The sequence below is a fragment of the Pezoporus occidentalis genome, unplaced genomic scaffold (genome assembly GCF_034315485.1).
Source record: "Pezoporus occidentalis ecotype Australia unplaced genomic scaffold, CSIRO_AGI_Poc_V1 ctg172, whole genome shotgun sequence".
NCBI classification, from domain to species: Eukaryota; Metazoa; Chordata; class Aves; order Psittaciformes; family Psittacidae; genus Pezoporus; species Pezoporus occidentalis.
Genome location: NW_026913554.1, coordinates 2,751,995 through 2,824,083, shown reverse-complemented (window position 1 = coordinate 2,824,083; position 72,089 = coordinate 2,751,995). Strand labels below are relative to the sequence as shown.

Sequence of the window (72,089 nt, the reverse complement as noted above, 5' to 3'; positions counted from 1 at the left end):
TTTAGTTTTGTAGTTTGTAGCATACATTCTATAAGGACACTGAAACTGATTCTCTTTCAAGTGAACGTCTAGCTTTAAAAATTGGGTCTGCTCATTCACTCCTGCTATAAGATCTGCTCTCATCTCCTCAAGCATCTCAGGCTCAAATTGCCATACACACAGCAGTATTGGTATTAAAAGTTTTAACACTCATGTCAGTGATAGCATTAACTATTAATGCTAACATAAATGCCTCCTGTTTTGTTCTTACCCAGACCACCACAATGCAATTTATCAGCCTGATTTTTAACTCTCAGTTATATACAGCTCCACTGACAATTAGCCTAAAGGCCAGTAGCTTTCCAAATGTCCACTTATTTAATTATCATTGACTGATAACAGCAGATAGAGAACTATTCCTACAATTACTTCATCACAAAATGCAGCCCAGCACAGGTGCTTTACCAACAAGCTCTTTGGTCAGTGCTGACAATTTCTGTAAGACAGATGAAATCTACTGTGTTCTGTACCTCTGTGTTTACAAACTTTTGAAATACACCTTAACTTCCCCTTTTCCACTCTCTACAGTAAGGTAATAATATAAATACCAAAGTTTCTTAGGAAATTAAGTAATTCAAAAGTATGACACCATGACCATGTGTATGCAACATACTGAAAACAAAATAAATGGGGTTATATTGCTGTTAAAAAATAAATAGATGAACATGAACCAAAACCCCTCAACTGTTTTGAAATAAAACTGATTATAGCAGTCTACAGAACTTAATTTCCTAACAAACATAGCATTTTTGAGACTTTTAATCAGAAAACTGAAAAGCTGGGGAGAAAGCAGCTGGGTACTTCAGAGAGGGAAAGAGAAGGCTCATAAATTAGCCAGTTGGCACAATCCTAACTATAGTATCACGAACACTGATGTTATAATATTATTGCTGTAGGTTAATGTGATCCTTTATACAGCCTTTTCTTCTTCCACAGTAGCCCATTTTCAAGAAGTAAAATGGTTTCATTTGAATTGCAAATCCCAACACATATATAGTTTTATTCTTTTGGAGCAGGATGAGTGACAGTGGTATATAAGAGTTAAAAAAACCTTACCCACTTTTAAATACATTTCTGGTATTGAAAGCTAACAGAGCTGAAAAATGAATGGATAAAGGCTCTGCTCTGGTATTCATCCCTTTATTGGGTCCTTGAAAGGACCGTATGGAGGGAACTTGATAGAAATTTCATGTCGCTGCTAAACAGAACTCAGTCCAAGGTAGAAAAATAAAAGGTTAGGTCTGCTGTCTTTTCTAAGTTTTCATTCGTGGGGGCCAGTTCTTTCAAAACTGAAGCTAGAGGCTGTGCAGCCTCTTTGATTCAACTGGTCCCGCAGTTTAATGGACTACAGGCCTCACAAAATTGCTGAATCAAATCTTTTGAAAGATTCTATGCCTCCTATACACAAATCCATTAGTGTGGGTGGCAGTGACTGCAGATTAAAAAGAAAGCTAAGGAAAACGTGCAATGTGAAGCAGATAATAGTCTCTTTCCAACAGTCCTGCATTTGAGAAGCCATTTATTTAGGTCTAGTATGGAAGCTTAACCTACACTCTGACATAAGCAACAACTGATTTTCTTAGCATCTTCATCTTCTCCTATTTCTCCACTACATATATTGAAAAATATTTTATAGACAGAGGTCAAGGCACACTGGGAATACAGAAAATGGCAGGGTTCCATGAGAGTAAGAAGAATCTCACTATCTTTTCTGTATAAAAGGTTTGGGTAGGGTGAGGTGGCCCAGTATTTTGGCTACTTGATCAAGTATTACATGGAAAATAAAGCTGAGACATACAGCAGCCGTGCAAAAATAGAACAAACAACACAAAAGTGACAATGTCAGACAGCATTGATTTGCTAATCTTCACCTTAATTATTTTTTTTAAAGAAAGTATGAGAACCCAAAGGGATATGCAAGCACATTTTTGTAGGAGGGAGAAATCAAATGTATGGCATGTTCAAGAGGTTAAATGAGACCGAGACCAAAGCTGTCCTCCGGTGCTCTGTAAGAGGAAAATCTTTGTGACACCTGTCCTATACCAAGCAGGAATTAAAGGCAGAACTGTTCAGTGTCACCCTCAAAGTGCTTACAAAATTTAAGGAAAAAATTATTAGCAGGATGATTTATAAATTGCACAAATATTCCAAGTTAACATTCTTCTATAATCAAGCTACTCATCTGCCAGGTCTCGAGAAGTAGCACACTCCATACAATGGGCACACACACTCTAGCGCAATGTGTCCCAACAAAGATGTTTCATGTTTTTATAGTTAATCTTCCATTCAGCCATTGTACTTTGAAATGCTCTGAAAAACGAAAGTTACTCATATGCCCTTTAGACTGCAGCAGCTGCAACACTGAGTAGTGAGACAAAGGAACTGCTCTAGAGCCATGAGATTGGAGAGACCTGCATCTATTTGAGCCTGATAACTCATTCTGCCATTTGAACGACAGTGTTTAACAGATGACAGATTTACGATCAAAAATGGAAGCCATACAAGTGACAGACCTATAAAAAGAATGGGTCGCATACAGGAGTAGACGTTAATTTAAACATACCTTGACATCAGCTCAATTGAAGAGTGTCTGATCCCCTGAAGGTGTGATACCCATGTCAATAGGTTTCAGGTCTTGATCATAAACAAATCTTTTATATTAATTCCTGTTTGTGGAAGAGCAACACCTGCAAAATTTGTTAAATTTAACCTTCACAGTCCATGTGAACTTGACTGCTGCACACAAACTTAGAAACCAGCCTTTTTAATGCTTTCATCCAATCCTACCTAGCACATGCACACCAGAGGTACATACAAGCCAAATATCTACCTTGCCAAAGAAGACCAGAAGACATCCTTACCACGTTTACAAAGTAAATGTATTCTGTTAATATCTGGGCTACCCTGCCCAGATATTCCTGTAATAATCACTGTCTTGGGAGCACATCTCCCAAGTCAAGTGAATACTAAGAACACACCCACTTTAGGTGCTTCAAGAATTAATTTCTAAGGCAAGATGAAGGCATATATTCAGTCATGGGTGGACATTCACACTTTCTTTGCGAGCAGCTCTCTAACAAGAAGTAGAGCAGTGGCTTTGGTTAATTCATCAACCTTAGAACCAGATGGAAAGCCAAGAAAAAAGTTGCTAACTTGCTACCGCAAACGCTGCATGGACAATAGGTTTTTCATACATCACTTCTTTTAGGCATTGTCTCTATTTTGTAGTTCGTGGGTTTCCAAGAGATGAATGACAGATGTAGCAACCAGATTTAGCTGCCAAAACAAATGTCAATCACTACACTCATTGTCCAAAGCCTTTGACTAAACAGATTCAGGATGTCAGTGCAAGGTGAAATACCACTGTACATAATGTACTGTAGGTTTTGCAATATCTGAAAAAAAAAAAAACAAAAATAACAGTCTGAACATGAAAGTCACTTTAAAAAATTGATTTTCAATCTGTCTCTTTGGCAGTACATACTATAGAAGTTAAAAGACCAAAAGGGCCTTTCAAGAAATTCACATTTTTGCTAATGAAGGTCATTCCTTCCAACACACTTTCCCTTCATACACTGTTGTTTCCCATCTATGTTTATGGAACAGTTTGGGTCATCTTCACAGAAAGGTCAGTAACCAATATATCAGATCACACTTTTCCTCATAGTCTCCCTAACCTTTTTCATTATTCAACTCTTTAATATTCTAAACACTAATGTTTTCATTTTACTAGTTACTAGTTAAGATTGAATACCTGCACAAAGCTAGTCCTTTTTAAGGTTCAGAAACTAAAAGTAAAGGCAAGAAGATGTGGAAACATAGAGCACAAAATTCATTAATGCTCCTCATCAACATTGATATGCGGGTGGAAGGAGAGAGCAAGAAACCTCCAAGCCACATGTGACCCCAAAAGCTAATGAGAAGAATCCTGGAGTTTTCCTAGAGTTAAGCAGAAAGATGCTATTACTTCTCTTCATGAAACTGGCAACTGAAAAAAAAAAGACATTCATTTTGTATCAGAGGTGATTGTGCAATGGTTGAACTTAAGGACCATTAAAAAATGGTCCCCAGGAAAAAGAGGGGAAGTGGCTAACAAAGGAAAACCAAATTATTTTCATATTTTCATTTATTTACCTACTGGGGACATGTAAATGGAGAAAATACTTCCTTCCAGTTGATCTGATTACTTTCCTCTTGTAGCGCAATTTGCCTCCCTTTTGCCTCCTAAGCAAGCAAAGGCTCTTTGTCATGTAACCCTGAAAAAAAGGAGCTATTTTTCACTGTTTATCAAATATGTTTTAAACAGTCTGATGATAATTCAGGCTGTTCCATTAGGACTGAAGAATAGAGATAGTGGTAACAATAGTAACAAAACCAGCTGATACAATGGAAGGATTGTCAGTGGGATTTCCACACAGGAAAGTCTCTAACCACAAGCAAAATACCGAGCTCACTACTCAGATTCATCTTATTACCTGGCAACAAACAAAACTGAAATGAAATCTGGAAATATCAGGTTTGGATGGCATACTGTAAACACTGCTTCCCTCATTCAAGCCAGAACCCTGGGAATTCTTTTTCTGTGATGTTTCATAAAAACAAATATTGAGGGAAATCAGAGATTTTTAACAGGTCTGCTTCAAAGTCCTGAACAGTAAGCCTCTCATTTTGGCTCCTCTCTTTAATTCCTCGGCTGACAAGTGTATCTGGTGAATTAATGTTGGATATGTGAACAATAAACACTCTAGGCTTTTTCTATTGCTTCAGTGATGCAAAGCTTAATTAGACAGTTAACTAGGCATATGGCTACTTTGCATCATTGTAGGAGCAGAAAACATCTGATGTGTACACTGCTTTGAGAAATTTAAAAACAATATAATTGTTGGGAGTTAATCTTCCTAGATGCCAACACCAAATGGTTGGAGTTCTAGAAATGTGGAGAATATGACAGGTTTTTCATTGTTTCATGTATATATCAACAGTTATAAGCAGAAGACTGAATATATACAGCGACTATTTTTCTTTTTTTTCTTTTTTTTTTTTTTTTGACCCATCAGGAAATCATACTCAAGCAATCACTACTCAAATATGCTGAGTGAAAACCAACTATTTTAGATCAATACTCGGGTCAGTTAACAACTCCAGTAGCTACTGCTTTTTGAAAGAATATTCCAACTTTGAAAACCATTGTAAATAATGCTGCAACACCATCAAATGTAAAAACAAATGAACAAAGCCTGAAGCTTTGAGAACAAAATTTTTAAAGGCCGAAAATTATTCATTTGCATTGAAATTTTCAGACACTAATCTAATCACCAAGAGACTAACAAACCAGTTATCAGTTCTTTAAGAAAAGCTCTTTTGAACAACAGAGCGGTTCTTTAAGACAATACAGCTGATCCTCTTTATCACTTGAAGTTGTAAGCTAAATGATCATGATCTTCTCTAATGTATTCATTAGTTAAATTTATTCACCAAATAGGTTTTATAAAAAGACACTTGGTCTACTGGCAATTTACAATCAAGTCTCAGTGAACATTAAATATTCAGAACTCAAGCTCCTTTGAACACCAAATTTGCATGCTTTGCTTCTGCTTTTTCTCCAAAGAAAGATAATATTTAAATTAGATTGCCTGTTCTGATTCACTTACCTAGAAACTTGTAACTCACGTTTATTGCTATTTGGAGCAGTATTTTTCCATTTTACTGACCAGTGAATGTTCTAGCTCTCGTGTTTGTTTGCTAAGAAAGTCACAGGAACTGAAAATAATGAAGAACGTAAAAAAAGAAGTTTAAAATTTGAATACCTATGCATCAAAAGTTGTCTAGCCAGAAGCAGTATTATTTTTAACATTTCAGAAACCACAGGCATATCCCAGAGAGCAGAAAAAACACATTAATGTGTCTAGATGGTGGTTCATGAGGAAGGGCCTGGATTCCACATTTTACCATGGACCATAAAATCCACTCCAACTTTTATCCCCTTCTTATTTTTATTATTTTAATAACAAAAATAAGACTTGTTGTCATTTAGCTACCTGTGTTAGTGCTTCCAGTAGAACTTTCTATATGCATAAGAATGTCACACAGGATTTTTAGCACACGATGTTTGTTTCTGTCAAATTAGTATGATTACACAACTTGAATTATATATAATCTAACTGTAGCTGTCATTCTTACAGTACTGCAGGCACTACAGAAATATTTGTGATTTCAAAAGGGCTGGGCTAACCATTCTGAGGTTAAAAAAAAAAAGAAAAAGAAAACGCTTCAAGAAAAATAGAGGAAACTTCAAATTATTTCTTTGAAGTCTTTGAAATTAAATCAGCCGATATCAAGAAACAGCTAATGGTGGTACATAAAATAATGGCAATAGGCATTCTCTGTTTTATCTGGGGAATTTAACTCTAATACAAAGCTATTGGCAAGTAATGCAGCCCAACAGAAGATGACTCCTAGAATAAACTGTGCTAAAATCTCATGTACCACAAACAAGCCCATAAGATCTTCTGGGCAAGGTCCACAGACAAGACACCTTACAGATCTCAGTATGATTAGTTCTTCAGCATTTATCTGAATCTATTTGCTTTCTATGACATTAGAACAAGAAATACAAGCAGCTTTCCTCTGCAGACACTACAAAGTTTGAATCCCCTTTCAATGTCACTGCACACTGCAGCCACTAAAATAAACCCATTTTTTTCCTTTCAAAATTACACAGTGAATAACTGGGTTTAGCCAAGCCCTGTCTTCATTATAAAGTGGCTGCTGCTACTTCCTCTCAGTAGGAAGTGATCCATGTGACATGAAGGCTCCAATTCACATATTTAAAATAACATTTCTACCCTTTAATGTGAAGTGATCCTCAATCATTTCATATAGATGAAAGGAAGTTGAAACCTATTCCAGCTTTTTATTCTCTTTCCTACAATTAACATTTACCTATCCCAGCTGACATGTCTTACATGTAAAATCCAGAACAGTCTGACATGAATGAACAAGTCAACTTTATAAGAAAGTTGTATGCAATACGTAAGAGAAATTGCGCTAGCTTCCTCCCTGGAAAAGCAGAATCTGCAATACAGAGTAAGGAAAATTTTATTTCAGCGGAAATGAAAAGAAATAAATCTTCTGTGGGAAAAGAGGATTTGTTCCTAAACTGAAAGAGAGCAGTATGAAAAGCACAAGGCCACCCTGCACTGAAAAATAATAAAAACTTCAAGAATTAAGGTGTCTAGTTAGAAATACCTACATTGAAATATCTCTAAAAGGAAAGTGCCAGTGTGAAGCAGAATCTGGATTCAGAAAAATGCCATTCTAGACTTCACTGCAATAAAGCACGCAGGCAAAGAAGTAGAAATTCACCCCTGCATCAGGAAAGAGCAAGAAAAGGTTAAGATAAAACAAAACTAAGAATCATAGAAGCAACTCCCCAAGAACACAACATGACCGAACATTCATAAGAGCTGTAAGAACTAATTCACAGTATGTCACACAAAGCACAGCCTGTTCTGTTCTTTGTCAGTTCTTACTGCCAGGATAGAGACACCATGGCCACCCAGTCAGGACTCTGTCGTTTCTATTCCAGTCCCTCCATCAGCAGCAGTCCAGCTGTGACAAATGACTCTGACTCTTGCCTGATATTCAGGGTAAGGTACAGGCCAAGGACTCACTCAGGTGATGCAAGTAAGAACGGATCCAGGCACTTGTGTGAAGCTACCCACACCAGCGGGTGATGGGGCAACATGGACAGCACAAGACCTGCCACCCCAGTACGTTGCTGCAGCCAGGAAAAGAGAACATGTCAGAGCATGCAGGTGAAATCCTCTGGTTCTGTGTGCCACCACAACACACTCTGCATGGCTTCTCCCCTGGGGCACTTCCCCTCTTCTGCCCTCCTGGGAGCAGGAGCTCCAGCTTTTAACTTCAATTCCTGAACTAGAAGTAATTTGGGTTCATGCATTATAAGGGTGAGCAGTGTACTTGCCAAAATTACTCTTTGGAGTCAAGGATAACTGTTCACAAATGTGAGCTGAACCAAGATAGCAGTCTTAGGTTTGAAAACTATGAATTAAAAAACCAAAATGCTTTCATTTCCACAGTTCCAAAATTAAATATTATTTCACGTCAAAATGACATTTTCTTCAAAAATGTAGCCAAGAACCCTTTCTATGTAAGAAACACCCCAAACCAAAACTATCATCTTAAAACAACTATTCAATTTGATTTTAAGCCATGTATCTTTTTTCTCTTTCACTGGAAAAAAACCCAAAACTTTATGAAATTATTTTTCCCTGTTTTTTTTCATTTAGTCATAAAACTGAGGGGAAAAAGGGAATAAAAAAAAAAAAAAAAGCCTTACAACGCTAGCAGCCTACAAATGAAAGGCAGACACTGTCTCCTTCCAGACATGCACCAGCCTTTTGACTTTCCAACTGAAACACTTGGTCCTAGAAATACTTATGGCAGTAATGCAACACAACATATTTAAAAACCGAAGCAGTGGAAGTAAAGAACTGAAAGCTCCTTACAGATTGCCTTTTAACTGTTGCAGCTACTCTAGCAATTGAAATCAGAGAGACCTATAAAAACTAAGTTATGACAGATGACTGCAGGAGGCAAAAATCTAAGTTTAGGATATGGGAAAATTACAAAAAGTGTTATCACATTTGAAAACCTGGACTAGTGCAAAGCTTTTGAAACTGTCCCACAGAACATCCTAAAGTGGGGAGACACAGATTTGACACATGTACCTGCCCACAAGAGAGGGGGTGATCTTTAAGGTCCCTTCCAACCCAAAACATTCTATGATTCTATGACCCTATGAAAAACCATTAACCACAGGATATTGCCACATGCCAAAAGCATAAGGCAAAGCTTTAAATAACCAAAGCATAAAAATACGCTTTCTGTTTATCAATGTTATCTCACCTTACCCCTCATTTAACATGCTACAACTCATGAAAAACAAAAGCTGTTTTATAGTACAAATAAACCCACTACATGCACATATATACACACAGATGCTCAATGACCAGCATTCCATATACTTCCTCAGAAAACACGCTTCATATTTTTCCCATTTTTAACAAAATTAAGTTTTCATATATTTATGCATGTAGTATTCAGTCCAGTATCCAGATTCTGGACTGGACTGAAGTGCTCAAAAACCTCATAGAAAAATATTTGCAAGGACTGAGAAATAACCTCAGCAAGCTAGACTGACACTGTTGGAATGCAAAGATCAAGGGTTTCTTCTCACTATTTTTATTGTAAACAAAGAACCCACTACAGCTGTCCTGGCATCACTGGGGGAGGTAGAGGAAGGAGATGAGGAACAGTTGGAAAGCTGGAAAAAATACAGATAATTACTCGAAAGCCCTAAGTATATGACTCCTGTACTCCTCACATCACTATGGCAATGAATATATCCCAGGCCTTTTCACCAAGAGCTTCATTTCTATCTGAATTAAGTAATAACATCACAAATTTTCGAGGCTGTTTGAAATGCCTTTGTGAATTAAAATGCAAATTTCAAAATATTTCCATGTTAATAAAAGAAACAAAGCAAAAACCAAAATACCAAGGGAAAAAAAAAAGAAGGCGGGGGTGGGAAGGATCATGCAAACCATCAGAATTGTTTCATCTTAAACATTAAAAGCCCCAGCCACTGCTAGCATGTAGAGATAAGACATTTACACCTCCACATGAGAGCTCATACAGACTCTATTAGGAGTTCACAGCAGTCACCAAGATTATTTCACTTCATTTGACTCCTTCCCTGTTCTCTATGGCTCATTTACCAAGTCCTATACAAGGCTATTCATGTCCCTTGAGAAGAGCCAAAATTAGGATTTGTACTCACAAAAGCTGCAGCCAGATAACAAAGTGGAGCCCCCGCCAACACAATGCCAGTTCTTTCACAGTACTTCACAAATGCTCTCACCGAGGCTGAAGCAGTCTTCTAAGGCAAAAGGGTAAAGCAATTTTCCATGCTGCTTCCATGTTACTACTTTTCCTACCTCTCAATCTATCAAAGATAAAATAGGGTATGTTAACAATACGACAGGGACAAACAGCTGTGAGGTCTACGTCTTTCTACATCTTTGGTTCGCACAGCATTCGCTGTACCACAGGTTTTCCAATACAGACTTTCTGTCGCAAACAATAATAAAAGTGAGAGTGCCTGAAGAAACAGAGTACATCTGGGTGAAACCAAAATACATTCCCATCAATCTGTTGAAACACATGTTTTTTCTCATAGACAAGAGCATGCAAAAAACATGTATGACTGACAATGATGAGACACTGGTTTTGTTTTTCAGTTATTTCTCAGAAAAAAGGCAAAGAGGATCTCATTGTATTCCACAGGAAATATATAAAAGCGGTTTCCTCGGTTTTTCAGCTCCAGATACTGTTCTGAAAACAAAAATTTCCACATTATTTTCTGTAAGTGACTTCTGGTAAGTATTGTCAGCCTACTGTCAAACCATACACATACTGTGGCTTTGTACAGGGTAAAACTTAATTGATACATGAATGAGCTATCCAACTCTGCTCCAAAACCTGATGTAGTAGAAAAACCCAATAAATAAGCAATAAAGAATGGTTTAGTTACTCTAAAATATTCACACAGTTGTTTTGTATTAGTGCTTGTCACAGTTCCTGTTGATAATGCTTTTATTCATTGCAGAGGATACCATTAAGATTGCTGAATAACCACACCAAAATTACTTTCTGACACATGCCTAAGGCTGCAAAACTAAGCAAGCATCAGGGAGCGTTAGGAAAAGGACAGTTACAAAACTTCTTTGAAATAAAAGAAAAAATAACCCACACAACAAAGGTTTTCTTGTGTCATTTCTTGGTTGAGAGCCACCCTGACTGGATGAACAACCCCCACGAGCAAGAGTCTGAGCCAGAAGGCTGAGGTGCCCATGCTCATTGGGCACTACTGCCACCCTGCTCTGCTTGGCTTTTCAAATGCTGAAGGACTGAGCTGCTTGCTGACAAGGATGTTGTCCCTACCTGAGCCGTGGTCCCTCTCCACAGCTCCCACCTTACCTTCCCCGGCAGAGCTGCTCCACTCGTGCCACTTGTTGCTAGGTTAATGACCAGCTCTTCAGGAGTATTCCGATGGCAACACTGCCTACTCTGAAATAACACAGATTCTTTAGCATACTTATCATTATGGCACTGTAGTTTCTGGTGCAAAATTTGTGGAGACTAATAGTAATTTCTACATTCCTGCTCTCAGGGGAAAAATAGCTACTCTACTGATAAAGGGATGGGTTTTACAAGCAGGTAAGGAGAATGCAACAGCTAGCTGATGGGAAATTATCACGATGGGAAGCTAAAGCAGATACACTGTAACAATCAGAACAAAACATTTCAGCCAATGGGGCTTGAAAATTTAGAAATATTTTATCAGCTACAAAACCTGTCCCTTACTGTGCCCAAAACACAATGGAAACATTGGAGAGTATTTATTCCAATGCAACTTTTTTATTGAAGTTACAGAACAGACAATTTTTTCCAGTTAAATATTACAAGAAGAATATATCAGGCACAGATTTTTTTTTTAAAATGTATTTTTTCTTTTCATTCTACCTTTAATATTAGAACTCATAACTGTTCTGAGATCCTACCCTCCTGAGTGAGTGTTAAAACAGTATTACTGTCTTAACTTCATCTGTAAAATAGGAAACAAACTGGAATTGTAGGACTGAACACTGAGCAACCTTCCAGAAAGCTGCTCAGCCTTTAATTTAAGCTCTGTGCCAATGAGATCTCTGCACTCCTATCACATACTAAAATAGACAGTATATGCCACACTTACTAAAGAAAATTAAGTACCATGCAACTACAACTAATAAAATATTCTTTCACATTTTTTTGGATGCAACCAAAGAACTGAGACTTCTGGCACATCATCTAACAATAAATAATAGAAAGAAATATCTAAACTTGGTATGATTCATTTGCACATAGATCTGGGAATGGAATAAAATACATGTATTCTGGAAGGAAACTGAAAACAGAGTCAGTATGAAGAATTTAAAAATTAGAGCAGGAAACAATAAATGATATTTAATCTACACTAAGTAAAGTAAATACAGTAGTGGAGAATGCAGAAACATTTTGTCAAAGGCAGAGAGTCAGTGGGATTTAAAAAGGACTATAGCTAAGGGCAAGAATATAATTTTTCTTGTGTCTAGTCAGAACCAAACCGACGTGCCTGGTACAGAATTACTGGACACCCGTCAGGCTGCTGTGTTTGGGTCCTGATGTGTTCTGCTGTTAGGTTTCCTCCCTCGGTTTGGGTGCCTTCCAGCACCATCTCCTTCTCTGTCGTCTCTGGCAGAGTTGCCCTATCTTATTTAGAACCAGGACCTCACAGATCAGGTTCGCTGGATGGAGTGCTGGCTCTCCAAAAAGTCCCACTAATTTACAAATGCTTGCAGCCTTAATTTGATGTTAGGTGAAGCTAAGTGGCCAAGCCACTTGAGGAGTTCAACGCTTTTCTTCTCTCCGGTTCCTCTTCCCTGCTATAAGGTTCAACTCCTTCCCTTGCACTGATAACTGTTATCTACCAAGTGAACTAACTGAACTGCCTACCAGGCAGAAACCTAATATAGGGGCTGAGAAGACAAACAAACTACAGAAATGTTGCTAGTCAGTGAGTTGAACCAATTTAAGGTGGGGATCCAAAGAGTGTCAGAGGCAGTACAAAATAAGCAGCAGAAATACGTGGGGAGGACAAGAAAAGTGTCATGCAGAGCCTTCTCCTTTTTACCGCATCAAGGAGTCAAACCAACTTGACCATATCATATAACTTCACCCCAAAAGAGCTTTCCAATTTACTATTTACCTCTCTGAGGACATATGATACACAGGCTTGTAAGGGTTTCCAAGGCAATGTTATGACTTCTTACTTTAAAATACACTAAACAGATTTTGATAAGGTCAGGAGATAATTATGTCTCATCTTGCCTGGTTTTCCTCATCACTCTGAAACACACTCTAAACCAAAGTTCAAGGGAATGTACATTCCTCTTGAATGAAAGCCCTTCCCTATCTTTCCTTGTATACAGTCTTGTTACTTGGCTAATTCTTCAGTCAGGGAAGTCCCATATATTTGCAGAGTAGAGATACACACACCCCATCTCTATCCTTTGTCTTTTCAAATCCCTGCTAGTCTCTCACCCCATGGCCAAGCTGATTTTCCAGGTCTGCTCCTTCCTTATCAGTGTAATAAGGGATGTAGCTTTGTTTGTTCTACACTTTCTTCCAATTTAGATACTCCTGTCAGCTCAGCTGACCCACTATCACTTCTCCAAACTACCTCAGGGTCCCCTATTATTGACATACCTATACTATCATTATATCGAAATTAGCACAAGCAGCAATGGACAAGTCCCAAATAGTCACTGGCCATAGCTCTGTCACCACTGACCTGAAAAATCACTAAACAAGGTGTCGTTTTGTTTTTTTTTTTCCCTAAGCTCTGCATAGCTCCTATTTGTTCCTGGATGATCTTAAGGTTCTTTCCAACCCTAACCATTCTGAGTCTATGACTCTATGAATGCTCTACTAGGGGCAGGAAAGATCAACAGTATTACTGTTGCAACCAAAGCAATTGATTAAATCAAGAGGCTAAATCAAACACCACACTACAAACGTAGTATGATGATTAGGTAGTCTGTACCTGAAGGCTGCAAACACATTGGGAAAGAGAAATTCTGAAACATTTGGTCTACCCCTTTACTCCTGTCAGAAAGCAGTTGGACGGGTGCTCCCACTTACACTCAAGTTCAACATCAAAGGAAAAATGATAGTCTGATTTCCTATTCCGAAACTAACAAGACATCTCTCAATCAAGAATGCAAAAGCAATTTTTGGAAATACGGCATTGGGATGAATGGTGAGAATAGGGCCTCAGGGGAATTCTCCTGGTTGTAGCCTAGAAAGGAAACTAGAAACAAGTCTGAAGTAGACTTTGTGGGATTAAACATCGTTACACATTATTTCTATTGTTTATATTTCATTGTCCTTGTCAGCAGAATTTAACACAGAATGCTGTTCCTCCCTCCCCTTTCCTCAGCCTTGTATATTTTGATCTGTTGCAGACATTTCTTACAACCACATAATAAGATTGTTTCATTTTATACTTGACATTTTCTTCCATCTTTAGATGTCATAGTATATTCTTACAGGAAAAAAAGTAATCTACTGTAAATTATGGCAACGCTGAATTTCGTATGGCGTTTGCCTGCAAACTGAAGCTTTGAAAATTCAAGCTGCAATAGCGTGACTTCTCTTGAAAACGTTTTTTTTTCTGACTGAACAATTGCGAGCAGTGAAGTTTAGGATTTTCTCTCTAATCGCTTTTGTTACTCCTGAAATGAAAATCACCTTTGCATTTTGTTCCTACGCAAGAAGGAAATTCCGCAAGTAAAAACCGCAAGATAAGCATGGGGGATATGCAGGGAAAGAATGAAAGGGTGATGACAATTAATGAAAATTCAGACAGGGGGTTGTCAATTCAATCACATAAGTTGTCCTACTGATTTCATCTCTGCAGAAGTGTGGTCTGGAGTGTTCAGTTAAGCTATTCATATTCTGAGTATTTCACTGGACTGCAACCTGACGCCAAGCTTCACCTGTTCTGCAAGTGACAACTTCTGCCTTGCTGTAGAACCTCTTGTGCTGTTTTCTAGATCGTATATCTTCATGAACCACTTCTGGGTATTCTCCAGTAGAGGTATTACATTACAGTTTGGTTTCTGATTCTTCCTTTCCCACCCAGGGCCACTGTGAGAAAAGAAAGCTTGCTTTCATCTTGTCCATTCCTCTCAGATGAGACTTCTTCTCCAGGAGACTTGGAAAAATCTTAGTTCAGCCAGAACTCTGCAACTCTTCCAAATGTAGGACCTTATACTGAATGATTTTGGCTCTTTGCACAAAGTATGTTATCACAGTTAGCACAAGGCACTAGAAGGTTTGAATTCCATTTTTACTTTTGAAATTAACTTGTAATAGCTTTTCAGGAAAAAGTGAGGGCCAATTCTTTTTAATATATTATCTCTAATATTGGATGCCTATATATAGATGCATGAAGCCAGACTTTCTGAAGCAACCGGAACACATTTAAGCACCTAAATAAAGTTCAGATTTCCAGAAATGATCTGCAGCTGGAAGCTCTCAATACACTCAACACATGAAGTTCTTGCAAACCTAGTGATATATTTAGACACCTAAACAAGAGCTGAGCTCTTCTAAAAATCTGGTCCCAGTTGTGACAACTAATATTTGAATATCTACTCACTAGAGATCGGTTTCTGAAAAGTTTACTACCTACAACTCCCATGGACTGTGAATCCTTATCTTCTCTGAAAACCAAACTTAGCTGCTTGATAGGTCCAAACCAGAAAATTCACTTGTGCACTTTTTAATTGAAAATATTTATCTCTGTTGCCACAACACAGGACTTGTTAATGTTTTTTAAGGACTCAATGCTCCAAAGTAGAAATCACAAAGAAGGTACTAAAACTTACTAACAACACTCTCTAAAAAGAAGCCATACTTTCAGGGCTCCGGAAGTGTACGTTTAAGTTAAACTACTTTTGTCAGTGGAAATACCACTATATTCTTGGGAAAAGAGCAAAGAGGAGAGCCTTCTACTGGGAATTTCTGGCTGGATGTGATTATGAATCGTTTTATATATACCATAAGTACTCCATGACTTTGAAACCATCTATTTTTTTAATTAAGATGTCAATAAAAAAAAAAATAAGCCATGGATCACACAGAGTTGATCTTAAAAAGCACGAACATGAACCTCAGCTTCGTGTTGACACTTTATAGCTTATTTTTCAAAGACTTTAGTTTTCACCCTCAAAGAATTAACATTTTCTTCAATTGTCACTGCACCATAATGATGATAGGACAAAACAAGGATTTTTTTCATCACTCATGAAGTTGTCTTCAATTTAGCTTGTGCTAAAATAACCCCAAAACTGAAAAGGATGTTTCCCATCCATGCTACTGCTTTCATATCCAGCCCTGCAATGACTGCTGTGATAGTTTTGTGTATTAGATTTTGAAAGCATAGCAGTGGTGTAGTTTTAAACATATAATTTTCATTTTTAAATATAATAAAAAAGTAAAAGCTTTGCAGCATTTCAATCTCCTCATAGCATTTGCAACCAAAGTGATATATATTCTTTTTTAACCTGCTGGTGAGGAAAAATATCTAACATACTAATGAATCATAGCATAGATTTTTTTCTTACTAAAGCAACTCAAAGCACTTCATGAGAGCTGATGAAATTACCTTGAAAATAACCTCCTTGCAAGATGTATTATACCAGCTGTAAATTGAACTGTGTCACTTCAAATGCATTAGGATATGCCAATTAGGAGCTAAGCATTAGAACATTTTCTCACTACAATATCTTTGATGAAGAAATAATTAAAAATCACCAAGAAGTTTTTTACGCAAGCCTCCTATAACTTTCCCGATATTCCAAACCACAAATTAAGTTTGCTATGATTTTTTTTTTTTTTTAAAGGATAAATTTAAGTAGATTGTAAAGACTGTCTTTATAATTCTGAATATATCTGGGCTATACATGTCAGAACTGCTGAAATAAACCCATCTTACGTACTTGATTACTTTGTATATAGCTATATCAGCCTGAGAAATCTGCTGGGATATACATTCATCAAGCATATACAGATTTTTCCCTTTGTGATGGCAGGCCATTTTCTTGAGAGCAGTGTTAGGGTTTCAAAGCAGTGATGTGATTGGGTTTGGGGTTTTTTGGTAGTGGTGGTGGTTTGTTGGGTTGTGGGGTGTTTTGGGTTTTTTTTTTTGGGGGGGGGGGGTGAGAGGAACAAATCAGATTACTAATTTCATGAAAATTAAAGGGAAAATGTATCTGCATACGAATGTCAACATTTCAATCTAGTCTCCCGTAGCAAAATGTATATTCCTATGATACCAAAGTGATGATCAGACATATTTCAGCACAGTACAGTGGGGGACTGCATCCAGTATAGCTGTAAATTTAAGCAGCACAATTGACATGAGGACATACACTCATTGGGTTATAAACCCCAAAGGACCGTGTTTTTTAATATTTTGCAGAGAAGGCGTATCCTGAAGAGAAGGGTGCTTCTATGGCAAATGAATACAGGAGAGACCAGGCAAACTACTTACCCTTAGGTTTTTTTTCAGTTTCTTTTTTCAGCAGTTACAACACTGTTTTATGGACAAAGGGATTATGAAACATAAACACAAACTAAGACCCTCAGCTCCCAGAACTGTTTGAGAACATAACTGAAAAATTTCTAACCCCATTATATGGACTTAAGCAGCTATAGCATCGAACATTCTTCTGAACAAGCTTTCCTTCTCTTCATGCTGCGGCACAAAACACCCCAAAACACACACACAAAACCAAAACAAACAAAAAAAAATCTCCAAAGCCACACACACCCCCCTCAAATTTTTCCTAACTCTGGGACTGTAAATTTTAAAGCTTACATTTTATTAAGCTTTTTATTTGTTTTAATTTTAATGACTCCAAGCTTCTCTCTTGGGGTCATCCAAAGCTAGATACAAGCACATTTTTACAAAGTCAGAGAATTTCGCAACACAGGAAAAAGAAAAAAAAAAAAGCTAATTTATGCTGAACTCAATATCTATTCTTTCTTGTTGCTCCCTTTCCATTCTCTACTTCCTCTTCCAAGTCAGTTCCTCCTTTCCTGCTGAGTCCTCCTCTTTTAAGGACTCCATAGTGCCTTCACTGTAAGTTCAAGTTTTCTTCTTTTTCCATGTTACTTTTAAAAGTAACTCTAAACTTAACACTCAGCAACACTAGCTGCTCTTCCTTCATTATTTTGCTAAAATATAATCTAGCCAGCCATATCTCTAGGAATAGCTATATTGATTTTATCTGAATAAAGTCTGCAACAGCAACAGGAAAGTCAATTACATTACTCAAATTGCATCATCGCATACATGCTGTTCAAGTATTTTCAGATGTTTCTTCTTTCAAAAACAAATAATCCTAAGAAAGACAATTTATTGTTAAGGGATTTTATAATCTTTTTAGGTCTTGTTCTCTTTAGCTTGTTTTTCAACCATTTCCTTTCTTCAGTGATAAAGTGAAAGAAATAGAGGAAAAAAAACCAAACACCAGCTAAACCGAAAGGTTTCTGGCAATTGTGATATTTTTTTACAAAGTACCATCTTGTTGGACTCATTATTATTCAGGAGGCTTATTATCTTTACAATTATTCATGCTTCCAAGGTAACACAAAAAAACTAATTTCTTTTTTTGATTCTGTTTCTAGCTCAACCTGTCAAATATTTTCAAATACAACACAAAAGACTCAGGTTTCAGAGGTGAATGACTGACCCAGAACCACTGCACTGCCTAATGCTTTTTAAGAAGCCACAGTTTCACCCACCAGGCATCACTGCAGCTGTTGCAACTGCTCCACTAAGTGCCTTTTCCTGTGACAATACAGCCCAGTTGTGTCCAAAGATTACCTCTCTGCTGTCAGGCTCTTAATGCTATACCACCTACTTGGATGGCCTAAGACTATACACTCCCTTTCAGGTTAATCTCCACATTCTAAGAATTCTGTTCATTCAACAATAAATACATATTGATGTGCTCTTGTTCAGTGTGTGCAGGTCTTGCTCTCACACTTTCTCCTTACCTACCACTTTTTCAACATGTCAAATAATAGAAGAATGGAAGACAAGGAATTAACCTTTCTGTTTGACTGTAGACCTACACATTGACCAAGAGCAAATTTGTCATTTGTAGATACATGTTTCTGTCTCAAACTCTATATACTCTTATTATAACTGCCCCAATCAATAATGCTTTTTGGACCCCACTTCTATATAAATCATCTATTCATATGAAGTAGTAATATAAAAATAAACATGAAGAATTTCTTCATTCTATCAAATCTAGAGGTCAACAACAGATAGGAGTTTTTAAAATCTTACACATTTTCACTGGTTTTACAGCTCTCCATTAATCCCTCATTTATAAGAAAATTGAGACTAAAATGCCTTAGCAAAACAGAATGAGAAAAACGGAAGTTAAAAAAGAAAAAGATTTGCATTGAGTCATATAGTCTACCCTTGCAGATCTAAGATTGTTCCCTACAGAGCATTTTTAGTTAAAATGGAAAACTGCAACTTTCCAATCGAGTCCAAAAGGGAAATGTTCAACGGTTCTTACAGAGGAGCTTGAGCTACATCAGTTTCCAACGGACATTACTCTATGTTCCAGGGAGGGTTATAAATAAAAACAAACTGCATTTCAAATGTGGGAGGAAAAAGTGCAGGTTCATCAGGTGAAGCAGCTGCAGTTGGGTGAGAAGGAGAGGAATGCTAAGCCAGCAGGGCGGATTTTAAGCTGCTGATGGCTAAGTATGTGGCCCCGCATTGAAACCCTTACTGCTACCTGCATTATGGAATTAAACTTTCCTTTGGAAGTCCCCTGAGCAATTCTAGGGCCTGTCTCCATCAATTCCCTGCTCTATGCATAAGGATGTAAAAACAATTGGTGAAATACTCTAATTCTTAGTGAGCATTACACCTACATTGCCAGAATAGGTAATACACAAGCAAAGGCAGATACACAAATCGTACACACACTGAGCCCAAGCATGGTTTCAGACACTGTCATTGCAAGCTCTTCAAAACATTCAGGGATGTTGCTGTTCTGAGAGCTTCTAGTCTCAGGCATAGCCCAATAACTTTTAACACAGACCTGTTTGGGTTGGAAGGGTCCATAAAGCTCATCCAGTTCCAACTTCCTGCCACAGGCAGGGACACCTTCCACTAGACCAGGATGCTCGAAGCTCCATCCAGTGTGGCCTTGAACACTGACAGGGATGGGGCAGCCACAGCTTCTCTGGGCTGCCTGCACCAGTGCCTCACTACCCTCACAATAAAGAGTTTCTTCCTTACATCTAATCTAAATCTACCCTCTTTCAGTTTAACCCCATTCCTCCTTGTCTTATTCTTACATGCCCTGGTAAAAAACCCTTTACCAGCTTCCTGTAGGACCCTTTTAGGAACTGGAAGGGAAAGTCTGCTGGGAAGCAACCATAATGTTTACAGCAAGAGAGCATTACAGACATAGCCATAGATGTTACAACTGTGTTACGGAGGTGTATCCTCTAACAGCTATTTTAACTCCTGTTATTTTCAAGGCTTTAATTGTCTTGAAGGAAGCAACAGCCAGTTCCTGAAAAACTTCTTCCCTCTGTGTGCTGTGCACAAAGACAGCAAAAAGCCAGTCGTGTTTCAATAGGATACAGATAATATAAAAGAATAACATAATACATAGAATAAAACTGGAAATAAAAATAGTATTGTGTCAATGGAAGGGTTTTTTTATTATTTATTCTCACTATGGCAATGCTCAAAGTTCTTAATGAGAATCAGAGCTCTGCTCTATTAGGTGCTTTGCAAACACAGAGAAGGAGCTGGACCCAACTGTAAAATTTTTACAGTTCAATGAGAAACATTCTCAAAGCTTGGGAATTCTCTGCCATGGTTGAAATTTGTATATTCTGTAAGACTTCCACATCAGAAAAGAACATATTGCAGCCTTCCAGTATCTGAAGGGGGCCTATAGGGATGCTGGAGAGTGACTCTTCATTAGGGACTGTAGTGACAGGACAAGGGGTAATGGGTTAAAACTTAAACAGGGGAAGTTTAGGTTAGATATAAGAAGGAAATTCTTTCCTGTGAGGGTGGTGAGGCACTGGAATGGGCTGCCCAGGGAGGTTGTGAATGCTCCATATCTGGCAGTGTTCAAGACCAGGTTGGACAGAGCCTTGGGTGACATGGTTTAGTGTGAGGTGTCCCTGCCCACGGCGGGGGGTTGGAACTAGATGATCTTAAGGTCCTTTCCAACCCTAACGATTCTATGATTCTATATTCTTTTTCTTAAATCAAAATGTAAAACATTAGAATTTGAATTCACTTAAGGGCCAATGGGTTGATGTATACCCAAATAACAGGTGAACTCGTAGGAAATAATAGCACTGTTACTTAAGCCACTTAAAATTATATTGCATGTACTTAGAAGAGTCTTTTAAAAACATTTCTATCTTTTTCTGACATGATAGTTCAGTGAAAATTGTTTAAGTACTGAGATTCTACACATCTTACCTAGCAATTCAGGAACCAGTTATTTGCGACTGCACAGAGAAGACAGATATGAAATGAACCCATGGATTCCTTATCTTCTATCTGTGGAAAAGCCATTTTGAAGTTATTTATTCAACTCATTCTGGCTGACCACACTGCTTGCAGACTTCACCTACGTCTCTTCTCCCACCATGTCAATCCCTTGCTATTGTTCTCTGACACTTATCCTACATATTCCCTTTATAACTCTTAATTCTATCAGATAACAATAAATACCTTACACATGACTGTACAGTGCATTTGATATATAAAATCACCTATCACTGGGGTTTTATTATATAGCAAAAATGATTTATACTTATCATTTCAGCATATGTATAGAAAATATCTCTCTAAGGGCTTGCATACCTATCATAATACCATTTCTTTCCTTTGGGTAAAATGGGCATGTAAAATATTAAAATAAAAGAAGAAAACAGCCATAGCTTAGATAGCTTCACAACTGAAGTGCAAAATTAGGATTTAAGAGATGTAGGATCACTGCCTAGTTGCAGAGAACTGCAGTGGGTTTTCCTGCATATTACTCTAAAAGGAAGATTGAAAGTTAAACAAATAATTCACTATTATAGTAAAAATAAACTTTCAATATTTAATGAAAGCAATAAATAATAGAATGTAGCTGTCAACCTAAAACCTCACCAACTGTGCACACAGTCTAAGTGAGGGCTTTTTGGTCTTAAAATATACCAAAAAAATCTTCAGACTTTTGTTCTTCTATTCTAGTGTCCACTGTAGGCAGGTGAAACCTATCATGGTTATCATCATGTTTTGAACTGATCTAATTTGAAAATAATTTCGAAGTCAAGGTCTTATGATGCTTTATGACCTCCTTTTCTCTTTTTCTGAAATATTCTTGGATTGACTTAAAAGGGAATTGCACATATGGTCTACTGGACTAAATAGGGAGGTAGGAAGGCCAGATTATTACCAAAATAATTTATATTTCTTTTTGCATTGGCTGTATATTACAGGAACTGTAACCAAATAAGACTCTCTGAAATTTAAAGTCAGGTATACTTTGGTTTAAAGAACAGGCTATGAAGAGAGAGTTTAAATTAACCAGAGAACAGATAGTATGACTGAAAACTGGAGATGAGGGGATGAAAATTGAATATCTTGACATTCAACCTAAATGTAATTCTTGCTACGACATATACTTATTATTAAAGTTAGAATTTCAAAGTCTGTAAGACTGTAAATTTGAAATTTGTAATCACATTATCAATAAAAATTCAGCTTTTTATTTAGCCTCTCTTTTAAAATAGACAGCAGTGAAGGTAAGTGCTCAGTCATCATGCACTGTACTCCTACACTTGAAGGCAACAATCCATTAAGAAGTAGCACTGTTCATTTAATGACATACTGATACCTCTCAGAAATTTCTTGCTAAAATTTACTGGAAAAATCCTGTTACATGGAATAGCCAATAATATAAACAAGAAGCAGAAATATTTAAAACAGTTCATGTTCTGTAACAATCCCAGCAAAGACAGTCTTTGAAAACCAGCCTATTAAGGATAAGGACATCTTTACACAGGATTTTTAAACAAACAAACAATCAATGGGTCTCTCTCTTCTTCTGCATTCTTCAATCATCTCTGAGAAATGAAGATTAAGAACTAGTAACTCATAGGCAGTATAATATTCTATACTTCTGGCACTTTCACCTTGCAAAAGCCAGTTTTGTCTGGCTGGAGCCAAGGTGCCAGTTTGATGGAATATTTCAACTTTTTTGTTTTGAGGGCTATTTAAAAGCTCATCCTAAGTAATCAGCCTGATAAATGTAAAGAAAATCAACCAAAACTGGTTCTCAGAAGAGTATTCTTTCCTCAGTAGAAGTAAAACTTCAGGAAGTGCTTTTGTCAATCCCAGTAAGACTTTGAGAGTACCACCTAACCTCCATCCTTGACCCAGCAAGTCTGAACTGTATTTAATTGGTCTGTCTGCAAAGCTAAGAAAAATTTCTCTTTGTGTACTGTAAAATAAAATATATATATTTCATACAGCTGGGAAACAACATCTACTGTTCAGAGCTGCTGGCAGCACAACAGAGCACTTTCCTTGTAAAACTCTCTGAAACCATCCCTTTTTTCCAGCCCTGCTTTTAGGTGAACTGAAGAAGCCAAAATCATAAAAGTCAACAAGAGAAGAGCATAATCACTGGAAAACTCAAAGGAAATAAATCATTCTGAGTAGAAGCACAACATTTAGTGGAAATCCTGAGAACATTTCAGATCTGTTGAGTTGGTTTCTGGAGCTGGGGAAGCACCTATCAGAAAAAGTCACTGACCAGCCTCACTGAAACGAAATCCTCATGTATGTCCTGTCCTTTTTTCTTTCCTTATCCTGACTTATAGATCTTCCTCAGTATTGCGCTACTCCCCATAAATCCACATGACTAACAGCATGCAATCTTTTATGAGATAAATCTCAGTACTACTAAGAACCCAATTTATCTTTAAAAAACTAAGCTTTTCAGTATACGATAAAATAAACAAAGATGAGAAAATTACACAGAAAATGACAGAAGCTGCCTAATCTATTATTCGTATGTCTGTCAGTGTGAGTACTCATGACAGTTTTAAAATGCTCTCAAAATGTGTCCATTTTTATTGTTGGAAAATATAACGGGTTAAGGCATATCTACATTACAGAACAACTCAGCCAACAAACCTACGCCAGGAGACTCCCTCGTTGAAAGACAACATGCTGGAGTAGCTACACGAGCCACATAAAGATATAAACAAAGGTAACAACAGGATTTATTTCACCTCTGAGATGTAGCTACCCAAGGCATTTTGCTGGCAACGAGATCTTAGTAACAGGGAGCGGGGGAAGACACGATCTTCCCAGTTTCCAGTTAATATACCTTAAACTAGAAAAATTTATAGCATAGGTTGAGCCTGAGCTGTGTAAATGAAGTCACTGAAACCCTGGGAAAACACTGTCTGTTAAGAGAAGGAAAATGATTATTTAAAGGATGTACATACTGATAATAAATGTAGACTTTTCATTGATCCCATACAGATACAATAATGACGTTGTAAACATTACCACTTGTTAAGACTGAAAACAACAACACTGATGACTTGCCAGGTCTTCACACCTGAGATCTATAGGTACAGACCTACTCTCCCGCAGCCTTTCAATAAAACCAAGTTTATGCCACAGATTATGTCAGGCAGCAGCAGCATGGCTTGCCCACTGCTGCTTCTCTATGGCAGGTGCAGCACTAGAATTTTTGGGTCTCCTACATTACTCAATCTACTAATTTCACTCTGGTAAGGCAGCCCTCTGCCCTCACCTTCTTCTTCAGCCTTTTTCCCCCTCTTTTAATCAGGGATATTTTGAATAACGTAAGTCGTAAAATCAAAGATGATAGGAAGAGGATGTCAAGAAAGCATTATTTCTGACTCCCTGTGACACCCCTGAAGCATAAAAACCTGTTCCTAAACTCACCTTCAGAATTTCATTCCTTACCTTCAACTTCTTTGCAGCCTCCATCTGAAATCAAATGACAAATAAACAGGTAGGACTGTTCTGTGTAGAAAATACATTTAGAAATTATGTACAACATGTGTAAATTGAATCTGGTTTTATTCTTCCAAACCTGTTTAGATGCAGTGATAACGAACTGGAGAAAATGGTAATTGAACGTATGTGCACCTATGGTCATAACAAGCACTTTGTTCTTTGTTTTATCTTTCTTTTTCTGCCTTCTGTATAAAATCTTCAAGGCAGTGAGTCTCCCACTGTGTGCCTGGAACAATTAAACACACATCTGGATCAACACATCATCTTGTGGCCTTATCGTAATGCAGAAAAGAGTACAACAACTCTTCACCTGTACAACAGTGATATAAATAATTTACCAAACACACCAGGAGCTTGTGTGTGACTTGCAGAACCTATTCTGAAAAGCGCCGCCAAGAGCTAAGACCATTTTCAATCTAAAACTGCTCGCAATCTTAAAGACACTGGCAGTAGAAAGTCAGGGGAAGGGGGAGGGAGGGGAGAGGAGGTGAGAGAAAAGGAAGAGTTTCTTCCTGCTCGGTGACTTGGACACAGGTTTCCTTACTGTCTACAACTTAAACACATAGAAATAAAAGTGTAACAACAATGAGGAAAAATGTCATGCTGTTTTTTTTTTAAACCTGAGAACAAAAAGAGCATTCCCTTAAGTACTGTTTTGGTAGGCATTGAGCAGGTGCCAAATCACCCCCTCCTGCTCCTCCCTGGATGTTATTTGGTGCTGCCCACTGTCAAATGACAAAGGACTAGTGTTTATATAGTTTTATACCTGCAAGTATTGGTGTGAATAAAGTATTTTCTTTTAGACTTCTGTAACTATGATAGTTACACAATGCAGCAATACACACTTCCAAACACTGATTAAAAACAAACCCTTAAAGTACATATTCCATTTGCTTTGGAGAATCAATTATAAAACCAGATGTTAAAGCCAGATGTCAAAGAATTATTTTCATAAGCCACAGCTTATAGCCATATAGCCTCCATTTATCATCACAGATGGGAACACTTAATTTGACAGCAAGCATTTTGGTTAATAGCCAGTTTCAACATTAGCGCTTGTTTTCAAAATTTTATGTAAAGAGATGCGATAAAACTGTCTATAATGAAGATTCTGTTATTTCAGTTCTGTAGTTCAGCATTTCCAAGTCATGCCTATCTGTGCATAAACTGCAAATATTTTAAACACATATGAACGTCTGTAGTACATCTCACACAGTCATACCTCTTTCTACATGCAAGCCTATATAAAATATATCTACAGAGAGATTTTGCTGCCTAGAAGCAATGCTTCTCTTTCAAGAAATTCATCTTAAAATAACTGAAAATAAAAGGTCTTCGCTCCTGTGTTTCTTGAGCACTACAAATGTTTGTCGATTGACAAAAAACTATTGTATCCTGTTACTTTTGTTACAAGGCCTAAACTGAAATTGAGACCTAGACCTCTCAGTTCAGACTATATTTAGCAGCACTATCTTACTGTATGTTTCTTCCATTTCTAGGTGAACATCTATATCAGGTCTTTGCTGCTGTTAAGCTGGTACAGGTCCACTGATTTCAACACTGTATTCAAGCCTCTTATACATTTGACAAAAAAAAATAAAAAAATAGTCGATCAGTTCTGGAGCCAGAAACAGTGAGGAAGGGATTGATGCTGGCATACCTTACAAATCTCCTAACAGATATCAATCTGCCCAGATTTATCCCTGAAGATGAATAGTCCAACTGCAAGACTTTCATGGAGAAAAACTGGGTAATCATATCAAATTAAGTAATAAATCTGTGAAAAGAGCAAATTAATTTTCATTTTGACTAAAGCCAGGATTTGATTTTCTAGATAGTGAGAAGAGATAAGTATACTATTTAAACCAGGAGATTTCAGGTTTGAATTATTTAATCCAGAATGCAAAACACATTTTTTTGGCTGTGGATCATACATTTTCAAATCCAAAAGTTAATTTTAGAATAAAGTCCTGCAGAAATAAAATCAAACTGTTAATGTAGCCCTATCACAGACACGTATCATATTGTGCTCTCTATATTTGTGAGAAATTAGGGAATGAGCATTTTGGTCATTCCTATTCACAACTCAAAGAACGTAACAAACTAATACATAAAAAGACAGAAGAGGAACGTACAAATAAGGTGTCAAATAACTCCTACAAATGGGAAATGGAAATGAATCATAACACACCTGTAATTCTTCAACGGGAGGGAGGCATGGCCAGATCACAGACTGTAACTACGAATAAGAAAACCAGAGCTTCTTAACTGCAGATTAACATAGGAATCATGGCCAATAGCCTTCTTTCCATGCTGACCCAGAAAAAAATGTACATGCCTGCTGAACTTCGGTGTTAAAAAGGGCTTCAGAGCATTTCTAAAAGAAAAGAAGTTCATCTGAAATTTTTCTTATTAACCTTACCTACAGATAAAAATTCACAGTTTCATCATGAAAGAAATTCTGAGTGGAACAAAATAACCTTTTTGGAAAAAAAAAAAAAAAGAGAAAAGGAGGGAATATCAGCACCTTGACTGGTTTCCTCCTAGTTCCCTTAGGAAGCCAGAAAAAGGAATCCCTAACCTTCTTTCAAGTTCATAGCTCTAAATCAGCATCACCACTGACACAACTCTTGGGATGTCAGCCTAGGACAGTTTTGCCATACAGGCTGCCTTGATGTTGGTAGCATTAGGTCATAAAAAGTCTCAGTAGAAAGTCTGAAGGCCACAAACATTCTAACCGGGGCAATCAATATCTGCATAAACTCTTCCATAAAGTTCAGCAGCAGAAACTCCAAAGCCCTGGAGGTAACCATGCCCAAAGAGCTTTCCAGATTCTGAGTTAATGAAGATAGGATCATTTCTGCTGGAAAAGAAATGCTTTCATTGTTTTTATGACAGCTTCAGACATCTTTTCCATGATTTTTTTTCCCATCTTGGAGACTGGAAATTCCACCTCTAAGAACTGGTGGAGTGTCAGTCTTATGAGTGCTGGGCAGCATGCAAGCAAAACAAAATCAAATACACTATTTGAACAAGATAGTAGATCAGAACGTAACTTGACTTTCTTTCCAGTTGTGGAAGAAAACCAATACTAAAACATCAGAGTTAATCATACACTCAAAATTCTGAATTTTCAAAACCCTGTAGTAGTTAAGTCAACACAAGACTTTTAGGAGATTGTCCTGGGTTCAGCAGTAGCAGTCATTTTTCTCCTTCTTAGTAGCTGGTGCAGTGCTGTGATTTTGACTTTCAGCCTGGGTACAACACTGATAACACCGATGTTTTCAGTTGTTGCTCAGTAATGTTTAATCCTACCAAGGACTTTGTGAGGCTCATGCTCTGCCAGGGAGGAGGGGAAGCCAGGAGGAAGCAGAGACAGGACACCTGACCCAGACTAGCCAAAGGGGTATTCCATACCACAGCACGTCATGCACAGTATATAAACTGGGGTAGTTATCCAGAAAGCCTAGATCATTGCTCAGATCGGGGTGGGTATTGGTTGGTGGGTGGAAAGCGGTTGTATTCTCTTCCCTTGTTATTTCCCTTATCATTATTATTACTGGTGGTAGCAGCAGTGATTTGTGTTATACCTTAGTTACTGGACTGTTCTTATCTCAACCCATGGGAGTTACATTCTTTCGATTCTCCTGGCTGGGCTTAAACCACAACAGCGATGTCTCAGTTCCCTTCTTTATTTTGAATGCTTGCATCCAAATACAAGACTGAATTCGGTATTGAATTTTTGATAAGTAGAAAATAAGGTCCTGACACAGGAAAATGCCTGTATACAGTAAATGTAACTTTTGGCTTCAGTTTTTATGATCTGGCAAAAGACTTTCAGTGCTTTTCTATCTGCTAATGATATAGGAGAAGAATATCACCATTTAATTAACATGTTAACAAATGCATATCGAATGTAGAGGCAATGAGAAAGTAATAGTCTACCCTTTCATATATATTGCGCATGTTAAACAGCTCTAACATTCAGATCATTAGCCACACAACGTTGTTTTTTCAGTCACCAACATCCATGTTTTTACTTCAGCAGCCATAACACTCCTAATGTCTAAATGAGTTTGCTTTCCTAGAGTGTCTGGGAAATGGTTTTCCTAATCTTAAATGAGTCTACAACCTCATTACCAAACTAAATTCCAGCATCTTTTCTACTGTCTAGCCAGAATATCAAGTTTCAGGCACCTTTCACTACTCCTTATTTATGTAATTCTTTATTAAACCTCTATTTTACAGCCATTTTTTACAAGTTGGGCATATTAAGTTACAAGGTTCTGGATAGTTGGAAAAGTTTCAGCAACAGTTCCAGAGTTACCAAAGATTTGAGATGGAAGTGTAAAATAATTTACAGTGATATACACAATGCTAGCAGTGGAACAATTTGATGTTGATGCAATTCACATGGCTGCTGCTGTGTGTTTTCCATTTTACACAGGAAGGTATGTTACATTCCTTCCCATCTCATGTTAGTTTAGGAATTTATTTCTAAATAGCTGTTTAAAGAGTAATATCAAATTACCACAGCAAGATGACGGACACAGCAGCTAAATAATTTGTATTTATGAAGTACTGCAGATGTTTGAAACACTGCAGACATCAATTCACTAAACCTTTACCATCCTTTCCAATACAGGCAGGCAGAAGGGAATACAACACTAGTACAGTCATGTTGTGGCATGCAAACTGATAAGAAAAAAAAAACAAATTCTCACTTACAGAAATGGAATTCAGAAAATTATTAACATTCAATATTAACATACATTGTCATGTAAAGTTGTTAGCAAGTGACTGAAAGTATACACAGATCTAAATTTCTTTCAGGTTGGAAATTGGTTCTTGGAATGCAGCAAGTACGTAACTAATTGATTTATACACTCTAATTTGTTTATTTCAGTTAGAAAATACACAGTTCCTACACTGCTGAAAGACCTAGCAGTGAAATTAACTGTGAAGTGCCTGCTGTTTCTTTCTTATTTTATTATTGTTCCTTTTACTACCATTTTCATAAAATATGAAAAAGTCCCTGTTGTTATTTAAACAGAGGAATTTGGTTTTTTTCTCTGACTCCAGTGCAAAGAAAAATAAAGTAAGATTCCACCTATCATCAGAGTCATACATGGCTGTATTTTTTTTAAATTACGTTTATGACAGACTGTATATGTGAGAATTCAGGTCAACTAACATTCTGCTCATCCGCTCCTCTTTCTGCCGCACAGACCCCCTTTATTTTCTCCTGCTACTTCCCAAGGTTTCTGGACACTTAGAGCAGCATCACTAAGGAGCTGAAGTAAATATCCCAAAATGAAACATGCTCTGTTGCAAAAATCAGCGCTCATCTGAAAGCCACTTCCTGGATAATTAAGAATATATAACCTCCAATTTTAAATAATCTGATTGCAAAGCAAACATACTGAGCAGGCTATTAGCCTCAGATTCTGGATGAAATACTTACTCAAACCTCTTTAGTTTAATAGTTTACTCATCAGTATTTAAAAAAAAAAACCTTAGTAGAGGTATCTGTATAGTGCATACATAATGCACAACAACCAGCTCTCTACATTGTCAAAACCCAAGCTCACTGACAATTATTTCCTAATATTTTAAATTGAATAATAAAAAAAAAAAACAACAAAACAACCCAACTTCAGGATTCTGGATTCTTCACACTAGGATGGCTAATTTTGCATTAGTATCATTCTATTTAGTTACATTTTACTTCTTTTTTTACCACGAAGATGCTTTTTTAAAAACATACAAACAAACAAAAAAAGCCAGCAATTTGCCTGCGTCATAGCTTTCTTCCGCCATGAAGTAAAAACATATCTGCTATAGACAATGTTTTCTCTACCAACAGGAAAACATCATCATTCCGTGTAAAGCCAAGTGAAAGCAGCAAAGCGATATGAAGAATGACCAACTCTCAGTGAGTGAAGTTTTGATACAACATATTATCAGTACCAAAGTCATCACTTCTGTAGAGTTAATCCCATTCTGTGCCAACGTAACTGAAAACAGATACTGGCTTGTCTGAGTTTCTGTGACTTTACAACTCTATTGGTTCAATTGGCATTGTTTTACAAGATTTTTTTTAGAAATAAATGATTTATGGATTAACCTGTTACTAAAACTCTACTACTTTTATTTGCTGTTCACTATGCCACTGTTAACAAATTATCTGAAATATTACAATTTTAAAGGCTTTTCATAACTTTTATTTTCCTTTTCAAAATTCCACGGATTTAGGGAAATAGATTTCAGATTTATTTTTTTTTCCTTCATTCCTACCTTTTTAGATTTGGGTGGACCAAATCTGTAGTCTTGCATGCAATCCCAACTACACTTCACAGCCCTGCTTTCTTTCATTTTGCTAGTACTTGAAAAAACATGCCTACATTTTGAAGCTTGTAAAACAAAAGGTGATGGTATGCCAGCGTCACTCACCACATAACCCTGCTCCACTGGCCTCACTATCTGTTTAAAGACTACAGAGTAAACAAACATCTTTAAAATCAGATTCCAACTGCAAAGATCAGTCTTCCTTGGTGCAGTCTGCCAGAGCAGTTTTTGCCCTGCATGTCTACATGTATGAACATACATAAACCTAAAAATGAAAAGCACTAGAAGGAATACTGGGAAGCCCAAAGAGAATCATATAAATCTTCCAGGTTCAAAAATCCTACAAAACAAGAATTTACCCTGTTCAGTTTCTGCATAATTGTTTCATACTAATTTTAATGTTTATAGTCTAATCATTAATCTGAATCTCTCGAGAAATAGTAAGGCCCCACAGGTTAGAAGACACTGACCCTGAGATGGGATATACCAGCAGGTTCCCATAGCCCTTTGTGATCTATTGTGATTGAACACAAAATCTAAGGTGGGTTGCACCTATGCCAAAGAGCAGAAGAGACAACCAAAGCATCTCGTCTAACCTCCTTATAGGACAGATCCTGAATTTCACCCAGATACAAGAAAAAATTAGCATCTTGTTACTAATAATGGGAAAGCTCGTGTGCTGCGTGCAGTGGCAGATGCTGCCAGCAAAAGAAGGAAGCTAACTAGCTAAATAGGGAATGAAAAGATACATCTTTCAGGAAGAATACAATCCTGAATAATTAGCTAAAGATGGTTCAGAAGCTTTGTTTGTGACTGTAGGCAAGAATCCATTTTTCTTTTAAAGGAGACTGACCCAAGCAATATGCCTGATTTATCGTGGTAAAACTCTTCATTTTATTTAATGAAGAAATTAATTAACTGGATTCACAGAATTGGCTAAAGACTGTACTAGGACTGGTTAGTATAAGCTAACATGCTATTGTTTAACGACTTAAATAAAATGTATTAGAACTATGCTTAACCTTTTAGATCCACAGGTTTTTGTTTTTCACAAGCTACAGAAAGAGCAAGTACAATTCTGTCTTAACAAAATGTATATAAAACTCCAAAGCAGTCCATAACCAAAGCAAATGCCCAGACCCAGCCCTAAAAAGATCAACATGCCCCCAACTCTAAGGAATAGAAGGTACAGCTTCCCACCCTGAACCCTGATGGTCCCAGGACATTCACAATTCAGATGTCCCAAAGGAGCAGAATGAGGCACTTTAAGCTTCCAGTAACCAGTCTTCCCCCAGTCTCCAACACCACCTTTTACAAATTGCAGCCTCATGTTACAATGGTTCTGAGCAGACATGTTGTTAATGACACGCTTCTCCAATATTTCATAACAGCCATAGAAAACTGGACTAAGTTTTTCCTTCAGCACAGGGCATTCATCACATACCTGTGACCTGTTTCCTGACTTCCTACACAGTCTGGTTATGCCTCCCTGTACGTTAAGGGACCCACACACTTTCTGTTGTGGTTGCATTTCAAATGCTGGCATGAAGAGCATGCTGGGAGCTGCTGGCTGAGAAGAGCTGGAAGCAAACACAGAGAGAGCTGGAATTAGCAAACTGGGCTCATGCATGAGTTTTCCACACACTGCCGTAACAGTCTGAGGCCAGCCCAGACAGTATAGGAACTCCCAAATGACAGATGATCCATTTCTATTACCCTCACATTTCCATTGTAAATATAATTCATATTGGACCTGCTGGAGAAAAAAATAAAAACAAAGCACCACACAAACCAAACATGATGTAGCACATTTCAGAACACCTTTTTTTTACAGCACTGCTGTTATTCTAGAAGGAATTATAAAAAGTAGCCAGGGTGACATGTGCATTAATACATACATAGCACCTATGGATTTACTCATTAATTAAAGCAAGAACTTTTATGTCATTTGTACAGAGTGAGGTAAAGGACTTTTCTCCTGCCTGTATAAGCTTTGGTACACCAGTTTCCTCCCTAAAGAGCACATAATAGCTACATTCAAGTAAATCAGGTCAACATGTCCTCTTTTATTTTATGTTAAGGTAAACTAGCTTTCCTGTCCCACTGCAGTCTAATTTTTCTTTATAGCTATTTAAAACCTATTAGAGGTTAACGTTAACATTCAGACTGCTTCCTGCACTGTCTGATTTTGCTAGATGATAAACTTAATAGCATTTAGTGACAGACAGCAACTGAGAAGTTGGGGGAAGAGAGAATTTCATCTCCACCAGCAGCCTACAACATTTATAGCAGTTTAATAACAACATCAATAAAAATGCAGATCTACTGTTAAATGCCTGTGGTGGCAATTACTCTAGTTTGTTTACTTTGGCTAAAGCCACCAGAGAGCAGGATCTATTCTGCTTACCAAGCACCACTTCTTCTCTTCCAGTCACTCATATCCCATGTCTGGACAGGAAGAAGAATAACTTGGGGTGGGATCAGGAAAATATAGAGAGCAGATACCATTTTGCACCTGGCACAGACCGCATTTCTTTAGCACACAGACATTCATTTCACTGTTGTGGCAGGATGCATTAGCATTAGTATTCAGTGATCTGCACACAAAATACAACCTTGGAAAAGACATTACCTCACAAGAAAAAAATCTCACACTGTATTCATTTTTCAAGACTGAATTAGGCCTGTTACAGTTAAACATGACTATCAGTAGTTCTGAAACCCAAATCCAATGCATACATCACTCTATACCACCTCAGAGGTTCAATCAGTGGATGTTTAAAATCTGTCTGCTGGTAGCAGGTAGCAAAAGTCACTAGAGAGACTTACAATGACTTGTCAAAAGATTTCCGATTCCCAAAGTTGGTACTCAGGAATAGTTTTGTTCTCAGGAGTACTGTGGCTTCTCAAGACAGCAACTCCACAGCTGTGCTCTGCATTGCTTTGGAAATATCTTCATTACACAGAGACAATCTTTGTGTTACGTGAAAGACCATGTAAGTTATTTTCACAACACTCAATTTCTAAATACACTCACACTTAACTGACACCTGACTTATGTTGCAGGAAAAAAAATAAACAAACAAAAAAAATGACACAGAAAAGGAAACCCTTCTGTTCTTCTGTTAACAATGACAACTGAAAAAATACAGCCATCTTCAGCATTTGAGTTTTCCCTTTGTAAGATGTGCTTGACATGCTCCTTGAATCATGTAAACGGAACACTCAGCTATTTGGACACAGCCTAGAAGGACCAGGCTGGGGCTATGCAATGGATCAGCTGTTAGTAGGTGCAAAGGAACTTTAAACAATATTTCAGTGAACACCATCCCAAAGAAAAATCCCATTTAGACCGGCTTCATCTATATCCAGGATTCCCATAGTTTCATGCTTTGGGCCTTACTAATAGCAACAACTAAGCCTTGTTTTGCAAAAACTTGTCACAATTATGATTGTGTTTCATTACCATGCAAGCCCAACTATGGCAGAATTGTTTCACCACATATGCCTACTACACATGTAAACCCAGTGTTCATGCTCCTGTCTGATGCTATACTATATATGAACACATGACATTATTTTGATTTCAATAGCACTTGTACAGGACAGCTGCTATATTTAAGAAGGTGTCCTTAAGTCATGTGAAGATAGCAAGTTTACAACCTTTCATATAATTTGCTCCCTATTAAAAATATTTTTATATCAATGGCTAGAACATTTTGCATTCATGAAGTTTTGTTAAAATGAAACCTGCATTCTATGTTAGAAATTCACAGCTGGTTAGCCCTGTTTCTCTTGGAAGACTAGAAGCAGTTTGAGAATTATTTGATGGTGACAAGCAGTAAGTGATCAAAACCTGACTATGTGAAAGAAGGGAGATTTTTATTTAATGTTTCTAACTTAGAGAGAGCTTTGGGAATATATTATATGATCAATGGTGCCAAGATGATTCTAAGCTGGCTGCGGGCCTTCCTGTCCTCAGTCTTTTTGGTACAGCCTAAAATGCATGGAGTAAAGTGAAGAAGCTTCAAAACTAGCAAAAATCATTGACTAGGATTTGCCTTGGCTGACGTTTTCCATACAGATAGGCAAAACCAGAGAAGTTTTAAAATGTCTACATGCTTCCTTGGCCAGATTTAGCTACTCGCTTTTGCATGTGGGGAGGTGTCACAGAAGATGTTGCTATCTTCTTGCCGAAGCAGCCATGGCAGACAGGTATCAATCTGTACTCACTAATGGGGCAGCACAAAGCATCCCAGTCCTTTCATATTTGATCATCTTCCTCCTAATTCAGACAGCTAAAATTATAGATTTTCCTACACCTTCTTGTGATAGATACCAACAGAACGTCAGAGAATACCAACAGCATATAGGACATGAAAATCTATGTAATCAGCAAAGACGGTACAAGATACACACCCCTCCTGCTTCCCACCCTGAATGCACATATCAGTTCCAAAATACTCTGGCATCCCAGAGGACTGCAGACACTAAAGAGTGCAGCTAGGTCTTCTGCCCCTCTGATAACCCCTTGGAAGAAGATATGGCTTAGCATAAACTAGAGAAGAGCTTGGAAATTAGTCTAAATCAGGATCTAGGTAAGTCCCCAGCCAGCCCAAATATATGAAGAGGCACAAATGTGCTGTAAAAGTACCTTTCCACTCCATCTCCCTTGAACTCAGCAAGAACTAAACCAAACCTCACAGCTAGAGGAAAATATGGCTGGTTGGAAAAGGAAGACTTAAAGTCACATTGCAAGCCAACCCTCCAATGCTGATGCAGCTGAGTGCAATACCTAAAGCTCGCACACAGGTGGCACATAGAGGAACTATATAAATGACCACCAGAGCAGAAGCACGCTACCCGCCAACTAATGTGAGATGACTGAATGTTGGCTGAACACATAGTCACAGATGGTTTTACTGACTGCAAAGGGCAGCCAGCATCAGTCAAGATAGTCTGGCAGGGGAAACCTGGATTGAGGACAAGCTAAAAAGGGGGCAAACATTCTACTTCTCAAAATAAGTTGCTGTTTTCAAAGTTTCAGACTTTTTGGATCTAATTAAATTTGAAGAAGAAAATGAGGAGTAAGCAAAATTCTTGGACAAAGGGCTATGATTTTTTCAGTTCTGCTGGGACTGCAAGCAATGCATGAAAAGCAGTGTCAGGTGCTAAAGCAAAACAGTGTGTACTTTAACAGCAACAAGAAAAGCATAACAAGAGAGAGGATACATCTATTTCAGGAATGTAATTGTTATATAGAAAACACACCAACCCCGGTGTTTTTCTAATCTTGTTCTTTCATACTCAGCGCTTGGCACCACATAAATTCCTCCAAACAGGGAAATCTAAGATTTCATTTGATAGTATAAATATTTGTTCCACACAAATTTTTTGAGTTCTTAATGTTTAGATAAATATAACTTACTCAACACTGTTCCTGTGAAGAATTAGGGAGCTGTGCCCTTAACTGCCCTTGTGCAGACTGTCTGCAACACAGCTCACAGGAGAGCAGAGTAGCTTCTGGAAGCCACTAGTTAACTACCACCTCCAAACATCAGCTGCAGCCTTTCAGGATCTCACCATGGAGAGACCAGCCTACTGTTACTGATCTTTAACTGAAGAGACTAATTTTACTACAGCCTTATCACAGTTTCTGGCAAGAACTAATACATAACCATTAAAGAATTTTTCAAATTTCCCTTCAAAACTTGTCTGGAATAAAATTCTGTTTATCCATACATTCATTACACCACCCGCTGCCACGCTCAAGAGCCATGCATGGACTTCAGTGACTTTTTACGGAATAAAATAACAACAGAATATGCCACACTTGATTCTTCTGTGAATGGTTCAGATTACTCCAATCTAAGTCATACCAAGAACAGACTGACAAATTCACCTCCCAAGAGGAGAATTGGAACCTGGAGTCCCCATTTTAACAACTGGGATTGAATGACACCCTGAAGCAATAGCATTTCATTTGGAAAAATGTTATGTGAGAGCTAGGACAGAGAGATGTATTTCATAAACCGTAACATTTGATGCAGCATCACACCCAGCACATGGTAGCACTGAGACCTGAAATTATTTTTGACCCTTAGCCGTAAACTACTATGATAGATCTGCCTTGTCAGAAACCTCTGACTCTAGTCTCACCGCAATGAGCTCCAAGTTTCCTTAGAAACACAGCTTTAAAAGGCCTGCTGAGATAGGCTGGTGTTGGCCACAACTTAAAGTTGCTCCTTTGCCAAGTCTGTAAAGAGATCACCGTTATGTACATCTGTATAGCTCATTTTTGCCATGGTTTTCCATGTATTGACTGTCCATTGATAATAAAAGGATTCACTGTCTTCTGGTACAAATGCTACTAGGCTTCCTCTATGTCCTGGGTTTGGCTGCAGCAGTCATTTTTCTCCTTCTTAGTAGCTGGTGCAGTGCTGTGTTTTTGACTTTCAGCCTGGGTACAACACTGATAACATCGATGTTTTCAGTTGTTGCTCAGTAATGTTTAATCCTACCAAGGACTTTGTGAGGCTCATGCTGTGCCAGGGAGGAGGGGAAGATAGGAGGAAGCAGAGACAGGACACCTGACCCAGACTAGCCAAAGGAGCATTCCATACCACAGCACATCATGCACAGTATATAAACTCTGGGGAAGTTACCTGGAAGGGCTAAATCACTGCTTAGGTCAGGCTTGGTATCAGTCGGCAGGTGGTGAGTGGTTCTATTCTCTTCCCTTATTATTTTCCTTATCATTATTATTATTGGTGGTAGCAGCAGTGATTTGTGTTATACCTTAGTTACTGGGCTGTTCTTATCTCAACATGTGAGAGCCACAGTCTTTCAATTCTCCTCCCCATCCCTCCGGGAGCAGGGGGAAGAAGGAGGCAGGGGGAGAGTGAGCGAGCAGCTGAGTGGTTCTGAGTTACTGGCTGGGCTTAAACCATGACAGTTCTTTGTGGTGCCCCACGTGGAGCTGGAAGGGTTGAGATAACGACAGATCTGACCAGAGTGTGTCTAATCCTATCTGTGATAAGCATTCATTGTTTCGGATTAATAGTCACTTGTCACAGTGCTGATTTATTGGCTGTCAAAGTTGTTGCTCTTGATCTCAGAGTTTCAGCATGTTGTCGCTTACTTACAGCCGGTATTTGCTGTTTTAGTGTTTATCGGCTGGGGGGCTTGGGCTAAGGTTCTTGTTTCTCTGTACTTTATGGTAATGACTTGTAATACAATAGAATCAATACAATACAATCAACAATAGTTGATTATGAAACTGATCTGGCTTGCATTCCCAGTGTGGTCATCACTTCTATACTTTGGGAGGGGTATAATGGAAGTGTTTAGCAATTACACATCTTTTTTTTCCTCCTTGGGTGGTCAACCTATGAAGGAGACATTGCCTTAAACCCCCAGCTCCCCCACCAGACCATTTATAGCATCATTTGAGATTTCTGAAGGTTTTGAATGGCCTTTGAGTACCCTCGAGACCTGCCTGCTGATTGTGATGGGGATCAGCATGTTGGCACACATGCAGAGTGTGTTTTACCCATGACCACTTTGTCTGATCTCAAAAGTCAAACAGAGTAGGGCTTGGGTCTTGTCTAGGGTTAGACGACAACATAGGAGGACCAAGAGATTTTCTCTCAGGCTGGACAGTCATGAGTGGCAGGGTGTGTGAGATATTACGGGCAAGTATCTAGTGTTTTGGGACTTCACCACTGAGCAAGTGCAAAATCTGGAAAAACTAGTAAAATACTTAAATGAAGTGTGTTGTCATCCTATCATACCAGAGGGGGACAAATCATGTCAACATGCTGGGGCTTGGCCTATGCTTACAAAGCTCTGTTCAACACTATCCAGCACCTTCAAAAGGAAAAAGATGTCTCTGGATCTGATGGCAAAGCAACAGACAATGCAGCTATTCCAACTCCAGGTACAGTGGCTACATCAACTCCAGTGACAAGTACAGCAGCTACTCAAACTCCAACAGCAACAGACAACGCAGCTGCTGGTGCTTCTCCACCCCCAAGCACAGCGGCTGCACCAACCACGACAACAGATTCTGCAGCCACTCCAACCCTAGTGTCAGACATTGCAGCCACTCCAACCATAGAGACAGTCACTGCAGCTAAACCAAAGGACCAATTTGTGCCAATATCGACTGCCCCTGTACAAAAAGGGAAAAGCAAACAAGAAGCAGAAAAGCAACCTGTGCAGTGAACAAAGATGAAGAACCAATGCACTTACTACAGGGGACAGCACCTGATCAAGAGTTATTACTATGTGGATCAGAGGAAGAAGAAGAAGAAGAGGTGACTTCTCAACCCCAGACCTCAACCAAGCTATTTCACTTGTCATCCAGGGGAGCAAATCATCACCTGGTTGCTCCGATGCTGGGACAACGGGGCCGACGGTCACAAACTAGAAGGTAGAGAAGCCAAGCAGCTGGAATCACTTGCTAGGGAAGGGGGAATTGACAAAGCAATTGAGAAAGAGAAACGGAGAGAAACAGCCCTTCAGCCTTTGGAGGCAGCTCTTGGCAACTGTGTCTTTTTAAACAACTCAAAAATAGGTAATTATTAACTGTACCTTGACCATATATATAAAATAATCACAATTCCAACAAGTAGAAGAGGATTACTCACTGCAAGAAAATGGAAATGTCTTTTAAAACAGTTTTAGAAAGCAACTATTCTGTTTATCCACAAGACTAGCCATTTTATTTACCTATCAATAGCTCAGAAGTAAAACTAGTATGGTACTTGACAGTAGAATAGCTACACAATGTCAGACGGAAGCTCCTCTTTAAACTCTCTAACAGTGGCCATCAGCAAACACATGGAGTAGAGAATGAGACAGCAGCAGAGTGGTACCTCCTTGATACAACCCAGCCCCAGCAATCTGTGACTCTCACACTTCCTGGACTTCATGTAATTCTGTTTTTAATAGCTCCAAGTGAGATTTTTTTTTTTTTTCCTGGTTTCTTTATTAAAGCCACGTAAACTTCTGGCATATTCCAATCATAAGTTGCAGAGTTTAAAATCTGTGTGGATAAATACCTAATTCTGTTTCTTTTAAACCTGCTGCCTGTTCACTTCGCCTGATCTTGCGAATACCTAACTGAGGAGAACACCATCAGAGGAATTTTTGTGGAACCTACATAAGAATAGGAGAAGATATAACTGCAAATTTGTGATGTTATGGGGACTCCTGCAAATAAAGTTCAACTTTCTCAGGTTATTTAACTGGTTCCGAACTCTGCCTTGGCTGAGAATAGTTTAAGAATTGTATTTTCTAATGACATTTCATGGCCCACATGAAAAAAAAAGAAAGGGCAAAAAGAAAAAAAAAAAAAAACACCTAAAAAAACAATCAAAACAAAAACAAACTTCTGTACAAGTGCCCTGCAGTTGCAAAAAGGTTTCATCAGATTTCACCTGCTATATAGTCCCTTATTACTTAGACTTCACTCTCTGCTGGATTCTGGATAAGTATTTAAAGACCAGAAGAGACAAAAATGCTCCCTCCTCCTTCAATAGTTTTTTCTTAACCTTGTCTCCCCTCAAAAATGACAAGAGATCTAGCAATATTCTGCTATAAATATCTCAAGTCTTTCTAGTTCTTCTCCCACAGCAGCTTTCAAACATGATCTTGCAGTACAGGTATCTTAGTGCTGTTTTGCATATCCATCTAAAAATGGAGAGGAAACGTGAAATGTATCTATCTTTGGTGAAAATAATTTGGACTTGCATGTGGTTCAAAAGGCACAGGTGAAAACTAACACCAGTGTATTACAGTATTTAATAGTCAAGTGGTTCTTTAATAATTCCTTTAAAAACTGTTACTGACTACTAATTCTTGGCATAGAACTGAGTAAAAGTTGTAACGATTTACTTGCAAAACTGCTTTAATGTCTGAAAAAACTAAATACCATAAAGAAATTAACTACTGGAAAAAAAAAAAGGCTCCAAAACACCAAATAACTTCAGCATAAAGAACCTCAACAAAAATACAATTCAATCCTCATTCTCGTAAGAGCACAAGAGAGATGTCTTCATCTCTCCCATTACCTTGACTGTTTCTAAAGAACACAAGTGTAAAACGAGATTATTATTGGATCACTTCAACACAATACCACTGCTCAGCGGGAGCCTCAGTGATCACTTTCCAAAAGTGTTCTATAACTTGTCTCACATATTTGCACAAATTCTGATGCGATGTCCATAACAAATGACACATAAGCAGCACTCGCTTTGCAGCAAGCTCAGTCTACATGCAAATGTCTGGTTCTCTGGAAGCAGTGCTGTCTAAACAATCCCTACAAAATAAAGGCAATACAGCAGCAACTTTGGTTATTGCTGCGTTTCCTCTCAAGTAGTTGCCTCAAGACACAAATAATAGACGACTACAAAGATCTGACTTGAACAAAAAGCAGTACACAACAGCATATATAAATGGTGACCACCACTACTAAAGAAATTAACTTGCTCCTTTTCCAATTCTAAAAGTTCAACAACTCTTCCCACACCAGTTTTGGTTTCTCCAGTCCCAGTTGCTTCAGCAGTTTTATCTTTCAGAAGTTGCAAACCCGTGTAGAAGGGATCCACCACCAAACCAGAAAAAGAAACTGTAGCGATGGCTGCATCAGCAACTACAGTAATGGTTTCTCTTCCCAGCCTTGAATTTCCAGTGGAAAAGATGCTTAAGTGGCTCCAAGCAAAGAGCACTCATCTTAATTACAGCACTCAGCTTTTGGGTTATATTAAGGATTATATTAAGCAGCAAAACATCATCTCAGTTGTAATGTTGCTCTTTTGTCAAGAGATACTACAGAAAACATTTAGAGTACACTTCAAAGTGCTTCTCAGATGAAAAATTACCCCCCTTTGGAGCACACTTTAGATACTATGATAATGAATTTCATACTGTATCATTTACTGGTCAAAACGAGAATTCATTATCAACATTCCTGCACAATTACCTTAGCTTACAAAATTCAAGATGGTTTACGCTGTCATACACTAACACTGACAACAGCCAGATAATAAAAACCATCTTCAACTCCCAAGTGACTTTTTTTTTCATTTGAACCATAAATAGTCACTATTAAATGGAAAGAAAACAACTGAAGATATTATAAAGTCAGAGAAACCGGCAGGTTAATGGAGGCGATAGCTATTGTTTTGACTACAAAATCTACTAAACTACATGTGTTCAAACATAGAAACAGACATAAAATAAATAAATACATGAGCTTAGTGTTGGTTTTCTTTTTCCAAAGAGAGTTTCACTTCACAAAACTGTCAGATGTGTGATTTCTCATTCATTTCTTAGGGCTAGCTCGAGGTTTTCTATTAATTAGTTTCTTTACTTTCTGTAAGTTGTCTATAATTTCCTCATCGAAAGAAGAGTTAGTTCCCCGAAATAATGATTTCAAACAGGTTTGTGACCACTTGGTGCACACCACAGAAAGTACAAGACCTGAGTGTGCTGCCTGGGACTTCCATTTCTGCACAGCTCAGGCCCAGTTTAAAAACAAACCCAAGCACTGAAGCCTGTCACAGTTTAATCTGAGTCAAAGCACAAGGACATACAGATTGCATAGACATATCTAAAGATGCATTACACTCGCATAAGGTACACAGCTATTAAAAAAAATTAATTATTATGTAGAATATTTGCAACACATTAATTTGATCTTAAGTTGATCAATTAAAATGCGAGTTGCATCAAAATTTCAAAGCACAGATTGTATGCTATAAACTTTAACAATGAAAGTATTTCTGAAAAACCTCTGAAATACTGACGATTTGATTTTAAAATAGTTTCCCAAAAATATTACATCCAGACTGAACTACTTAGCTAACCACAACAAGCTAAAGACATAAAGCAATGGAGAATTTTAATATCACCTACGGGCCCCAGAAACAGAAACGCAGGACAGCATCTGGAACAATGGCAATCTTGAAACTATCTGAACCCCTTATCACAAGTGAAGGCAGATGAAAACCATGAATCTAAAACCAGTTCAAATTGTGAATTTCTTCAAGATTGTGACATTCAGAGCTGTATTCCAGCTACACACACTTTTTAAATTCAGTAATCTACAATAAAAAGATTATTTTACACCGAGAAAATCTACTTTTCATGACCAAAACACAAGGGTTTCATTGCTTAAATCACAGACTAGAATCACTGTATTCTTTGGCTCTGACTGACTGCCTGCCCTCCACCTCGCCTAATGTTTGTCCCCAGTCGACTTCCACAAGCTTTCCTCCCACCATCACCACCATTTACACATACAGACAACCCAGCTGTCCCCTAGCAAATATATATGCATATATATTTAAACACCATGAGAGAGGCCAGCCCACATAGGCTGCTTCAACAGTACTGGCGCACTTGTTTCCTATTTTCTCACTTCCATGTGAAGTTTAATATGATGATGGTTTCTATTTTTAGAGAGCAATTTTCTGAACTATTATTCAAATCTGAATCATCTGTAAATAAAGATGCCTTTAGCTTGGCATCAGCTATTTTCTCTACAGCACTAGACTTTGTTCTTGCCCTAATGACTTCTCAGTCATAATTTTCCCCAGATTCTGATAACACTAAATTTAGATCACAACAGATATTTTTTATTATAATCTCTGGCATCTTTGCACCACATTCTTTGCCTTATATTAGCTACACTGAGTACCATTCCTTTATTCCCATAGCTGCTTTTCCAAGAGGGATCTAAAATCTATGTGAGCTAATACACAGAAAAAAAAAAATTGGCTCATATATTTATATATTCATATTGTTGAATAGATTTTACCTCCTTTCATTCACTTTTTTTTTCGTTATTCATTTTTATACATTTAGAAACTTAAACACAACACCGCTCTATTTCAGACTGGAAAATCAGGAAAAAACAAAACCAAAAGCAAACCAAAATTATTTACAAGACTTTAAGCCAAAAGTCTAGAAATCTTAAGAATTTCCATAATGCAGGATCTTTAAAAATAACTGCAAGCAGGTATCAAGAAAACTCAGAATTCACCTGATAGTACTCTCCTCACAGTGACTGCAGTGAGAACCTAAAAGTAATTTGTCAGAGGTAGGTAGTCCTAGGAGTTGAGCAAACAGCCCAAGCCTTTCTACCCCAAGGAGATGAGAAATTGATTTAAAAGCTCCATCTTTTAAACACAGGAGATAAAAGGGAACATTCATGTGCTGGCCAGGGTAGGAAATTAAAGCTGGTTAGATGGCTTCAACAAAGTAAACCTGAAACATTTAAACTAGCAAAATAAAATTAACACTTAGATTTTCCTCCAGCTTTTCTGCTACAAGTTTTTTTTTTTTGCTAGGCATCCCAACACACACATGGTGGACACAAGGTCCACCTCACAGGTGCCGACCCAAGGTTATGTGTCCTCTCCTGTTTCTTACCTTGGCTGGGTTTCTTTTACATAGAATGGGTACTACCCACAAAAAGCTCCAATCCTGTCCCAAACTACATGAATGCAGAACCAGTGTCCATGCACACACTACAGAAAGCACCTGCCTCACACATTAGGCAAAGCTGAAATTGTGTCAGCAGCATCTGGCCCTGTTTGCTTTTTAATGATTTATATGTGCAATATTTTTGAAATGCTATTGCTAGATTTTCCACATGCTCTTTTATTAGCAACATCAAAGCTGATTTCCTATATGTTTCCTATAAATGCTTTGTACAGTTCATGTTCTTGCCTTTTTCCTTTGTTTGTCTTGTGTTGTTCTCCTGACAGTGAGGCAAAGCAAAAATTACTTGAAGGAAGCAATATAAACTATTGTGGTTTTGTTTTTTTATTGGGTTTTAAGTCTGAGTATCTTGAAAATAATATACAAATAAGAAAACTCCAGAAAACAAAATACACTATATGAAAACGCACATGGAGAAAACCTTCAAGAGTTTTGTCCCATGATTTCCCCTGTATTAAGTTGTTAACCAGTTATCAAAAGCTTGACCAAAACGTTATTTCTAACTTCTACAATTAAGTCAGATGCAAAAAGCACTCAAGTAAAGGTTCTTTTAAGATAATTCAAAAGACTCTGAAGTAGACTATAAGTAATACCCTGCTTTGACATGTTTTAGCCTCGTGCCATTTTGTACCTTCAGGCTTTTCAGCCATAACAGTTCTTTGATAATCACAGTTGTCCTTTTCCTCTTTTAGGAATGACTGATTTTTAGTTTACCCCCTTAGCTTCTTTTTACTATGCCCCCAGCCATTCCACTTACCTTATCTCCTTATTGTCAATAAACCCACCAATATTACCATTTAGTTTAGTGTGATCCATAATACAGGTTTATTTTATGATCTATTGACCAATTTACTTGGAAACAGATGAAATAGTATCTTCAGATTATTCAGGGATCAATAATGCTATCTGCTACAAGATGAGCTCTTTAAAAACTATCAGCTGCAAGTCAGTTAACTTTGCTAAACTCCCTAGCCACTCATAAATATTAACATTTAAACACACTATTTCCATCAAAACTCTGAGAAAACTGGTTTTAGTAATAGTCTTACTCTTTTTCAGTTCTAAAAAAAGAGCTAAACTCACTGTGCGGGCAGCCCCTGCACTGAGCACAGAAATAACAGCACCTTCGGATAGTGATTAATTTTAATTCTGTACATACCTATGATGCATTTGAAAGGTCATATTCAGGTAAGGTGTATCCTCCTCTTTGTTGTGTTTTTGTAGGTGGCAGTCAATCATGTCATGTCTGGCACTGTGGAGTTATTCTTTGGAATCCAGCCTACAGCAGTAAAGGAAATCAATCATGTATCCCAGTCCAATAACCCATCCTTGCCTGCAAAACATTTTCTTTTCTCTTCAAATATGCCATAACCAGCATAACGACTGCATGTTCACCCCATTTCTAAGTATATGTTTCATTTCACTAATTCTCAGCCCATGGAAACACAAGTGCTTCAGAATACAACTCAATGCTTGATACAATAAGTCTTTCTCTGTCTTGTCTTTTGCCAATATTTTCATCAGTGTATTTTTGATCAGACCTAACTCAGCACTTTAATGATTTTTTTTTTTCCTGAACTAGTGTATTTCCACTGCGAGTAAGCTTTTTTCCTCTTTGAGGTTCTAAGATTCCCACCACTCAGTAAAATTGATGGTATCCACACTTCTTAAGACTGATACTGATCTTAAGGATTTTCATTTATTTTCCAGATGTATGTTACCAAATTGCTACCAAATCAGGTTTTGTTTTTTATATCCAAGTAAATAATTTCTCTAAAGGGAGCCACTTCAACAAGAACCATTGGCAGGTTCTTCCCAATTTCCATTTTTCCTGCCATCTATGCTGTGTTAGTCAAAGTAATAAAACAATGACTCCCTTTATAGCAGCAGACCTGAGGTACAAAGGCAGAAGTTTAGAAATATTCTTTTAAAAGTTTTCATTTCTTGACAAGCAGTACATTTCACACACTGGTCTGACTTACAAGAGATTTCAAGAGTCTCAAAGTTGCAGGAGGAGGTTATAGTTTCATAGATGTCCAAAGAACATCCTCAAGATTTGCACATAAAATCTAAGATTCAGACTTCAAAAACTTATATAACATGGAACCAACATCAAATTCTGTTCAGATGAGAGGGTGAAGAACAAAGTCTTCAGACTTGCCAACTTCTCCTGGGTCTTACGTGGGGGCGATCATCACTGATGACCTGCAAGACACAAGCCTAATTCAACCACATCAACCCTTCATTTTATTTTTGTCAATGGGGCTAAAACCTGCTGGTAGAACCAATGAAGTAATTGCCCCTCCAAGGATTGTTTAAGGCTCTCTTTGACTACAGGAAGGTGAAGGATTACAACTCATCCTCTGCAACTGTGCACACAAAAGAACCTGCTCTACAGCATTAAGGTTTGAGAGCTTTCTTCTGACTCCCCTAATAGCTCAAACCAAAATGCATAATCTTGTTATCAAGCAAGCATTTTTCTCGAATCTAGGATCTTAACCATGAACACAGCTAGAAAGGCTGCTGCCTTGGTCATCAATCAGCCTGAGAGTATGGCGCAGTCCTCTGATACTTTCTGGCAAGGGTCAGTTTAAAACTGCAGGCACAGTTTAAAAACTCTACTTGAAAACTTTTAGTTGTACTTTTACTACCTTAAAACTGGCACAACCTTTTATTAACCCAGTGTGACATTTACAAGACTGTCCTAGCTGATTAGTTAACAGTGTGGAAGTACATTACAGAAGTATACACCCAAGTTATTTCTTATTTTAGATCTTAGGCTAGAATTCTAGTTTTATTATGAAGAGCTATCCCCCTTAAGAAAAAAAAAATCAGCACCCAAACCCAAAAACAACCCCCTCCCCCCCCAAAAAAAAGCCAACAAAAAAAACCAAAACCAAACACTAAAAAACATTAAATCAATCTATATCAGTGTTTAAGCTGTTCCAACACTTAACACTGAATAGTTGAACTGGAAGACAAATGTAACAGTAGGAAAGCTGACTCCTTCACATAACAAAACACAATCTACAGAATAACATGACTTAGAAGTGATCCGTTGTGTAGGAAGAGGAGATATATTTTTAATGAAGACTGCCCTCAAGTTTCTACATACAAAGTTTTTTTTAAATAATGTGACAAGGAAACTGTTCCCCTGTTTGAACGACTTTCAGTGACTTGAAACAGTTTTCTAGTCACCCAACCAATCTTGTGCTACAGAAAATCAGGAATCCCTACTTTAATCAGAGTATGCAGCGCATGGGTCCTGAGAGCATAAGCAGAGAGGCTCAAATCCACCACAAGCAAGCCCTCAACCTCTCAGGTTATAAAGTTCCTTAATAATAGGCCTACGGGCTTTTAAAGAGTTTCCTCTCCAGCTGCGCTTTCACTTTTACATACTTCAGTAAAAGATCAGGAACCCAAATTTGTGTCTACCAAATCCTGAAACTGGACTGTACTGTCAGATTTAACCAGGAACTGTACCCTGGAGTCAAGAAACTTTTCCAGCAACCAGTTCTGTTGAAACTGGTAGACTTCTATCAAAAGTTTAAGTTTTGACAAATTGGCAGGTTTTTATATTAAAGTGACTTTATCAGAAAAATTCTCAATTAGGACAAGCTCTAACACTGAATAATACAGCCAAGCTTTCTAAACCACAAGGATTCTTCTGCTTAATCATCTACTAATTGCTACTTACAAGGAACAATACACGTTTAAAGTCAAGAGCTTGATGGAAATATTGGAACAGTGTAGATGTTGGTGACATGCCTCAAAATTATGCGATCTTAATAATGCTCTCAACACAGGGATAAGAAAGACTAGACTAAACCACTAGAGACTAAGCCAGGACAAGAAAAAAGTTGAAAGATAAACATTTTCAATGGCATGAACATTAGAGTATTTTGTAGGTATGCCAATTCTCTGTGTCCACAACAAATAAAATCACAAACGGTAATGTAGTGTTTTCAACTGTTTTCAGATATCAAAAGAGGAGAGAAAATGGCAAGGGTAATGTAACAAAGCTGCAGCATAAATAAGTAGTTTTCATGACCTAGAGAGCTATAAAGAGGGGCAAATACTAGATAATAATTTGGTTAACTGAAAGAGCTCATTATCTTTTAATTTCATTAATTGTAAACTCCCTGATCTCTACTAAATTATAAGGATAGCATACAAAATGCCATGCTATGTGACTTGAGTTAACAGACTAGTTTACATGACTCTAGTCATGTAGAATACCTGACTAGTGGTAGATTTTTAAAGCAATCTTTAGGCACCCAACAGGGCTCAATTTTTTTTGGCACTGTGTACCTCGCATCGCTTGCCCTGTGAGGTGTCGGCTCTCAGCTATAGTAAACCCCTGTTCACAGTTCTACCTACTGTATTTCCCAAGATCAAAATCTCATCTATGCAGACCTCAATACTCTACCCCTAGTACATCACCAAGAATGTGTTGCATTTTCCTCTGAAACACCTCAGGTGCCAAACACAACCCAAATGGCAGTTTGAGGAAACTGTCTCAGAGGGGATGTTGAATGTGTGCAAGCATGTACTCTGTTTTTGTAAGGGTACCAGCCAGATCCCTGCTGATGCCTCAAGTGCAGGAAAGTATTTGGCACCAACCCCTATCCCCAAAATTTATCCCCTTGTAGGTAGCGGAAAAATGTTCCATTTTTAGTTATTCAATTATATTGGGCCCATACATAAATGGAGCATTCTGTCTGTCTTGCTGCGCAAAGATCAGTAATTCTATCCACTTGGCTGGTGTCTTCTAGGTACGGTGAGGTCCATAGACCTGAACCTTTCCTACTTACATTTTAGCCCCTATTTAAACAAATCTCAGGACAGGTGGGGGGTCTCTGCATTTCAAGCACAAGCCCTGATCATTGCTCTGTAAATAAACTCAGCCTGCTCTCCAGAGCTCCTCAGCAGTCTCCTGCACTTGCAGGGAGTTTCAACTGTGGGGGTATTTTCAAGAGTTCATTCTGTAACTTAAGACCCATCTCTCATTTTACACTTTAAAAAATTTATTCTTTGGAAATCATTCAGAGGCAAAGTACCTGACAAAAGTTTAGTTTCATAGTTTTATGCAATAGCAACCTTATTACTAGAGAGTCATTTCAACTCATCTAAATAGCACTTCTTTCTGGAAGATACAGCTTGTCTCAAGGAGAAACCCAGTGAAAACAGGCACTCAGATTCCTAATCTTATTCCTCGAACCAAACAGCATAGACAACTTACTGGGCTGTGCAAGGGCTCCTATAATGGAAACAGAAATGTAAGGGGAAGGGACAGTGAATGCCTGAATTTTGTGCAGTCAAAGCTAACAGGAAACACTGAAAGTGCTCAGACAGCATTAAGAGCCAGAGAGGTTAAAGGAAGAAATGTGCCATGGCCAGACCTCACCATTCAATTCCAGCTTTAACACTCACGCTGGTATCTTTGGCAGCATTGTCAATTATATTTCAGTTCTTGCCTAGAGGCCCAAACTATTCTGAAACCCTTCTGCAATCAGCTAACACATTTTAGAAGAACGTTTATAGATATATTTTTACTTTAAAACTCAAATCTTGTTGGACTAAACATGTTTTATTTTACTAATTTCCAGTAAAAACAAAATATATAGGCCTCAATACACTGGGGTTTTTCCTCAGTGCCAAGAATCTTCTAGCATTCAGACATCTCTGTAATGAACTTTAATAAAAGATTAAAAGGCTACTTCACAAGTGCCTGGAACAAATATAAGCAGAGGGAAGACAATTTCCTTTTTCTTTCAAACAGTGCAGCAAACCATGAGCCCTTCCAAATAATAAAAGAATGTTTACCGCCTCCCTTCTTCTTCCCATAACAATCTTGATGTTAAGTAAGAAAAACTTTAGCTCGTCACAGGCATATTTCTCTTCAGTATCTCATGCTAAAGAGGCACAGAAACACAGAAGTACTGACTTATTTGGGGCTTCTGACAGAAAGGTTGAAATACCTGCTGTATTGGACAACACAGAGAATCACGATTTAGAATATCTAGAAATATACTGTGATGTAATTAACAAAGCACCTAAGAATTAGGAAATCAAAAATTTGACCCTACTCAGCTCCCTCACAGTCACCCTTAAATGAAGAAGAAAATGTTTCCACTCACACAGAATGAGTTACTCCAGGAGACAGAACTCCGAGCAGGTTTCCATTGAAAACAATGGCTTAATAGAAGATGAAAAAACATGGAAAGTGGAAGCGTCTCCCCTTTTTCCACACATTATCTGATTTATAGTGCACAGGTAACCATCAGGAGTTCTTACCAACAGAAGAGTAGAAAGCTGCTGATTAAAGAAGAAAGCTGAAAGAGGTACTTTTCCTTCACATACCCACTGTAGAACAAAAAGGCTCTCATGCTTAAAATCTAGCTCCTCCCCATCTCCATAACACAATGCAGCTCACCTGTAGCATTCAAAGAAAAACAAATTAATTATGATGAACTAGGCCTGATAATAATTAAAAAGAAAGAAAAAAAAAGCAGCAATTAAATATCTCCTATTATCAATCTTAAATCTTCCTAAAAATTGAGAAAAATTACCAAGCAGATCATTATTTTGGCAAAATTATTTAAATTATCATCCCATGCTTTTGAAACATAACTCTAGGCATGCCAGAACTACAGATAATGATTTAAGATCAACTGAGTAGGACTTAGCACATGCCTACACTACGAAGACTAGAATAACTTACTACTTCTGCTTAAGCATCCTCCACTTTTATAGTGCAACTCTGTCCAAAGGGTAGAATATGTAGTAATAAAATGATCTGTGATTCATTACCACTCTAACATTTTCACTCCCACTGCCCCATCACTGTTGCCCTTCTGCTCACAGTATGCGATGTGCATGTTCATTTTCACTAATAGAAAAGCTATAGCAGTTGACGAACTGAGGTCAGAAAAGTGACCTTTTCAGTAAGACACATTTTCATGAGTAAATGCATGGGTCTATGTAAAAATGCAGCCTTCCTTCAAAGTGGATGTAGCTAGTCAGCTATACTGAATTTTGATCATCTTTCTCTTACTTCATCTAGTACCTTCCCTCACCATTCCCCCAAGATTAAATTGCATCCAATGAGTTTTAAAAAATAAGTTGCCAAATCACCCCTCCTCTCACCTTCATCTCTGTGTGCAAGGTCTTATATCCATTTTATATACAGATGAAATTATTTGGTCTAACAGGAACAAACCACAGCAGTGTTTTCCCCTGTTTTCAGCTAGTGTATCTAGCAGCTTCATTAAGTAGTTTCTAAAGTATTTAATAGATTCAAAAAAAAACAAACAAACAAACAAAAATAAACAAAAAAACAACTCACATCAAGGAATAAAAATATAATATAGATAAAGCTGGGCCTCTGACATGTTTTAGATTAAAAATCAGCATGCATGTGTCATTTAAATGTGATTACCACTCTTTAGGTTGGAAACAAGTTTCCCTAGGTATAGCCAATGGCAGAGGGAAAAAATGAACCGTGGCCAACAAAAAATTGGCTTTCTTAGAAACTATTAATAAGAAATCTGATGAGAAGGGCATTTTTCTGCGCAACTGGGTAAATATGAAGTATTTCCACCACTACTTTTTTTATACAGTAAATCACTAAAACATAAACCTGTATCAGAAAAATACTCTGGAGCCAACAAACCTCTGGTCCAAAATTAGTTGGTAAAAAAAATATTTAATAATTATACCTCTTAGAAATATGTTTATACTCTAGTTCAGAACTATTTTAAAATGCTTCAGAAAGGCAAACAGCCATACAAACACTTTGTGGCATGAAGTGCCAACTGAAACAAGCTTGTAAGTATGTGAAATTACATTATCTGACACATTTCAAAAGCTTATTCAGGTGCTTATTTAAGTCCATAAAACCTGTAGGGAAATAAAGACAGGATGACATTTCAGTCAGCTTACCATAACATTTTTCTAGTGAAACTGCATAGCAACATATTAACGCTGAAAAAAATGTCAGAAGTAAAAACAAATGCCAACAAGCTAAATGATTCTGTGGAAAAAAAAACAACAAAAAAACACGCAGCTACTAGTAAGGTAATATCAGCACATTACAAAGCATGTCAGTCTTACAAGCAGTTTACAGCATCAAATATATGCAGTCAAAATATCATAAAACATCTTAACTGCACTCTAAAATGAGAAAACAAGGCAGTTTATACCACATACTGTGTGAAATCTGTGCCTCAGTTTGTTCTGCCAATACATACAGTTTGGAGGAAATCGCCAAACTTTTCATTATTCTATGAACAACCAAGCAACAAGAGTATCTCCATGTCAGAGCTTCTCAGACTGTATAAATATTCCCCAACACATTTTAATTTAGTCATCAATTCACACACTGGAATGAGACACACCATTCTGTCCAGCAATATTTCTGAACTGAAAAAGCTAGAAAGCAAGAATCAGGTGCTAAAGATAGCCCAGTTCATACCTAACAGAAATTCTTTCAATGACAGAAATATGATGGGAAAGTATCCCTTTCCCCATGACCAATTCATCTGCAAATTAGTTCAGATCAGACTACACATGGAAAGAGATGCCTAAGCTGAGATCAGACAGGTGATCAGAGAGAGAAGCCTGGAGAAGTGCGCTGTGTGAATTTAAATGAATTTAAATTAAATGATTCTTAATATCACGAGGGGAATAGGAAAGACAGTGCTATTCAAGATGCATAAAGTACCAATCATGAAGTTTTAGTCATCTCTTTTCCATAGCTTAGTAACAGCCATCCACATATTCTTTTCACACCCAAAAGTACCACTGAAATTACACCAGGATTGTCAGAACAAGATCTAGATGCCAAATGATTCACAGTTGGAAAAATACAAGCAGAATAAACAACCATCTAAAATTTTAGTCTTACACACACTCTCAAATGAGCAACGCTCTTTTCCAAATCTACTTCCCAAACCATTCCTTACCTATTGTACTATTTCCCCAGAGAAAATCCTGCTGCTTTTACTAAGAAGAAAAAAAAAAGACCTCAAAGAAACTGGTGAGAGATGAAAGTTAACCATCTTTGATTGTTACATCACTGGACATGTATGAATAGCAATATAACCTCCTTGATGCAGTTGCTTTCCCCATGGTCTTCATGGTCACCTTTAGTTCATTTTTATATCTCACTTGTATCATGTTCCAGCAGCATCTGCTCTTAGCACAAATGGATTAGTATCACCTATGTAGCACTCACAGCAGTACCAATGTCCTAGGCTGCAAGCTGCCCAAAGGAAACCCTTTACCTGAAAAACTTAGTACATTTCTGAATACATAATGATAATGTTTTCATCTAAACTATTTCTTCAAAAAAGGCGTACATGTGATACAACCATCCAACCCTAACTATTCTATGATTATGTGATTCTATGATCCTAGTAAAAAGCATTTTCACATACCCTTGCTTTTAAGAGTTTCAAATATTTTCCATTTAGGGGGACAGAGTACTTATTAACAACAAAGGAAACCCAGTGTGTAGATCTTATTTCCATTATATAAATCAATTATCACAAGCAATGGTGCCTGAAACAGAACTAGAATGTGAATTCTAAATCTCTCACACTTTTGTATATTTGGAAAAAGTAAATAGAATAAACAAAATTTTCCTCATTCTATTACATGGGGAAAGAGGCAAACACGAGCTGCTTACTCATGTGAATTTAACAGGACTTTACCTCTACAACATCAGCTTCAGAAATTCCTGCCCCAACATGTTCATTCCCAGCCACATACTGCAGTTAATTATGTCAGCTCTGACACTTCAGACTGATAAAATCTGCCCTTAATGAAACATTTTGAATGAAAGGACAGAAGGAATACTTAGCCTGGTTAGCAGTGCAGGCCCACAGAGTAGCTGGAGAGGCACATCTGACAACATGGCAAACCGCTATGCAGGAATACACATGTAGCTGAGGGTAAAGGGAGGGAAAAGAAGCTCTTAAACCAGCGTCACAAATACAGTTAGTGTCTTGTTATTTCACTGACAAACTGTAAGAAACACAGTCTCTAAAAACCCACTTCCATACAAAAATGGTCCTTCTTGCAGTGGATGAATTACTGCAAGGAAATGCACATCCACCCCTACAAGAGACTGCTTTATTGGTTACTACGGACCTGCTGACTGAAAAAAGTCTATTCATGCTACTGTAAACCCTAAACAGAGCAAAACACTAAAAACCAGAAGCTGAAGTCCATCTTTGCATTTCTGTATTAACACCAGTCACATACTAAATCATTCTGAGTGGCATCTATTGAATAGCTTAAAGAGAACACCATTCAGCAACAAACTAAAATAGCTAAGGCTTGAAGACCCACAAGTCAGTGTGAATCCTACCTTGATCTAAACCTGTCCCTGTGGAAGGCAGTGGACAACAGACTGAACCAAGGCAGTTTTCAGATCAAAACAATTGAGTCAGTGAGTCCCCACCGAACTCCACTTTCTTGCCTTGGCCATGATACAGCAAAGATTACTTGAGACAGGAATGAGGAGAGCAGAGGAAAGAGGATATCTGAACAAAGGATAACGGGGCCAGGAGAACTTCCCAGTCTGACAGGAACATAAAGAAGAATTTGCCTTTGGATATAAACAGTGACAACCAGATAGGTAACATTTGTAGTTATTCTACTAGACAAAACTACAAATGTTTCATACAAATAACAGAGCTAAGCCCCAAACGTTCTGCTTTAAATACTTCTAATTACCTACAGGTCTTAATAATAATACACCTGAAATTATATGCAATTCCTAGAGAAAAAGTCACACCTCTTAATGGAAAAAAAATGCTCCTCTTTTTTTGCCAGTCCTCATGACATCAGTAATGAAGTGAAAAAACACCAGCCTGTGCCACCTCTCCCTGGCTGCCATTTGTGTTCTCACACTCCCACAGATAGAAGCGATGACATGAAGACTAGTTATGGGGCAATTCATCTAGAATACCAGGTTCTTTGAAAAAAAAAAAAAGAACAACAACAAACCAAACAAAACACAAACCCATGTAATGTGGCAAGTAGATCTTGATCTTTTGCAAGCCTCCCTCTCAAGCTCACTAACTTTGGTTAAGTTTAATTGGAATAATTGGAAAAAAGTCTGAAAATTGAGACATATAGTAAAGAGCTCCAAAGGATTCTCATTTAATGTTATTTTTCTAAAGTGAACATTCGACATATCTTCAGAAGAAAAACAGAGGATTTAAATGCTATACAAAATATCATGCTTTGTGAAAACATCTAATGGTCAGTAGAGCACTGCTTACTCTTGTACCTTTCAAAAGGTATCAATAATGAATGAATGTCATGATTCATCATCTCAATGTCTGCTCTGACTACTAATAAATCTCTAAAAAAAACACGACCATTCCCTATTCAAGGGGATTTAGCAAACAGACTAGAATTCTGTAAAAATTCAAATAAAATATTAATTATAAATTTAAGAAATTAATACAGAACATATGTATAGCTAAACAGCGTTACAGATCTAGTCCTGCCAAAAATTCTTCACCTCTCATCCACTTCTCTACCTACATGAAAATGGATCATGCTTGCCGAGGAAAAATAAAAAAAAAAGGATTCAGATATTATCAGACATTTCTTTAACAAACTTGGAAGGAAGGAGCATAAGCCTGCATCTATATTATTGTTTTGGCTTGCAGCAGTATCATAGTTTGTTTGCAAGTGAATCCTGTTATCACCCATGCTTGCATTCTTTGGTTCATTGTTTTAGAGCACTTTTGGTGAGCTTGAGCTAGTTTCCCTTATAATGAAACCAAACTGGAAGTCCCACTCTGGAAGCAGTGCCACACACATGCCCGACAGAAGTAGGGACACATGGATACAAATCAAACACTTGTTCTTTGGAAAGCTTCAGACCACAGAAGGGTTAAGGGCACAAAGCTAAATCCTCAAAACAACATTTCATAAAAATGCAGAGGCCTCAGCATAAATTCCTTCAATGGACTCAACCATTCCTCTTTCAACAAATTACTTGCAAATGTGGACATGGCTGGACACTAGACCCACCCGTATCTGTGGAGAGACAGCTAGGGTATGAAGCTCCCCAGCTTCCGACAGTAGATCCCGCAAACAACAAATGAGTTGTCATATCTACTGTCCGTTTATCAGGGCTTTTAATGGAGGATAAAAGTGAGCTAGTGAACGAAGGGGAAAAAAAGCCCAAAACAAAACCAACAGCCAAAACCCAAACAAAACAAACAAAAACACATACCATAAAATGATGGTACCATTTTAACTGAATGCATGATTAGATGTTGCAAACAAACGTTCAACCCCTGTTTCAGAACAGTGTCCAGTTATGACACAGGAAGCCCTAGAAAAAGGTTTCTATATGCCTACTGTTTCACATGATCTATTTGGGAAATGATTTACCATAGTTCATAGATGGACTAAATCCCCACTGGACTAGTAAGGTTATTTAAAGGTGCGAATAACATTTCTTACCTAGCAAAGTGGAATAAAATATGTACATATATACTTAACTTTCACATTATTTGGCTGTTATATGGCTTCATGACAGTTGCAGACCATGTGAACCATGTCCAATCTTAGTCCTTTGTGGAATATATAGCAATGAAAGTGGAAACTTGTTTTCTTCCAATCATATAGCCAACATTTATCTTCTTACAAAAGTAAACTTTTTAAATCGCTAAATACCCTTTCAAGAGTTATTTCAGTACCTGAGAGTTCATGTGATAGCACTAATGACTTAAGTTAGAAATTCCCATGAGTGATTCAAACACAATTTACACTTAAGAAACCAAAGTGGGGAAACAGTAATTAAATGTCAAGCACCAGCAATAAACATTTGCTGAAGTCAAGGGAAAGAAAATCCATATTAACAGAATTTATTAAATAGAAAGTCAGTGATAGCTTCAGGGATACCTAACATAAAGCCACCAGACTGATAATTCTCCCAGAGTAATTAATTGCTCAAATGACACAAGGATCAACATCTGACAAAAGTAACACAGAGAATTATATTGTCAGTCCCACACTGGTGACACACAGAGCAGATAGCTAATCATACACCTTTTTCCCAGTTATTTCAGTTCTACTTTTGACCCAGAAGGATCACAACACCAGCCAGAAGCTCCGCGTGAATCTGTAATCAAAACTACTAGATTGGAAATACAAAGCTCATGGAAGTAATCTCTCAGAGGTTTTCAAAGAGCAGACACTCAGCATTTTAATTATAAGAAATAATCAGAGGCAATACAAGGTAAAACCTGATATCTTCACTATCCTCTTATTTCCATAGCTGGGTCAAAGTATCTGAGCTAAACATACCAATGTAAAGCTTTAATCAATGGCAAAACTCCCTGTAGAATTCCCATTATTTTCTAGAGCACAAGAGTATCACATTTGTAGACTCCATTTTCTCATTTAACAAATTCATTTCCCTTCCAGAGATATCACGACAATCTAGAATGTTATAGCATTCCAGTTGTAGAGATACGAAAACCTTCAAAACCCAAGCCAAAAGACAACTGGCAGAGAAAACTTTAAATGGTAACATTTACCCTACACATCATAATCTCAAAAAGTAACAGTGTGCTCTCTGAATCATTATTTTAGATCAAATCAACAGTAAAATAGGACTTAAGGAGATTTGTTCATAGCATGCTTATGTATAGTATCCTAATCTCATTTATTCCAGAAAGTGGAACTTTCAGTAATTGGTCATTTTTCCCAGTTATACTTTCTTTGGTTTTCTTCTGAAGATGCTGCCGTCCATCCTTTTTGCTTTTAGTTTTCAGAAATTAGCACCTTTATCATGATTTAAAGGTGATTCCTCCAGTCACTTTTTTTCCACCTATGATTTCAGGTTGAAGTTTTAGGTGTTTCACCCTCCTGCCACTGAGAACACATTTACAGAGACCCATCTGCTTTAAAGAAAACTGGATCATCTGTGCATTAGCATAAAAACATATAAAACCAAGGCCAGCCATCATGCATCTTTGGAATATATACCCTAAAATCCAGCGTTTTTAACAACACAATTTATCACTCATAAAAAAACATGGAGTAATATCGCAGACATTTAAATTCCAATGTTGCTGTGTAGAGGAAATTTTCAGTGTTTTCTTATTATATTTCCAGTCACAGAAAACCTACATTTTAATTCCAAGCTAAGAACCCAAAACAAACTCAGACTGGTAATAAGCCTTTCCCCCCTAGCCAACAATATCTTAACCAAACTTTCCATTTCCTTTGTTTACAAAGTTCCTTCTAACTCCCATGTTACATTCAGCACAGATTCTGAGAGCACCATTCATCTAGGAAATTACTGCTAAATGGGGTAGGAAAATGTTATGATTTGCAACAGCACTGTCACTGACCATGGGTCCCCATGCTTTCTTCTGAATTGTATGTACACGAGTGAAAGAACTGATCTGGGAGAGATATGGGTGTGCAAACCGACCTCATTTTGATATTTCTTTCATTGCTTTTATCCACAAACACCTAAATTTTGTCCTCCTTCAAGCCTGCTAGGAAGCAGCCTTTAAAAAACAAACAAACAAAAAAACCTAATGCAAAAACACGTTTGTGAAAAGTGCTAGAACACTGAAAATGCAAAAAGACAACAAGAGTTTATCCCCAGAGAAGATTCTGCAGTAAAGCCTTAACTGCCCATAAATCTCAGTCCTTATCTAAAGGAGCTGCCTCAAGGCACAAGTGGATAGTTGTCTCCATGCCTATTCATTCCCTGTTAAAGCTGCCAACTTTGCCTCTTTACACAAAGGACCACAAATCCAGTATTTGCTAGTTTGTTGGGGTTTTGTTTTTTTTAATTCAGCTATGCAGCTCAGCTATGCAAAGCAGCAGAAAAAGTCAATACACATTCCAGATTAAAAGCACAAAAACAAACCCTAAATTCAAACCAGTTTCTTTATACAGAGTACAGGATATGTATGGTGTATTTTTATTCTCACCACTCCAAACAATACACAGTGAAATATATCTACTAGTGATCACTGGTTATGCTAGGAAGGTTTCTGCTCTCTCCCAGCCTGCAGGACTGCTACCCAGAGAACACCGCAACCACAATTAAAGTTGTCTGTATCAAGTGTTAGGACAATTACAATCACGTAGCCTGGATCTGCTAGCATGGCTTTTAGACAGATGTCAAATCTGCCTATTTGTACCAGGCACAAAAGTGAAACAAATTCCACAGAGCGATTTGGCATCCTGTGCACAGCAACAGACATAACAGATTTCAAGTATAAAACTTGCTGTTTGGAAGATTTTTTTAATTGCCAAAATGCTACCATCTGTTCTACGTTTACTGAGAAAGACAGGAAGGGCTGCTGCAGTCAGCAATACCAGTGTATTTGTGAAATCAGTGGGAAAATGTGAACTGTACGTCTGAGACCTTTCCAACCTGCCCCAGCTTTGGTTCTTTACTCTGAAGACTGGTGCCATGTCCAAAGACGAGACAAAGTCACAAGCAGTGTCAAGTGTCTCCTCAGCACAGGGAAGCACCACTTGTCACATGTTCTACAGGGCTTCTTGCAGTTTGAAACCTGCTGCAAGAAATCTGAGGTTTGCTAGAATTTATTAGAAATTGAAAGCTGGAAAAAAAAAAATTGTGCCACATCCCTGGCCTGATCACACAGCTATGAGTCCTTAAAGCTATAAAGAAATTCAAGGTCATGGTTGTGATCCTTTTAGGAGAGACTAGCAGGACAGCTTTTTTAACTCACCACCAGCCTGAGCCCTGCAGAAAACAGAGCTGAAGTTAATCAACCTCATATGAAAGAGAAACAGGAAAAGCTGTGGGTGTCCCAGGGAAGCAGCGCCTCTTCAAGCTTAGGAACGCCTCTCTGACACATTTTGATCTGCTGTATCCTGTTTAGGAGCTATGGCACAAAGTGCAATCTAGCCCTGAGTGGAAGAAGAATAAATGTGCTAATAAAATCAGACAGGATGAGACCTAAGTGAGGAGACTGAGTATGCTGCAGCTGAATAAAAGTGAATTCTTGTACTTTGAATAGTTAAGGCTGGTAGTTGTCAAAAATGTGATACTGAACTAGATGGAATTAGCCTACCATTGCAGCAGTCCTAACTTTCTTATATTTCTAAAAGAAAAAGCATGTTGTATTTCTTTCTGTAAATCCTAAATGCTATTTCAAATATTAGTCCTTTCCTTGTAGATAAGAGAGTAAGTGTTAAAATGTGCAGCTGTCTCTGAATAAAAAGCTAAAAATTGAAGGAAGTATCTTTGCCAAAGTATAATAGCAACCTCTGAACTCTTTCTTTAATTTCATATCTGGCTTCTGCTTAATCAAAACAATCTCTTCCCCCCATTAAAAGCCACTTTGGCTTAGATCTCTAGAAAACCCAAAGTGCAAGGTCGGAGCAGGAGCTGTTACTTGAAAAAAATGCCATTTCATGAACATAGGGGCTACACTGTCACCACAGTATGGCATTCCTCATATTAAATTTCATTAATTTGTGAGGTAATAAAACTCCATATTCTGCCTTTTGCTCAGGAATTAAGGGCCTTCATTGCAAACCATTGAGCTTTTTGTGTCTTTCAAAAAGTAGTAACCCAGCACAGCAGCATGAATACCTCCTTGCTACAAGCAACAAACTAATACGGTTTACAGGTCTAATTACAGCCTATTTTTGAAGTTTTTTTCACACAGGTACAGATTTCTATAGCGGCATTGGTTAGTGATGCTTTAGAATGGGATTAACAAGAAATTGCTCACTTACCAAAAGCAAGATGAAGGTGGTGTTTTAGTTCCTTTCACATGGGCAATACTTGTACCAGGAGCAAGACCCTGTGGTTCTGTCAACAAGATAAATACTTTCCCGTTTTTCACAAGTGTTTCAGTGGGCTGGAGGATGAAACTGTTAAAGTGAGAAACCTCTAGAATGATCACAAGAAGAAAGAAGGAGGCACATACATGGCACAGGGTAAGCACTGCAACATCCAGAAACATTTCAGATTCAATTAGCACTTCCTTGTGTTCCTACAATTTCAGGGCTTCACACGTGATGCAAACAGTGAGATATGGAGTTTAAAGCCTAGAAAAAAGAAAAAGCATTACCAAAACGTATAATTTTACGTTCAAATAAATGTCAGATTTTCATCTCTTTTTCATACCAGATTTTCATACTTTTGTTTAGGGTTAGGGTGAACAAACATTTCTAACTTTGGAGACATTATACCCAGAACAAAGTTCCCCATATTTTTAAAGGGTATTATTGAGAAACTCATCCTGGGATCTTACACTGTGCAAGCAAAGAGCTTCCATTCAGCTTCAGTAAAATACAGGGGTTTTAGTGAAGTTCCCCGAAGCAGCTTCAATCTGCCCCGTCTTTGTAAGTTGAAGGACCTATAATTTATATTTGAAACACATCACTCCCTGAGAATGCATTCACTCTAGAATGTCAAAATACATCTTTTAATGAAAATTCCAACAGTGGAGCACTGAGCTGAGTTACACTGTGCTTAAGGCCACAATAATCTTTTGCCTTGATAGGATCAGTGACCAAAACTAAATATTAAACACTGTGCATGAAAATAAGTGCCCATTTCAGGAGTCAGTTTTACAGCTCAAAGCAATATTTCAACATACTTGTATTCTGCTCTGAAATTTCTTGTTCTGCTTCAGTTTTGCATTATTTTTTTCCATTCATGGAGCAAAATTCCATTTAGATGTACTCTGCTCTTTCTTGAGGGAAGCAAATATATTTTTAATTAATTTAGCAAATTAGTGACATTGCTGAGGCAGAATTAACCTCTGTACTAATACCAAGTTCAGTAGCCCTTTCACGGCAGCTGTTAACACCTCTTCTCACTGCCAGAAACTTCCGGATGGCAACTTGGAACAGAGTCTTTCCATTTCACAGAGAGATAAGCAGTTCTAATTCTTTCTGTTGGAGCAAGACAACCATGTTTTAGCCCAGGAGGAAAAAAAAAAAAAAAAAAAAAAAAAAAAAAAAATTAAAAAGCAAACCAGAAAAACAAATATAAAAATTATGAAGTGAAAAACTCTTAACTGAAAACCAATACAAACCAATACATTCCTTTTCTAAAACCAAGGAAGAAAATTAAGTTGAATGAGAACCCACAGAGTAAAAGGAAGCAGACAAAACCCTGGGAGAAAATCAGGGTGGAGAAGCAGCAAGAGTGTAAGTATGCACCAGGAGCTGAGGGAATCAATAAGAAAGTTATGATTCAGTGGAGATACACAAATCATATGCCATAATTCAACTCCAGCTCCAGACAGATGGAAATAAAGACAGGAAGGTATCAAAGTGGAAAGAAAGAGGGGAGAGAGCAAAAGAGGGAATCACAGAGATTATTTTACACGTAACATTGCATAGTTTATTAGAAAAACTAAATGATAGTCTGCAGCTAAATAATTGCCAGCTGCAAAGTTCATCTGCTACGGCTCAGATTTGCCCTTGTGTATTTTAGCAATTTTATTTAAAACCTTACATAATTCTAAGTAGTTTTGCTAATATGTTTCTGCTCCAATTTCAAGCAATGAAACGTGGTCTTACTCAGACCTCTAAAACAATCAGTATGCTCCACAAAGAGTGTACTATCAAAAGGCCAAAGCCATAAAACTTGTGATTCTCTTACACAATGTGAACAGAGCGTTAGAGAGTATACTATGGGGAGTAATCCTGTGCTGGCAAGGAGATACACAAGATGACTTAACCGGCCTTCTCTATCGATTTCTATGATGTTATCAGTGCAGTACTTGACCTCTCCTCATTAATCATGTCTGCTGCCACATAGGTAGTTTAAAGAGCTTTTAATGTTTTCATATAACCAAGTAGGTAAAAGATGGCTCTATCATTAGACCATCTGATCTTACCCCTTGATGCAGGACAAAAAATTTCTTCTTCTATTCCTTCCATGTGTACGAAATTCAAATAAAAAATCAAAATTGATGCAGGGATCATCTACACCCCCATGGTCAAGCATATAGAACTTGACTCCCCTCTAAAAAGGGCTGGAAGAAACTGGAGCAAAAATCATTCCCCTATCCCAATCAGCACTGGTTTCTCAAGCTCAGCAGCCACAGCAGACCAAGCTGGTTGTTCCTGTGCAAAGGAAAACAGAACATGTTGGTAAAACGTGGTACATAAAAGGCTCAAAGGGTGTCTCTTGTTGGGTTCATTTGAATTATTTCACACATTTATGCAAGCTAGAAAGATACCTTCTCAAATCTATTAGTCCTGTACAAGCCTAACACCTGCAAGTGATTTCTCATTTATAGTATTTGCTACGGTTTAACTTTCCTGTGGATGTTCAGCTCTACTGTTACCCAAACGTCTGCAGGAAGCAAAAGGTGAACAGTTGTACAGATACTCATGGGACAGTTCTCATAAAGGGACACAGGTGGCTGTCCTAACTCCTCACTTCTGTCACACTACATCAGCAGAAAAAGCGACTTCCAAAGGGTGTGAACCACAGAACAGAAATACCAAATTCTGAACTTCTTTACTCCTGATGGAATTTGTTCAGGTGGAAACATCTCAGTGTTGAGATCATGTTCACCTGTCCATAGGACAGAGCTAGACTAAACCCAACAGAATGAAACACGTCTGTTGCCTGGGATCATATAAATGAAGCAGAGAAGAAAATCTGTCAAATTATCATCTTTGATAGCTCACCTAGAGCCATAACCACTCCTCCATTCTGCTTGGAATTGTCTCCTTCCATTAATATAAATTTTCCCTAATAGCCTCTATCATGGAATTATTTTGCCCTCACACTCCATGACTCAACTCCCCCACATCCTGAAAGGAAAACAGCTGTCTACACCCAAACTGCTTTACTGATCCAGCAGAACTACTGTAAGCAAGTCTGAAATTCTTGTTGTTTTATTTGGAGACCTAGGGAAGATTATGGAGAAAAGCATCCTCAGCTTAAGCCTCCAGGGGCACAATATTGATTCCTTATAACCACAGCAAGTTACAAAACATCTGACATGTGCAGTTCTTGGTGGATCGGCTGCCTTGCCAAGTAAGCAAAGAGGAGATTAAATTAAATAATAGAACTCAAAATATGAAATATCCTCCACTGTTCCAGGATCCTTTTCCTCACTGGTTGGAAGTGAAGGCAGAAAGATGATTCTCCACAGATGGTGCTTTGAGGGCTGGGTATGCAGCTGGCTGGTACTCAAGCGTGTTTTTTAAAAGCATAGTGGAGATGGGGGAGAACTGAAATGAGGGCAAAAGGGAGAGTTGCTGAGAACGGTGGGCAATTTGGGGCCACAAAATGGCTTTGTAATCTAGACAGAGTGGGGTTTCTTCCTGGAAAGTGGATGGGAGGCGAGGAAAGTGGGATGGAGGAAGGGAAAAGGTTTTATTAAAAAGTTGAAAAACAGACCGACAAAATAATAAACAGCCAAACTTGAAATATGTGAAATTTAAAGACAAGAAATCTTTCAAGAACTTGTGATATCTCCCTCTGCAGTGCATGAATAATCTCTGTCACTGCAAACATAAATACTAGGTGAACAGAAACAACAAGAGTAAAATGGTTTTCCCCCTTGAAAAATATACCTGCTCCGTATGCATTTTAGGTTTGTCCACCACAGATTTATTGAGGGTCTACAAGTTAACTAATTAGAACAAAAATTATTCTACATAAAAAAGCCCTATTGGTCTTTTAAGATCTGATAAATCCCTAGCAAATATGTTAATTAAAAGGACTAGGCCAACTGAAAGTGAGGATGGTATTCCACTTTGATATATTGCTAGGGTAGGATTGTTTTTTTTCTTAAGTTCACTGTAGATGCCTTCTTACTTATGTGATATATTAAAAAACATACTTTATTTCCTAACTAGCAGACCATACCGTCTTTATTAAAGACTATTCCTCTGACAATACGATTTTTTCACTTGTTTAACCTCCTTTTTGAAAAGTTACTGAAAGCGCATAAAGATCACTCAAAATATGGTTCAGTAGATCTCACTCTCATAACTGTTACTGTATTTCCCCAGGAGACAGATGAAAGTTAAACTTTATGCAGTACACCGTATGGCAAAACGAACAGCATAATAATTAAGAAAAGCTTTATATTGCAAGAGAATCTTAAAATGGTCTCAAAAGAACTGGAAGAATGTCAGAAATCCCTTCTATTGAACAAGGTTGTCTTTAATTAAAAGTTGCCTAAAATTTGCCAAATTAGTCGTAAGCCCATTCCTGCTTCTTTTAAACCTAATGAGAATTAAAAAGTGGGGGGAAAAATTGCATTTTAGGAGTAAATAACCAGAACAGCTTTTGAACATGAGAAACACTTTAGCTGCCCAATTGCCAGAAAGATCTGCATATACCAGTGGCCTTCATAGATAGTGACCTGTCTTTCTGACCCACTTGCTTCAGTTCCCTTCCTTTGGTTTCTCACCTGTAAATAACATCACTGAATTACTTTACCTCCTTGAAAGGGTGTTGTTAAGATTAATTAGTTAATGTCTTGAAAGTATTAGAAAGATAAAAAGCATTATAAAAGCACAAACTAGCATCTGAGAGCTACAGAAATGCAAGAGACCCCCGTTATCACCAATCCAACAGTCAGAACAGTAATACTATAAAAAGCAATACATTGGAATTTCAAGGGAAAGAGAGAGCAAGAACAGAGGAGGGAAAACCTGCAAAGGATTGATTCTTAGTTGAGAGAGACTCTGGACGTTGGCTTGTGTTCTCATTAAAGCTAGAAGAATCAGAAGTTCTGCCAGATACATAATGTAATATAAAAAGTACTTTAAAATAGAAGTATTCCTTTCCACAAAATGCATTTTCCAAACCTATTATTGTGCTCTTCTCACTTTCTCATTACAGCTCTCTGTCCTGCTTGCTTACAAAAATGTATGCTCACTGATTTTCTTTTTACCTTTCTTCTTAGTTTGGCCATCACAATTCATTTTTGTCTATCTCTTGTATTACCACATCCCATATCTCACAGCTACAGGTTGGGCAGAGAAGAGATTCAGAGCAGCCCTGCAGAGAAGGACTTGGGGGCGTTGGTCAATGAGAAAATTAACATGAGCTGGCTTCAGTGTGTGCTTGCAGCCCAGAAAGCCAACCGTATCCTGGGCTGCACCAAAAGGAGCGTGACCAGCAGGTCGAAGGAGGTGATCCTGCCCCTCTACTCTGCTCTTGTGAGACCTCACCTGGAGTATTGTGTGCAGTTCTGGTGTCCTCAACATAAAAACGACATGGAACTGTTGGAACAAGTCCAGAGAAGGGCCACGAGGATGATCAGGGGACTGGAGCACCTCCCGTATGAAGATAGGTTGAGGGAGTTGGGGCTGTTCAGTCTGGAGAAGAGAAGGCTGCGTGGAGACCTCATAGCAGCCTTCCAGTATCTGAAGGGGGCCTATAGGGATGCTGGGGAGGGACTCTTCATTAGGGATTGCAGTGATAGGACAAGGGGTAACGGGTTCAAACCTAAACAGGGGAAGTTTAGATTGGATACAAGGAAGAAATTCTTCCTTGTGAGGGTGGTGAGGCACTGGAATGGGTTGCCCAGGGAAGCTGCGAAAGCTCCACCCCTGGTGGTGTTCAAGGCCAGGTTGGACAGAGCCTTGGGTGATATGGTATAGTGTGAGGTGTCCCTGCCCATGGCAGGGGGGTTGGAAATAGATGATCTTAAGGTCCTTTCCAACCCTAACTATTCTATGATTCTATGATATCAAAATTAAATGCAAGGGAGATTTCCTGCCAAAACAGAAATGAATTCCTTCATGGACTGAACCTGTTTGCCTAGTGATATAATGGGATTGAAAACAAGGATCCTATAATTTCACTATTGTTCTATAAAATACACTCCTTCCCTTCAAATATTTTTTTTTTTTCTTCAAACTAGCATTCAAAGGATGGGAATTTCACACTCTGCCCTCATTTGCCAAAAAGAAAGCACCTGAAGGGGAGACAATTTCAAAGATAGAGAAGACTAAGGGGCAGCTTCCCATAACAGCATGTGGGAGGCCAAGTTTCAGTTGCAGGACAGGGGCATGAAAAGTACTGTAACAACATGATAGTAGGGCTGATGCTCCAGGAGCATTATCTCACAGTGGTCCAGTGGCAAATGTATTAGTATACGCACACAGCATTGCAAATTTTGCAAGTTCACAGCCAGTCTTGCTGCTTTTGATGTTTTCCTTAATTCTCCAAACTACTGTTAAATCATTTTAACTACCGTTAAGACGATTTTAATTTTGGACAGTGAAATTTCTCACTCTTCCCAGCATGGTGAATGGTTTTAAAATATGAATTCCAGCCAACCAAAAAGTAAGTAGTAAAGGAACTAAGTAAAGAGTAAAGGAACTAAGTTTATTAACTTTAATACACTGTTTTTCATGGATATATGGCATACACAGATACGTATACCCATGCACAAACCCGCACACAAACAAACCAGTCTCACACAGGCAAAGGATTTTTTTCCTTTCTTTCCCCATGTACATTAATATGAAAGAAAAGAGCAGCCAAGAATCATCATCATCCACTTTTTCACTGCAGCCTCCATCTAATTTAATGAAACACAGCAGCATCCAATGCTCTCAGATTGTACATCCATTTAGTAATTAGTAAGCAGAAACATGCATTTCAGGACAATGAAGAAATGGAGAGCTAGAACTTGATCTCATAAAAATCAGCCAGTGTATTTGGATGTTTTGCCACCTCATCAAGGAAGAGCGGTTACGTGTATTTCGTGTAAAGAAATGGAAAAGCAGTAGGAAAATGCTGGGAAATCTGTCACAGAAATATGCTAAAGAAGGCATATTGTTTTGTTTTCTTCTTTTTACTAATGCCATAAGGAGAAAAGAGCTGGCCTACATGGCTATATATTCAGATTTCCAACAGCAAATAGGCACTAGTAAATGAAAAGCATCTTTTGCACTTGGTCGTTAAAAAGCTTTCAAGGACTATCCTTGGAATTTTTTCCACTAGTGTACAGGAAAAATTAAAGTGAGTATGACTGCCTACATATATATATGAATTTTACTCAAACATACTTAAAATCCACTCAAAATATAAACTATTTATTGTATACTGGTGATTGAGTAAAAAAATTTTGGTGCAGTCTTAAATTCAGAATTTTATCAACAACTAAATACAACATTATAATAGGATACTTTTGACAGTAAAATGTACAATCTGACAAAAGCTAGACTTCTTTAAAAAGATTCAGTTTCATCGAGCTCACTGGCACAGTTATGTCCCTACATCTACCCTATTTTTCCTTTTCTAAGAACACCCCACCAGGCTACAATCAATCAACTCATCATGTCTGTTTCCTTTAAATATTGATAAATTCAATTTGTATCATTTCTGCGGACCTCTCTCTGTTTCTAAATTTGTAACAAATACCTGCATATCAAAGTATTCAAAGTTGTCTTGCTAAGACACATGCCCGAGTCGCTCTTGAAAAGGCAGGACAGTACTATAAATTTTTACCAGCTTCTGCACTAGCATCAAATACATGCCTGCCTTTGCTCTCTCCCCAAATACAAAGCAGAAATTCATTGAATGTTTTTCTTTTTCATAACAGGTAATTTTATTTGTCCCATTTAGTAGTCAGCCACTGCTATTTCTCCCTTTAATGAAAGGGACCTCATGGAATGCCATCTTCAGCTTGCGTTACTCAGCACAGCTTCACTGAATTAAACCAGTGTGTTTCAGAATGTAGCTCTTCTCATTCAGAAAAGATTAGTAATTCCACCTCCTAAGCAAACCAATAGCCCTCACTAGGAGTCAACTTTTAGTATAAGCTTTAGACCAAGTCAATATACTGACAGCATAGCACAGACAAACATATTCCAGGGAAAATGTGTGGTCACTTGTACAGATAGATGTACTAGATGTAGCTACAGGGACATTCTGTTGTTTTCTCATTAGTATATCTCTGGTATAAGTAAAGGAGGAGCTGTGATCTTCAAGGAGAAAGCAAGAAACATGACTAAGTGATAGCCTTCCAGCATTAACTCCCAAGGCACAATTATCCCAGAGGAAAAAAATCTGGAATTCATAAAAAGCATTAGCTACCAAATATGTGACCACAGAAATTGCCAACACCAACTATTTGACCACAGAATCCAGGATACACTAACCACAGCCATTCCCAGTTTGAAGCCAGAAATATTAATGTAATATATCTAAAATAGTACAATATATCACATGGCAAATCCCAGCAAGGGAAGGACAGCTTCGTTTGCCTTCCTCCACCTGGGAGCTGGCGGCTGAGTAAGACGCTGGCTGCCAGCGCATTCCTGGGGACTGGCAGCATGGGCTGTCTCGCTGGGCCTGAGCTCCAGCCAGCTGGCAGGAGCTGCAGCCCACTTTCCGCTTCCCTCTCTTCTGAGTTCCTTTAGCTTTTTAGGAAATTATTCTCAAGTCCTTCCCTCCGCCCAGATTAGGCCTTGGCAGTCGGGAAAATCAAAACCAAAAAATACACCGGAAGGAATATAAAACGCCTGCTCTTATGACATGGCATTTTTAAACATTTACAGCAAGAGATTGAGAAATCTGCCTTCACAGAGCAATCAAGACATCAGATGTCAAAGTCTATTTCACCTTACATAATGGTTGAGGTAGTGGGACAAACCTATTTCCTTTTAAATTCCATGCAGCTGCATATTTAGGCCAGTTCTCTCATTGTTCTTCAACATATCTGCATTTTTTAATGAAACGGAAAAGAACCACCTACATCAGGCCAGCCACCTTCAACTACAGGCAACCATGTAAAAGTCCAGAGACGACTGGTCACTTACTCACTCCCCACTTCCTACTCTGGGCTTCTTCCCTCATTACTCACTACAGGTCAGAGACAGAAGCACAGAGCATGCACAGCAGATGAAACATGAAATGCCAACATCAAGTGCATAAAGAGAAGGATAAGAAACAATGAGGAACAGTGAGAATTCTAGAGTTGAACTAGTCTGAAAGCCAGACACAGCTGAACTTTTTACCTAAAGGGCACCTGCTAGAGTTGCTGATCAATGTTATTAATCAGGGAATGACCCAAGCCAAAGAATTGCACACAGGTTGTCAGGACAGTCCAAGCACCCCTTTTCTCCCAAGGCCTTTGTGCCACCAGCATTGCACTCCCAAGATTTTCTACTGAACTCCAGCATAAGCCTGCACTGGAGTAAGCAAATGAAACACACAGCGAGCACTATCAGCATAGCCCAGTTTTAACCCCAGATTAATTAATTTTGGTAATGAATCTATATATTTTAGTACAGAAGATTGATGGTTTGGGTTTTTTTAAATAAAGTCTTCCTGCATAACAGCTGTAGATAAATTATTCCAGCTGAGAAAGTCCAAGAGGTGAGACAAGCCTTACTGATCACAGTTCAATACCTATGAATAAGGCCAGCCTTGTCTTCACCACCTTGTGGCATTTTAATTTCCTGAAAATATCTATCTGCTCATGCAGTTCAACCACATGTGTAAGAATATCTGCAAAAGCAACACTCACTGACTCCTAATGCATTTGCAGGAGCCACCTTTGACATTCTGCTATTTCCCAGCTAAGCAGTGAATTAGTTGTTTTCATACTCCTGTCTTGACAGGCAAAACAGATTTTTGTTTAAGATGTGTTAGTTCAATTTAGTTAATATAAAATACCTAAAACCCACCATTAGGCTACTAACATACAAGTATCCCTCTTTCCTGGTTGCCACCATCAATACCTGTTTTTTAATGCAGTCTTGTTGAGAGTTGAAAATACAGAATCACTTTTTATGGTGTTTTTATATGTTAATTGCAGGGGTAAGATATAGATTGATTCCTTAGCCCCATATCAGTAGTGAGAGAGTAGCTTACTCATGTAACATATGTTATCTTTTTTCTCTTCAACAGCCACTTGTCAGTGACCACATCTGAGAAGAGCATCATGGAAGAATGTCAGAGTGCTTGGCAGTAGCATATGTTGAAGCACTTGAGATTTGGGGGAGGTTTTAGTTATTCAGGCAGAGGAAGCTGACTGTAAAATGGCAACACAGAAACCTGAGGAGAAATGTGAAAGACATCCATTTTTCAACAGAGTACAGTAAGAAGGCAATAACACAGAACTGGCACTGCCAGTATAAGCCTGCAGAGACAACCACGTAACAACTGGGTTCAAAACACTCCAGCAGACACTATTAAATGACCCAGTGCTAGCCCTTGACAAGGCGTGTGGAACTTACCGCACAAAACAAGCTGGTTTCTGGAAGAGAGATGGTGCTCTACCATTACAGATTTATCAAAAATCCAAAATGCTCTGAAAAAAAAGTGAATGAGTTGAAAAGATTTATAGGTTTCAAAGTCAGAATTACAAAACATACGTCACTAACTGCAAAAGTGCTCAGAATTTGGGGAAAA

General features: G+C 38.0%; 2 long non-coding RNA genes across 3 annotated transcripts; both read right to left on the bottom strand.

The window, feature by feature from the left end:
* Positions 1–3,034: 3,034 nt before the first annotated feature.
* LOC134161294 (uncharacterized) lies at positions 3,035–11,230 on the bottom strand. Of its 2 annotated transcripts, XR_009963931.1 has the most exons (4): positions 11,104–11,230; positions 9,905–10,069; positions 5,691–5,781; positions 3,035–3,434 (listed from the first exon to the last, which is right to left on the bottom strand). It is a non-coding gene; the product is annotated as an uncharacterized LOC134161294 (long non-coding RNA). The 2 variants fall into 2 exon arrangements; XR_009963932.1 differs by lacking the exon at positions 5,691–5,781.
* Positions 11,231–24,967: 13,737 nt separating this feature from the next.
* Positions 24,968–51,049, bottom strand: LOC134161293 (uncharacterized). Its single transcript, XR_009963930.1, has 3 exons — positions 50,987–51,049; positions 45,849–45,968; positions 24,968–25,055 (listed from the first exon to the last, which is right to left on the bottom strand). It is a non-coding gene; the product is annotated as an uncharacterized LOC134161293 (long non-coding RNA).
* Positions 51,050–72,089: the final 21,040 nt, after the last annotated feature.